The 72,089-nt window shown below is 34.5% G+C and overlaps 1 long non-coding RNA gene across 1 annotated transcript; it reads left to right on the top strand.

Annotated features, from left to right (window-relative positions):
- The first annotated feature begins 20,019 nt into the window (after positions 1–20,019).
- Positions 20,020–21,865, top strand: LOC144255681 (uncharacterized). Its single transcript, XR_013343880.1, has 3 exons — positions 20,020–20,073; positions 21,037–21,134; positions 21,456–21,865. It is a non-coding gene; the product is annotated as an uncharacterized LOC144255681 (long non-coding RNA).
- The last annotated feature ends 50,224 nt before the right edge of the window (positions 21,866–72,089 follow it).

Raw genomic sequence — 72,089 nt, 5'->3', positions numbered from 1 at the left:
AGTGCAAAACACCTAGAATAGCCAAGCAACTTTGAAAAATCTGGACCAAGATGGACTTACACTCCCAGATTTCAAAGCTAACTATATACTACAATAACTAAGGCAGTGTGTAATACACATAATAGAATAATCAGTTTAGAAAAAGGCCAGCAAACATATGGTTGACCAAAGTGCTTACATATGTCAAAGGTGAAAGGATGGTGTTTTCAACAACATGCTGGAGTGATCAAATATCAAATGAGAAACAATGAACCTCTTCTTTTATCTCACACTGCACACAAAACTCAACTCAGAATGGATCAGATCTCTAGGTAACTCAGATCTATAGATAACATTTAAAATTATAAAACTTCTAAAAGGAAACAGGAAAAATTCCTTTGTTAGCTGGGTTAGGCCAATGTTTCTAACACAGTAACCAAAGCATAAGCAAAAAAGAAAAATAAAACATAATTAAATATCAGAAGCAAAATTTCCTTCAAAAATGTTAAGAATTTGAAAAGGCAAATATTATAAGACTGGGAGAAACTCTTTGTAAAACATATTATTAATATAGGGCTCATATCTAGAATTTACAAAGAACTCCTTCAACTTAAGAAGATAAACCAATAAAAGTGAACGAAAGATTTGAAACAGAGACTTCAGCATAGAAAAATATATGAATGTTAAATACAATCATGAAGAGATGTTCAACAGCATTATTCACTAAGGAAATGCTAATTAGTAATAGCTATGAAATACTTACAGACATCTTACATTTCTAAAACTAAAGACAGTTGAGTTGCCAAGGATGCAGAACAACTGGGAAAGCAAAAAATGTCCTACTATTACAATTAATTTGCCATTTTTTAAGTCATATACAATCACATAATGATACAGCAATTCTATTCTTATTTATTCTCCAATAGATATGAAATCTTAGGTCATACAATGTCTTGCATCAAATACTCATAGCTGTTTTATCATAGTAGTCTTAACCAAATTGGAAACAATTCATATATCCATTAAGTTCATGAATAAGCAAATTGTGGTATATACACAAAATGAACTGCTAAATAGCAATAAGAAGGAACCAATTACTAATATATTTAACAATACACACAAACCAACATGAATGATATAAGAATTATATCTTGTATAATTTTATTTATGTGAAATTACAAAAAAGGAAAAACTATAGTAACAGGATATGAATCAATGCTTGCCAGAGGCAGGGGATTTAGGAAAGTGTTTGAATTAAGGACACGAAGAAGATTATGTATCTTGATCATGGTCACAATGATTTGACTGCATAAATTTGCTAAACCTCATTGAATTGTATATTAAAAAGTGGTAAATTTTATGTTATGTAAATAATAATATGGTTGATAAATTAAACTTCTTATTTATATCTTAATTTATATGTTTGTTTTTCTAATAACATTATCCAATGTTAGCATTTATAGAATTATAAAAATAATGTAATCTAAAATCTAAATATAACATAAAAATAATATAGTTAACATTTCTACAATAATAATGGTCATAGAATGACATTGGTCTTTTTCTTGATTTCATTTATTGTACATTTATTTTTTCATCTTGTATAAGATGAAAGACTATTGTTTGGAGATAAATGTCCTCAAAATGTTTACTAAGTATCTTGTAATCTTGTTTTGTTGTGTTTCCACAGAAATATCTGCTGGAACCTGCTTATATAACCATATGATTTTTAAAAAAATTTTTGATATTTGGATACTATGAATTATATTCATAGACATTCTAAGAGTAAATCATTCATTTAATACTGCTAGAAATTATGCTTATCCTTTAGGTGTTATTCTTAAGTGTGAGTTTTCTCCCAATTTTTAGAGGTGAGATGAATTACTTGTTTTCTTGTTTGTTCTATCTTTATTAAATTCTGCTATTGGAATTATAGCTCACTTATACATGAATTATAAAGATTTTCTTTTTATTATATACTTTGAGTCATTTAATGAAATTGCATAAAACTCCTTGGATATTCTTACATAACTGGCTTTTGAAATTGCCTGAGTCATGTACCCTCTTGTGGGTATGTGAAAAGATTCCCTGAATCTCCTAGGATTATTGAATTAATTTTGTAAATTTGCATTTTCTTTAAAATTATTTATTAGGAATATTTTGTTTTTAACAAGATTTCATTCTTAATAAGAATAAAGTTAAATAGATTTAAACATGTTATTCTGTTACAATTTTAAATATGCTCAGTATAATTTGTAATATTGTTTGTTTTCTCTTTTATATTAAATTAACTTTGCCAGAGTGTCGGTACTTTATTAGTCCCCCCTCAGAGCTATTAGATTTATTTACCAATTGCATATTTTCTATAATTTCTTCTTATATTTTAGTATATTTCATTACTCTTTTTTTCTAGCTTCTGGATTTTAGTTCTTGTTCATTTGTATTCATTCTTTTTTATTTCATCATAAAACATTTAAAATTATGACTTCTTTTCCCCTGAAAACAGCTTTGGCCATCTTCCATATGTTTTAATAATTATTAAAGTTTTTATTTCTTTGGGAACTGATTGTGCATCATTCTTCAGACAGTAGGGAGCTAGCAAAGGTTTTGACCGAAGAGGTGATATGATCAAGTCTATAAAGAAATTCCTGACAGCACCGAGGAGAATGGATTGCAATTCAGTGGTGCTTAGGATGAGGCATAAGATGCTATTGCAAAATTCTGCGTAAGTGGTGATGACTCTGATACGAACAGAAGTCAGACTGTTGATGTGCTCATGGAAGGGAGGATGATGGGGCAATGTGAGTCTGATCGTGAACTTCAGCAGACAGGCTGGGCCAGCTGTATCTGAGAGCACACCTTCAGACTAAATGATAATCAGGAAAACAAGAGCTGGGTAGGAACTTTGAATTAACTAATGAGATAGAGAGCCTTCAAAATTGCCTTGCACTCTGAGACCATTGTCACCGTGCTGCTTAGAAATACTTCTGGGACATATAGGAAAGCAATCTGTGAGAGACCAACCAACAGGGTGATTCTTGACTATACAAAGAGAAGAAAGACAATCTAGAGCAGCAAAGAAATTGAACTTAGATGATATTGTTTTAAGAAAAAAGCAATATCAAACACATTCACATGTGTTTGATCGGGAGAGGAGAGTTAGTGGTGAGGGAAGTTTTACTTGGAATCAGATAATGACATCATGCCATATATTCCTAACCTTAGACTATCACTCAAAAACAACCTGTTTTTCATGTGGACTTTTCCCTATTCTCATCCATGTACTACATTGTCTTTGTTGAGCCACTATCTTATTCTTTCTAGAAGATTCCAACTGTGCTCTCTGTGACTGCTATAGTATGGCTAACTCTAATACATTTTGCATCCTGGCTGTCTAACCTACTCCTTTCCTCTCAGTTAAAGTCGGCTTATTTCTCAAGCCCTAGGTTGTGAGATGTTATTTACTGTTCATCACTACTGGATAGAGTTATTTTTTAAAATATGAAAGTGTGAGATAAATGAGAGCAATCAGTGCTTGAGGTTCCTAAATTCCAGAGAGAATAAAAGCATATTGAGGTGAGCCTGATATTCTATAGCACTTTTTCCACTTAAAAATCTTGCTGATTCCTGTCTGTGTAGGTCTAGAGACGGACAAGACAAAAGACCATGGCACCTGAGAGATGGGGACACTGAGCAAGATATCCAGCACATTCACAGAGCTTAGAAGGCAAAATTTAGTATTCAGGCTACCAACCCAGTAGAACTTGAGGTGTCAATATTCAGAACAGAAGTGCATTGTGGTGGTTTCCCTGAGGGCATCTGTCAGTTTGCAAGTGGTATGGGGCCAAGTGAGGAAGTTGCTGAGCAGAATGGAGAGCTAAAAAACTGAGGAGCCCCTCAGAGATTTCAGATGTCTCAGATGCTGAGGAGTAGAAGATTAGACTTCACAGGAAGGAGAAAAGACAGTGATAAACACCCAGACTTCTGATTAGGGCCTAAGAATAAGAGCAAATTGCAGAATGGTTTTCACAAAGTCTGAAACCCAGTTTCTAATCAGATCAATCCCAGTTTAGATTCAGGAGACCTGCCTTTAGCCTAACTGATGCCAGAAATAAAAGTGAATTATCTATGGAAGAGGATAACATTAACCAGAGCCTTAAATAATTTTGGTAGTTTTCTGTACATATTTCCAAGCATGTGATTTAAAAATTACTGAGAATACTAGGAAATGAAGGAGCCAAAGCCAAAAGAGGGAAAAAAAAGACAATAACATTAAAATCATCTGTGATCTAGCTATTAGTGATCAGATAAGAGTCTAAGAATCATCATTCAAGAATATATAACATCAAGGAAAAGTTCATCATAGAATCAATATCTATCAAACAGGAATCAGATGGGGATCCTAAAACCAAAATAATAATAATAACAACAACAACAGCAGCAACAACAACAACAACAACAATAATAACAACAACAATTGAAAGTTTAGAAAAAAAAAGAGGAATATAAGAGCAGATCCCAAATTATAGTAGAAGACAGGATTGGTAAACTGAAAGACCAGGCTGTTGGAAGAGAGAAACTATCCACCCTGAAGCATAATTGCAAAGGAGATGAAAAAAATACAGAAACTAGAATAAAACCATTTGAAAAATAGCAAAATGTTCTAACAGACTGTATTGGAGTCCTTATAAAGTTAAGAGAAAACGGGGCATACGCAACTATCAAAGGTATATTGCTGAGAACATCCCAAAACTAATGAATGTTACTAAACCAAAGGTTTAGGAAAGGCTACAAAATGCAAGCAGAGTAAATAGAATAACAGTGTCAACAACAATAAACAAACAAATAAAAAAACCCTGCTCGTTGGGACATGACAATAAAATTACTGAACCCAGAGACAAATATAAAAATCTCAAAAATCACAAGACAAGAAAAGATTCATTGCCTTCTGGAATAGTTGACTTCTCCACAAAAATAAAGGAAAGCATACAAGAATGGAACTACATCTATAAAATAATGAATGAAAGTAACACTAATTTAGAACTGCCCTTTAAAATTGAAGGTAAATTAGAGTTATTTTCAGAAAAATTACAACAGAGAATTTGTCACAAGTAAATTACACTAAAGAAAATTCTGAAAGTTGTGTTTTAGGGCTAGGAGGCTAGAGTCCACGTTTTACTAATTCTTCCATGTTCACACATGGTACCATCCATCCCCCTGCGCCTCGGGTTTCACATGGCTTTCAGTTGAGGTTCTTGGCATCTGGCTACAAGATGTTGTATTCATCCTTATCACCATCGCCTATTCCTACAGATGTTCACCTAAAAAACAGCAACAAAAACAAACTGTGAACTTGGTATCTGTGTCTTCCTCTCTTACGCAAGTGCAAGCAATGCCTGCCTTTAGACGCTTCCCTCTTCCCCAATATTATCTGTGTGTTGTTGAGAAAGGACTATTTTCCAAAATGCAAATATAACTATGTCTTTCCTGCATTTAAGTAGATAAGAGATCATCCATTGCTTTCAGGGTAAAGGACCTTATTTCTTAGTTGAAGAAATACGACTGCTGAGGATCTGGGTCCTTTATCAGTCACACTGTGTTCTGGTCACGTGGAATCACTTGCAATTCTCAGAAGCTACTAAATGCTTTCATGCCCCCTTGGTACTGAACTTGTTACTCCCTTGGCCAAGAATGCCCTTTAAGCCCCACTTCTACCTATTTTACCAATCTAGCTTCTACTGAGTGTTCATTTATTTAGTCCATAGGTTTGCTTGTTTATTTAATGACTGCTATGTGCTTGGCATTACACTGTGCAGTGGACACAAAGTGATAACTAAGGCAGACATGATAATTTCTTTCATAGAGCTTGTGTCTGTCTTTTCTTTGAAGTTCTAAATAAGTATCACTAGATACCTTCTGGCTCCTTGCTTCACTATCACACACATTCTGGAATATAAACTTTCCTCTGTGCGAAAGCAATTCGGATTCATCTATATCATGAAACTTATTACATGAGCTGTAATCAACAGTTTATTTGACCAGCGTTCTCATTGGATTAGTGGTTCCCTGTCTAGGAACCAAGACATAAAGATTTGCTGATAAGTACCATGGCATATTTTAGACACTTAAGGTAAACAAAGCAATATCTGTCAGAAACAGTTTGAACCCCTAGTACAAACACACCGTTTCAACAGTAGACCGCTATATTTGTTTCAGTGATGTTGTATATTTGTGAAGCTGAATTTTGAATAGTTCTTGTGATAAAAACAAGTATCACCAAGAAAGTAAAGTGAAACATAAAATGCAAGTTATGGTAGCCAATGTGTTTCAAAAGTTCAAGAAGGTGTGCTTTGCCCAACAGGTACTAAATTGTTAGGACATATACTCAATAATAAGTTGTTTGGATCCAACTACTTAATACATGGAACTAGTTGGTAATTCTTTTGCTTTAGTGGTAATCCCCCAAATTACTCAGAGTAAGTGTTTAATCAATTGAAAAATTTGGAAAAGTCTGTATTATGTATAAACTCATTGAATTGCATTGTTTTGGAAGTTAGTTAATGTGAGATTGGCATATGATGAAGGAACTGATGCATGAATGACAGATTGGAAATACAAGAAAAATGAGTGTTGATAAAATATTGATTAATAATGTCCCTTAATTATAATTCAACTTCCAGTTTTAAAAATAATATAGGAAAGTATGTAATACTATTATCGTGCTATCATTCCACCAATTGGAATATATACATCTCAAAAGTCATCAAACATAGTTTTGGATTCCCTTTGTTATTTATTTTATGAATATTCATTTTCAGTTTTTATTTACCTCTGAGCATGTTGTAGAAACTGTGAGCTTTTTTATATAAAAAATCATATTTTTTTCTTTTCTTTACCTCATAACTGATCAAAGTATTAATTTTTTTTGTACCAGGGATTGAACTCAGAGGCACTCAATCACTAAGCTACATCCCCAGCTTTATTTTGTATTTTATTTAGAAACAGGGTCTTACTGAGTTGCTTAGCACCTTGCTATTGCTGCGGCTGACTTTGAACTTTGCAATCCTCCTGTCTCAGCCTCCTACACCACTGGGATTATAGATGTGTGCTGCTGCACCCAGCTAAACTTTATTTACTGTTTGTACGTTTTATTTCTTAGCACCAAACTCCTTAAATATTATATTTCCAAAAACATATGCTCATAATAAAAAATAAAACCAAGACATACAAGATAAGCCAGAGTTCTCGCTCATTCAACAACACTCAGTTCATAAAGGTAGCATAACTAGATATCTTCCTCTATATTTATATTATTTTAGTCAAATACTAATGTATATTAAATCTAGAAAAATAATATTTTTCTAAAAAGTGTATTATGACACACACAAAGTCCATAACTTTTCTCTTTTTACTTAATACATAGTGCTTCTCGACATCTTCATATTTCAATATTTATAAAATCTTTCTCTTCTCATATATTGTATAGTGTTTCATTATACAGATGTATTGCAATTTTTAATGAGAATTTGCCAATGTCTCAGCTTGGCACAGAATCACAAGCCACCACACACCTTGTAGATTCAAACAGCAATTCTTTATTCCCGAACTCACACCGGCCCTGTACAAACACGTTCTGGTCCAATCTCCAATCAGCCGCCGCCCCAAATCACCTACTCCACAAGGCTTTTTTCCAAATCCCATTTGAATCTCACGAGAACTCAATGGGAACAAGCAGCAGGAACACCCTAATCCCAGCAGCAATAATCTTCAACCTCCAACTTCCCTAAAACCCGTATTGTCTCACACCGGGAACGCCCTAAACTTGTCTTAAACCGGGAACGCCTTAAACTCAAGGAGCAGGAAACTTCCTCAAACCTGATCATCTCTAAACCCGGATCCGCCCTGGTCTTCGAGCAAGGTCACCTTACTAAAACATACATGCAATGTCCCATCGAATGTCCTCTAAGCAACATGGGGTACGCTGGCAAGGAAATTTCGATGCGTCATTCCTACTTGGCAATGGCCCTCAGCAAGAATTTATTGATTTCCCTTTAAAATTTTAATTAACTAATTAATTAATTAGCTATCTTAAAAATTGCTTCAATTCTTTGAAAACTCTGTAAATATTCCCATAGGGAGAATTCCTAGAAATGATAGATCAAAGACTAGTCAGTTTTCACAATTTTACAGACATTGCCAAAAGTTTGTATCAATCAATATCCCAGCCACAGTTTGAAAGGATACTAATTTTCTCAGATTACTTTTTTTATCAACATTTTCAATATTTAACTTATTCATTTCTATGTCAGAAGCCTCAATAGAGAAACAGTGTCAGAAAGAAAAAAAGTTTTGTGTGGAGCTTTCTCAATTAACACTACATTTAAGGGCCTTAATTTTGCAGAGGACTTTACTATTTACTATGCCACTAAATTCTCAAAATAATTTTTGAAGTAATTTTATTCTGTTCTATAAGAACAAATTAGGCATGAGAGGATAAATCACTTGTTCAAAATCACACAAATGCTTGAGTTTGAATTCAAACTCCGTTCACATGTGGCATTTTGAGAAAAAATAATATTTAAGTTGAGCAATGTTTTGTACAGGTGATTGATAATGCTTTTTATCTTTTATACTGAAAATTGTGTTTTCCTTAAATATTATTTATTTGTAAAGTTTAATTACAAAATGTAATATTAGGTTTTAGAGACAACTAACTTCAGAGTATAGATATCCACTTTTTAAAATGAAAGCCATTTTTCAATACCATATGAAGTAATGATATTTTCCTTGCAAGATACTATTGACATAGGTGTTGAAAAGAATTTTGAGTCAGGGAAATACAGGTTAGAGATCTGTTTCTGCTGCTTTCTGTTGGAATGAATTTAGAAAACTTAACCTCTGCATGCCTCAGTTTATCCATCCATAAAATAGAGATACTAATATACTTGTATTGCTTAGGAAACTTAAATAGGATCTCCTACATGAAGTGCCCAGCACATATTTGGCACTCAATATTGTTGCTGCCATTATTATTATACTGACAATTGTTAACTAAAAAAAACTATAATTTTATAGATAATTTTCAGAAATGGACATGCACCTTATCTTTCCCGTGTTATACGTATTACCACTTATATATTTATTATAGGTTTCTATTTCTTTAGATTGTGTATATAATTATGATATATTACAATCAAAAAGAACCTCATACTAAGAAATTTTCCAGAGTCACACAGACTCTTAGTGCCAAAATAAATTTGATTTCTGCTCTTTTTTCCCCTTAGCATTCATTAATTTACTTTAAAAGTTAATGTGCTTATTTAAAGTATTTTGAAGTAATTTTTAAAATTATAAGCCAAATAATGAAGAATTCTTCTGGCATCACATGTGACTGAGTATGTATTTTTTCTCACTTCATTGAAATGAATCTCTGCCAGTTCAGTTTGTGTGAACTTCCCCTTTTGTTACGCATATTCAGTTATTTTTAAGGAAAGATGCCCAGACTTCAATTCTGGTTATTGTTTATGCCCACTTTTTATTAATAAAAAATTTTAATTTATTTGCATTTGTCATGTATCTTGTCTATGTGATATTAGAGAAATCTAAAAACCTTCATTGATTAAAACTACATCAAACTAAAACCATTTCTATGCCTGAATGTAAATTGTGTTGCAATTTTTTAATTGACTAAAATTATTGTCTTACTCTCATGATAATAACTCAAAAAATATGGACAATAAAATAGAAAAATTAATTGTTTATGGAGATAAATAAAATTGATAGCTGCTCCACCTTCATTATTGAAGGCTTTTATTTACTGCCCTACTCCATCAGCTATAGAATAAAGTCACACATGTAAAAAAAAGTAACCCTTGAATTGTATGGTGGTTGCCTTCAGAACAAGTTGCCTTCAAACTCATTGATAGAGACAATTTTAAGCTCAAGCTGGTTAAATAGCTCCCCAATGGTAAGTAGGGAAAAAGAAAATAACTTTTAAAATTTTATTTTGGTAACTTGTAATTTGGATTATTTTTCCATAGAATATGGGTGACTTGTGGTCTGACAAATATCAGGAAAAAGCCTGGTACTCCATAGATAGCTCTAAATGTTGCCCTCCTGTTAATATGTCTGTGTGAGTAACATTATTCCTATGGAAAATGCATTTAATAATAATAATAATCATGTATAATAATAATATTTAATAGCATGTATAATATAAAATTGAAAAAACTTAGTAAGAATGAAAATTTAGCAACATATTCTTTTCAATGCCAAGTTTGAAAGGCAAGAAACACAGTAACAACAGATATAGAGTAAGATGTAAAAAATATGCAATCTTACATATTACTGATGATAGATAATAAAAATGATTCCAATAATCAGTTTGGAAACAAGCAACAAATGCTCTCAAAATGTATAATTTCGTTTGAAATATTAAATATTCTAATAGTGTAATCTCTAGGAAAAGGATGTATATATTCAAATTGTAGTATTATGTCAAAACAAAACTATAGCAGCAACCTAATCACCCAACAATAGGGTATTTGTTGAATATTTAAGTGTATTAATATTTGAGTGTATTAATAATAATATTTTGTTGAATATTTTAAGTGTATTAATAGAGTCTATACTATAATTTAAAAACCATATATAAGTAGTGATGTGGGAAAGTGCTCACTCTAATATATGTGGATAAGTAGAATAATATACAGATGGTCTTGAACAAATTGTGTCTTGTCAAATCCATCAGAAGTTGAAATGAGAAGTTAAAAATGCATGTAACACACCAAACCTACCAAACTCCACAGTTTAGACACATGGTACTGTGGAGTATCATTTGTTTGTTCTCTTGATCACGTGGCTGACCTGGAAATGCAACTTCCCAGTATCACAATAACACAGCACCACATATCCCTGCAAAGGTCAGCACTCAAAACCAGAAGTAAGGTTTCTATTAAATGTGTATGGCTTTCACAGCATCATAAAACCAAAACATCATGAATTATAGGATGTCTCAATTGAAGTTGATAATATAATCCCAGTTTATAGAATTATACATAGAGAAATTCTTTTACCTGACCACTCACTACTTCATAGGAGTCCCAGATGATGTTCCTTCCTCCCTATGTAAACAGCTTCACTAATGTGATACTCAGGGAGAGCAGGCTGCTCTCTAGCATATCCACACTTTTGCTTCACTTGTCCATTTGTCATCTGATATGTAGATTTAGTCGAACGTTTATTTTTGTGCTTATAACTACCATTTTATTTGGTGTTATAAACTCTAATTAGAGATTAATATATCTAGTAAACTTTGAGTGCTAATAATGGGTTTTTGTGTAAACTAAATAGAATACTTTGGAAAAAAGTCAATAAATTTGAGTACTAAGAGAATTTGATCAAATTGTTTGTGGATAAAATAAGCATGAAATACTATAGGAAATGATTAAAATCTAGAATTCTAATTAAAATAAGATTTATTTATGTCTCATTATATTGTTTTCATTTTGAGAAAATCAGTCTAGAAATCATTGTCTATGAAGAACAGATTTATGTTACAAAGCTGATATATAACTTCCATCAGAAGACCTACAATAAAAAAAGGTTGAATAAATGATTATGTCTAAATTAAATTTAACTTACACATTACATACATATAATGTTTAAATATTCTGCAGCTTATAAAATGATATATCATTAGTCAAATTTTGCTGGATATCTAATAAGAGAGCATCATCAGCACATTTTTTATAGAAAAATTACTGGAAAGTCCCAACACCCAAATTTTTCAGTGGTTGTCTCTTGAGAGTCATCATACTTTTATTTCTTCAAACATTTATTTTCCAATATTTTACATAAAATATGAGTTACTTTGATTATAATTTAAAAGTTATTTGCAACAACAACAACAACAAACAGTTTAACCCTCTCTCTAACCTCTTGGAAAGTATTATTATAGTCTTTGTCCTTTATGAATCTCTTATTGGTTTTCCCATGGGGTTTGTTGTTATTATCCATGATTTTTTGTCTCCCAAAGCTACATATTATCAGACTTGAGGACTACCTGCAAAGTCTGGTGCAGTGAGATTGCATAAGCATCACATATGTGATTATTTCAACAGCAACGTCTGAGGTCAGGGATTTTGTTGGGGTGAACTTCAGGTGCTTGCTTCTGCAGCTTTGGCCACCATTGGAACCTGTACAGGAAGAATGAACCTGACACAAAGCCATCTATTCTGTTTCCTGATGGGCACAACAAAGAATTATCCAATCCCTAAATTATTTCATGTCTACACAATACTCGTGATGAAACAAAGCATGCAGTATAGCAACCAAACGTGTTTAGTGTCTTTACAGGTGTTCAGAATCAGGGTGTGAATGATCATCTTTGTGAAGGATCAATCACTGGCACAATAGGTACTCCCAGATTCTTTTCCATTGCACCAGGTATGTTCTGCTGCCAGTTTAGTGCAAACAAGTCACACACTACCTTTATTGCACACACATCCATGTGTTTGTCACTCTGCACGTGATCATCCATCCTTTACCTAGTGCATAATATCTCAAAAAATATTTTCTTTTGGGTAGATTGTGGGAGGGTTGCATGCAAAAAAAATAAATTAAGTTTACATAATAAATTTCATGACAATGGGCCCAGTATTTGTTCTCCATATAACATTTTTGGATGAAACATAGTTTGAATGATGTTGAAACTAAATGCTAGTTAATATGCTAGTCAAGTGTCTTCCATTTTGCATGAGTGCTTTATGTCCATGGTGTAACATTAAGTGATGGCATATTCTTTCAAAATGTATTTATATTTCCAAACCCAATCCCCAATTTGTTTTTATTTCGTAATGCCTTCTTTACCCACCCTCCCAAGTCCAAAGTATTTTTTTAAATACCCATTCCTTGAGAAGATACTGAGCTTTTGCTTAGGGTCATACATAAAGAAGGTTGATTTAAATAATTATGGGAGTTAAATTGCATCTGTCAGGGAGTTCTACATTTTGGCAGTTATAGGCTGCCTTTATTCTGTTTCATGATGAAGATTTGACTTTGTTGGATTTTTTTCTTCTTAGTAAATGAATGGTGCATCTTTCTTTAATTGTGATCCTCATCAACCATTTGGCCCAGTAATGGTATGCAAATTAAACCCTTTAAAAATTAATGCTAACATTTATTAAATAATGCATCATACAAAAAGTTAATTTGAAATTCCAAGTTGGGCTTTCTGTCTGCTCATGAGAAAGTGTTTTTTTTTTTTTTTTTGGTGCCATCTTCATAAAACATCTTTATAGTCTTTCTAAATACCTTGAATGTTTTTCAGTGTTTTGCAAAATTATCACTATGGAGACTGTTCATGGAGACAAACTATGCTTTTCAGTTTTGATTTGTGTACATTCTCAGATTTGAATTTATATTACTGCTTTCACTTTCTAAACTTAAAAGTGTTCGTAGATGTTTCTTTACCAAAGTCTAAAGGCAAGTCTGTATTTAATTTGTATAAGTTTACATTCACTTAGGATTGTAAAGCCAGAATGGATATTGCATACTAGTTGGGCCATTGTAAACCTCCTGTAGCACCCCCACCCAGATAACTGTGGGCACTGGCATTCAGCCTTGCACTTTAGTGATTTTTATAAATTTAGTTTGGGAAATTTAAATAAGATCGTGACTATAAGGTACATAATCCGAAAAGATGAACCATCTTGAAAGAAAGCTTGGTATAGGTTTAAAACAAGAATGTGACTGAGAGATCTGAATGCTAGCTCCAGTTACCAGTTTTGTGGTCCAAAACAAACCCCTTAGGCTTTCTAGGTTCCATTTCTTCACCTGTGAAAGTAACAGCAGTACAGCAGTAATGGAACTTATCTCATAGGATTCTTGAGTATACAAGAAATAATAAATACAAAGAACTTAAAACATATTTTAGTCTTTTTTTTTCTGTTGTGACCACAAGAACAATTTTAGAGGAGGAAAAGTGTATTTGGTACTCATAGTTTTCAGAAGTTTCAAGCCACAAAGACCATCTCTAGGCCCAAGGTGAGACAGAGCATCAAGGTGGAAGGGTGTGGTAGAGGAGTTCAGAACATGACAATCAGGAAGCAGAAAGAGAGCTTTGATCACCAGGGTCAAAATATAAATCCCAAAGGCAAACCCCCTATGATCTACCTCCTCCAGCGACACCCAGTTTATCTAGTTAATAAATCTAAGTGGATTATTGCACTGATTACATTAATACTCTCACAAACCAATCATTTCATCTCTAAACTTTCTTGCATTGTCTCTCACATGAGCTTTTGGTGGACACCTCATATCTAAACCATAACATAATAAATTCCTGATTGAGATTGAGATGAGCTTCATCTCTTAGGTTGTCCCTGAGGTGTTAAAGATCTGCCTGTGTAGTTAAATTGGAGGTGAGACTCACTTAGAGATTCAGTAAATGACAACATCACTAATTACTGCTCAGATCCTTCTTGAAATAAGCTCACTGAGCTTTCATCAAGAAACAGGGGGAATTAAATATCATAGATCACAAACTTGATCATTTTGATCATTCTATATTTATTCAGAACCCAGTCAATATATCCAAAGGAAAAAGGTAGACTATATCCTAGGAACCTGAGAAAAAGGGATGAATTTGTTGTTGGTTCCTGGCCTCCAGTTGCTCATAGAACATGTAACGAATAGTGTTAGGTTTTATGATACACGTCAGTACACCAGAGGTGTGATGAATGGGGGGAATGGCCCTGGGGCTGAGTTGGGGAAGGCTTCACAGGGGAGCCAGGGTTTTCCATTCTATGAATTCCTAAGAGGAGGCCAAATAAAGTTTTAATTTTGGATCTGTTCAACGCACTTAATAACTTATTTCTTTCCACTGAATCTAGAGCTATGATCACTGAGTAAAAATTGCTAAGGTAAGTATTAATCTGGAAGGAGTTGGTGAAACAATCTTTTTTTTTTTTTTTTTTGGTGTTGGGGATTGAACCCAGGGCTTTGTGAACACAAGGCAAGCACTCTACCAACTGAGATATATCCCCAACCCCAACAATCACTCTTTTTGATGGACACTTTTCTGTCATTACATTTTGTTTTATAAATGGATTTGGGGTTCATGTATCTATCTGAGTAGATTGGAAGATACTCTAACTCACATTAAAGAGACTGTGAAAACTATTTTGGATTTAAGCAAAAAAACCACACTGTTATCTTATTATGCTTAAAAACTTTTCAATTGTTCATTTATTTTTTATTTTAAAATTATTTATGCATATGGTAGACTCTATACAAATTTTTGGCTGATTTGGTAATGAACAAGCACAATGTAATTTTTCTTGGCATCTTATAGTCTAGTATTTTGTATTTAGATGTCTTACAGAATTGTCAAAGTTCATTGAATGATTAAGAATAACTGTCACATAGGCAGATATAGTCCTCCCTCCCTCCCACTTTACCTTCCTTCTTTCCTTCTTCGCTCCTGTCCCCTTCCATTCCCTCTCACTCTTCTCTTTTCTTCTTCTGTTTGTGCTTTTTCTCTCTCCCTCCCTGTTCTTTTCCCCTTCTTTTTCTCTACTTTCACTCCTCCCTCCCTCCCATCCTTTGTTCAAGAAATGCTTTTACACCAGCTATTTTAGGTTTTAGAAACTGGTTTAATTGATATGAATACACAGCCAACATGGCCCTTGCTCTCTTGCCTCTTACAATCAAGCTGGGGAACAGGGAGAAGCACGTAGCCAACCAAGTAGACAGATCACTTTCACATGGTGATTTGTGCCACAAAGACCCTGGGACAGGATATATGAAGGGGACTGTGAGGGCACAAAAGGGGTAGAGTGAGGAGAACTGTGTTTCTGAATATGTGTTCTGTGAAGTTCTTTCTTTAAAGGCAACATTTGTTTGACATCTGACTGATGATAAACAGCCAGTTTGGCTGCAAGGTGAAGAATGGTCCAGAGGAAGCTGTGAGGATGTGTCAGGGAAAAGATGGTGGTGGTTTGGATTAGGATGAGAGCATGAAGATGGAGAGAAGTAGGTAGAGGCGGTATGGAGCTGGGAAACAGAACCAAAGAGAAGTCTCAAGGATAAGATTGAGGCTTTCCCTGTAAGCATTTAAGCAGCAGTGTTCCCATTAACTGAGATAATGAGGACAAGGGGAGAAGTGTACTTGGTGAGGGGATAAAGTGTTTTATTTTGCACATGTTCAACTTGAGATGTTTATTATGCCTATAAATGTAGGTATTAAGGAAACTGTCAAATATAAAAACCTGGAATTAGGAAATATATCTGGACTAGTGGAAAAAATTTGGCATAGAGAAGACATACTGGCATAGAGAAGACATTGAAAGCTGTATTTTACTTGAGAATTCTTGTTTTAATGAACAACTGGTTAACAAATGTCATTTCTTGGATTTTCTTTTTAATTTACTCTGTAATTTTACTCATAAATATAATGAAAAATATTTTTACTTCCTGGCAGAGTTAAAACAACTCTATAATACTTTGTGATGAATTATAGACCTAAAGCACAACTTGATTTTTCCTTTTGTTTTTATTATTTAATTTATAAAATCCATGTTCTTTATTATGCTTCAAATGAGTGTCTTGTTTGTTTGCTTATCTGTTGTTGGTACTAGGTTGATCTAACCCAGAGCCTCAGGTATCTGGAAAGTTCTATACCACTGAGTTACATCCCCAGCCCTTATTATTTGTTTTAGTATCTAATATTTAGTATTATCTCCAGCAGAGTAGGGAAGGTAAGCACTGATGTGAACTAATAACTTATCCATGTGTAGTCTCATAGGTTTTTTAACCTATAAAATGTCTGAAAATAATTACCAAGTAATAGAATACTAACAGAAACATTTGAAAAAATAGTCAAATCAAATTTGTTTCTTTAATTATGAAAGGCAAAGCTAATAGAGAAAAATGGAGTATTCAACATGTTCTTGCATGACTTTGCAAAGTCAAAGGAACCATCAGCGTGAAGTAATTTTGGAAGGCAATGTAAGATGCTACAAATGAATCATGGAATCCATCTTTGAGTATCTAGTTATGGCAATGCCAGAGGAGTGCTGCACAAAACAACATTGTCTTAATGCCACTAAATAGTCCCTCTTCTCAAAGCTAAGGAGAGAGCTGGTGTCCAATAAATATTCAGAGACATCATAGGTATCTAAAAACACTGCTTAGCCCAGCATGGTGGCACACACCTGTAAGTCCAGCTACTAAGGCAGAAGGATTGCCTTAGACCAGCCCTAGCAACTTAGAGAGATCCAGTCTTAAAATAGATTAAAAAAAATAGCTCAGCACTACAACATGTGACTTGCACGCATGAAATTCTAGGTTCAAACCACAATAGTTTAAAAAAAATGGACTGCCCATTTAAGAACACATTGATTATCATTTATATCTGTATTGTAACGTCCTCTCTGGGCACAGTAGACACTTGACTTCTAAAACACAACTAAGAGAGCAATTTGAACATCCAAATGTTAAAACATTTAACATCCAAATGCTTTAGCCTGCTCAATACACTGCTATATAAAGTGCATTCAGACCAGAAATCAAGGAAGGAGGAAGAGAATTTCCCCTCTGTTTTCTGGGTATCTCAGCTTAGAATTCCTGGATAAGAAAGGAAAAACAGAACATTTCAGTAAAAGGAGTTGATCAGCTAGAAGATGGCACCTGTTTTCAGTTTTTTGTCAGGAGGTGGGGGAAGCCTTAAAGGTGAACCCACCCCACACCTATATTACTTCAATCCATAACTCTCTTCCTTTGTATAGGGAACAGCAGCTAAGTATTTTGATCATTACTATGAAAAATTTGGTGCTATAGGTGGTGCTATAGAAATAGATTATTGAATAGCTTCAAAGATAGTTTTTAGTGATGAGAAACTAACCAGAAAAAGGAATAATTGAGTTAATATAATTAATTGAATGTGTAGACAAATAATCACATTGTCCATTAATAATTTTCCAAACTAAATTTTTGGAAACATGAAATATAGTATTATCCTTAGCTGTGATAACTGAAAGTATCAGCTAAGAAGAAAAGTAGGTCCATTTTTTTATGTAGACTGAATATCTTTCAATTAAACACATCAAACTTTTTTCTAAATATAGACATCTATACAACATCTCTGTCACAGTTTATAATTTTTTAAGCAATTTCTCAGGCTGGTTGTTGATATTTACTTTTTCCCAAAGTGAGGAGGATTTATTAAGAGTGTTCATGAGTACAAATGTTTTAATATATTAATTACAAAATTGCATAGTTGATACTTCAACATTTTGTCACAGAGGATATTTGTATATACTTGCAAGGAAAAGTGGAAGGGAAATAATTTCTGCGTGGTTTGTACATTCACATCAAGAACACATTTGAATCAGACAGTTAACATATATTAATAGATCATTATAGAAACACATACTTCCTTTATTCTGACTTAATCAAACATTTAAAATATAGATATGAAGAATAGTATTACTAGCACAGTGAATTTTCATATTAGCATCTAGATATTACAGCTTTTCAACAATGAAAACTGCAAATTTTATTCTTGACATTTGAAGTCTGAGTGATGGCAGATGAATTTTACTACAATGCACTGGTGAGCCAACTTTGTGAGGTTTAATACAAGACAAGTCAGTATTTCATCTGCATATTTTGAAGCTCTAATTTCATTAGGTATTCCCCCATCCTATATAATACGTAATAAAAATACTATAGATTTAAGAATCAGGACATTATAATGGTAAGTAGTCTTGCTGTAAATAGTTTGTAGTAGACTCCTTTTGGGGTCACTCCAAATTATTTACTAGTATTTTGTGGTAGCTCCTCATATCCATGTCAGGAAAATGATGTATATTTTCTACTGTTTTTTTTCCTCCCAAGAAAATCCAACTCTATTGAGAAGTAGTCTTGAATGAATTAGAGAACACTTATAATGCATTATAAAATTGGATTTATCCTGAAAACTCATATCAATGACACCATAAATGATTTTTCAGGAGGAAATGGATTAACTCCATTGTTTACATAGATGGGAAAAAATAGATTAATATGTGATGCTAAATGGAAGAATAAGACAAGATCCTGATCTCATGGAGCCTAGTAAAAGAGAACAAAAATAATTTGTAAAAATTAAACAAGTACAAATTCACATAATGAAAAGCACTATGCATATAAACAAAGCTCATGCTATAATTATTGAGTTGCTACTTGAGAGTGGTGGAGACTTTTTAGAGACAGGCAATTGGAGATATGAATGACATAAGACTCCAGGAATCAAGGGGAAAATACTCTAAGTAGAAAGAACAGCTATCACACTGGCACTGAGGTATTGGCGAGCCTAGGTCTTATGAGGAACAAAGAAAATCACTGTGGCCTGAATGTCATGGGGAGTGAGAACAAGTTGTACTAGATTAGTTGGGAATGACAGGTAGAGACAAGATTTTAGAGAGTTTCGTAAACAAGCTGTTACTATACAGAAGTCTGTATAGGAAATGTCTCCCACCTCCCAGAAGCTAGTCCAAAGCTATTCTGTACAATGCAGCAATCAATGTTCAGAGGTGAAATGATTACTTTATGAGAGCTATAACCTCATCAGTGGATTTATTTGATGGATTAGTAATTTGAATGGATTCATGGGTAGTGATTTAGGCAGGTGGGGGGGGGGTGTGGCTAAAGAAAGTAGGTCACAGGGGGTATGTCCTTGGAGTGTATATCTTATCCTTGTGTCTTCCCTCTTTCTTCTTCCTGGATGCCATAAACTAAGCACATCCTTCCACCATGATGCTCTGCCTGGACTGAACCTCTGAAGCCACTAGCTCAAAATAAGCTTTTTGTCCTTTAAGTTGTTCTTGTCAAATATTTTGGTTGCGGTGATAAAAGCTGACTAATACACCAGCTTGATTAGAGTCATTTTTTAATTTTTAGCAGGAGGGTCACCATTAGGAAATTTTAAGCATCATGATGTCATTTAGATCATATTATATAAAGAATGCTCTGGCTTCTCTGTGAGGAATAGTCTACATGGAGGCAAGAGGGAAGGCTGTACAATGTTAGAAAGGTTGTGCAACTGCCCAGGTGAGACAGAATGATGGTTTGAGTTGGAAAGAGGTTGTAGAGACACAGAATGTGCCCAGATTAGAGCAAGCTTTGGAAGTAGAATCAACAAGAGATGAATTATTGTATGTAAGAGGTGAGGGGAAGTGGGAATTCAAGATTTTTTTGTGTGTGTGATTAACAGTGGATGTTTGGGCTGTTTACAGAGAAACTAGATGAAGTCTAGGGAAGGAATAGGTCATCAAGCAGCCCTTTTTGGAGGGCTACCATAACAAAATACAAAATCCTGGGTGGCTTAATCATTAGACATTTCCTCCTTGGTTCTGGACTCCGGAAGCTTGAGACAAAGGTTCCAGTGGGGCTTGGATTCTGGTAAGGCCTCTCTTCCTGGCTTGCATATAGCTGCCTTCTCAAGATCTCTTTATGGATGTCCTCTTGGTGTCTCTTCTGATGAGTCTACTAAACCTATTGGATATTAGTTCTACTCTTAGGACTAAATTTAACGAATTGGCTTCTTGTTCCAAATACAGCCACTCTGGGCATTAGAGCTTTAACATATGAATCTGGGGGAAGGGCGCAAACATTTAGTTAGAAAGAGTCAGTTAAGAGTACCAAGAAACGGCCAATGAGAAAGAAAGAAAATGAAAAGCAAGAGAAACCAAGATATAAGAAGAGTATGACCAGGTAGCGTTAACTATGCCAAGTAACTATGCAAGTCCAATTAAAATAAGGACAGATATTATGGTTTGGATGTGAGGTGTTCCCCAAAAGCTCACGGGAGAGAAAATGAAAGAAGGTTCAAAGGAGAAATTATTAGATTGTGCAGTCTTTCTCAGTGAATTAATCTCCTGATAGGAATTAACTGAGTGGTAACTGAAGTGGTGTGGATGGAGGGGGTGGGAATCGGGCAGTAGCTTTGGGTATGTACAAATGTACATGGCGAGTGGAGACTTTTCTCTCTTTGTTTCCTGATGATGTGAGCAGCTTCCCTCAACCACACTCTCCTGCCATGATGTTCACCCTTACCTGGAGCCCTGAGGAAGGTAGCTGGCTTTCTATGGACTAAGAAGACCTCTGAAACTGTGAGCCCTCAAATTAAACCTTGCCTTTTCTACAATTGTGCTGGTGTGTCTTTTAGTCACAACAGCAAAAAAAAAAAAAAAAAAAAAAAAAAAAAAAAAAAAAGCTGACTAAAATAACAGGGTTTAGCAACATAGAGGTCATTGGTGAACTTGACAATAACCATTTCCAAAGGGTGGAATGGGTAATTGTTGGTGAGAAGGTAGATATAGTAGCTCTAAAGTAACTTTTCAAAGAAATTTTGCCATGAGGAGGAATAGAAAACTTGAATGAGAGTTAAATTTATTGTGCTATCTGGCAAATGCTGTTTTCTAATATTTCAGAGCCATATTTGGATGTTGATGAGAAGAATCCAATACAATGAAAGGATTAAACAAGGAAATGCAGAAGTGAAGAATTTGAGATGGTGAAAGAGAAAAAGATCCAGAGACTGAGTAGGCAAGAGGGGCTGGTCTTCCAGAGAAGCAAAGGCACTTGATCTGCAACAGTGGGAGGGCTGTAAAGAAAGTAGGGAGTGCTGCTCTTGGTAGTTTCTGTGGGAAGTTGACAGAGGTCTTTCCTTTTTGCTGTGGCTGTATTTAATATATTGAAGAGCTCCAGTTTAAGTAGATATGATCACTTGTAATCTGCTACTAAAGTCACAAAAGACTTCTGTGTTGAATGTGCATTTAACTGATTCAGATGAATGCTGAAATCCATAATTAAAATTAAATTCATCCTGGAGATAATTTTACTAGGATGTCCTCACAAATATGAATGATTTATTGTAAAATTAATAAAATTAAAAGGGAAAAAGAGTCCTTTGTGAAGAATGGTCCATGATTCTTAATGTCTGTGACCCCATCATTCAACATGCAGAACAATCCGGACAGTCAGGAATAGTACCAATCCTCAGATTTGGCCATAAAGAACCTTCCATGGACTATTTCAACCTTGCCATATGTCTATACCTTCTATCTGCATAAAAATACATCCACAAACCAGAGTAGATTATTTTATGTTCTGTGTTCTATGGTATAATATCTGGGATACTTGATGGATCCATACTGGATGGATCCATTCTTGATGGATGGGCAGAACTTCCACTGAGAGGGCTGGAGTGCTGCCATGCCAGAAGAAATTATACCTGTTAAATTGCACCTCTCAGCTAATACCTGCAAGGATGCAGAAATAAGTCAACATTTCCCATATACATCCTGGTTACTTGGAAAACTAGGGACGTTCAGAACATGAATGATTTCACATGTTGATGAGACTTATTCCCTTAAACTATGTTGTCAGAAAGCGTCTGAGGTCCCCAATTCCCATCTGCCATGAAGCACACTTACAAGATTTGGCATGTATTTCCAAACTTCAGTCAACCATAACACAGCTTCACAATTTTTGTTAGATTATTATTTCCTATTATTCACTTAAATGGTTTTGATTCAATACATTCAGTTTTAAAAGGAAACATTATATCACCCTAAACCAGTATACTTGTAAATATCATATAATAATTAAAACCAAAGGGATTTATCTATGTTGGGGTAAAGGTTTCCTTACTTTGTAATGTTAAAAGATATTCAGCTTTGTAAAGGCAATTAAAATAAATAATAAATAATAAAATACCAGAGTGTCTATAACACATGAGAATGATTGATATCTCAACTCTGAAGAGATTTTCTGCTTAATATCAATGTCACACTCACCACAGGTACTTGTATTTCCATCACAGATTTTACTTTGTGCTTCAAAGCTCCAGTTTCTTTTCTAAAGATCATTTTATTGGTGTATTAAACTTGTGAATAATGGTGGGCTTCATTGTTAAATATTAGTACGTGCACATAATACAATTTGCTCATTTTCATCCCCAAGTGTCTCCCCTTTTCCACCCTCCCCATGAATCCCATTTTTCTACTCCACTGATCTCCCATTTCTTTTTGGGAGATGTCCTCATTACTCCCCCCACCCCCACCTTCTCTCTCTCTCTCTCTCTCTCTCTCTCTCTCTCTCTCGCTTCGATATATGAGAGAAAAAATACAAAGCTGACTTTGTGGATTTGGCTTATTTAGCTTAACATAATGCTCTCAAGTTCCATCCATTTACCTGCAAATGAGATAACTTAGTTCTCCTTTATGGTGAGTAGAACTGCATCGTGTATATACCCCACACTTTCTTCATTAATTCATGTGTTGAAGAATGCTTAGGCTGATTCCATCATTTCAAAGTCTGTTTCAAATCATTGATCTAAATTGGTTCTTAAAAGGAAGAGAGGAAGAGGAAGAGGGAGAGGAAGAGAAATAGAATGGGAGAGGGAAAAGGAGAAGGAGAGGTGGGGGTAGGAGAGAAGATTGGAAAGAAGGAAGAGAGGGAGGGATAATTGTCTTCCTTTCCTTGTTAGATAGCTTTTGAGATGCTTTCTCTCCCTTATACCTAGAGGTTTTCAAATGTGAATTTGAAATAGCTTCAAGAGATACAGACTACCCAAAATAATAAATAAGTAGAAAATTGGAGACTAATCCAGAGATGGTATAGTTTATATAGAAGACAACTGATTCTTATTTGGTACAGCTGCTGAAGTTGGGCTTCCTGGGACCCAAAGGACGGAAAAAAATACTGTCAGCCATGCAGATGCACAATGTCATGTAGTAAAGAAAAAATTTTTCAGCACAAATATATACATATAAATGTGTGTGTATATACACACACATACATATTCCAGTTTTCTTTCATGTTTACTCATGAAGGAAATGCTGGGTGAATAACTTAACAATACCTATACATTAATACAGTGACAAGCTTTATCATTGTTTTTTTTTTTTTTTTTGTATTTTTGCTCCTCTCCTTAGAATATCACCTGTGCAGGTTGGAGGTATAAAGTAAAGTCATAAATCAGACTCAACTTGATTAGATGTTATGCTTACTTGGTCCAAATAGAGAGATATCTAAGAGTCTGGGTTTCTTCAAAGAGAGAATTCAGGATATTTAGAGGAAAAAGATGAGCTAATAGTTCCTAAACTCAAGCATTTTAATAGGTCTTTTCCAAGTCAAAATGAGTTCACCTAGAAATACTTGGAAAGACAAGGAAAGATAAGAACTTAATTGGGTTTCTTTCTTTTACCTTTATTATTTCTTCTATTTTCATGTAAAAATTTGTATTTTACTTTACAAAACTAGGTAGAAATTAATCAGATATCATTTTGCATTTTTTCTTGCTAACAAAAGTAGAACACAGAAATTTAGAAAATGAAGGAATCAGTTTGAAGTAAAAGCTAAAACTTGAGGGGGATCCAAGATGGCGTGCTAGAAGGAGGCTGCATTCTGAGTCATTCTGGGACCTGGAGTTCAAGTAGTGGAAATACTGTTTTTCTGCAAGTGATTAGAGGATCCCCAAAATATGTTCCCCTGCTGGAAACACAGCCACTGTGGCTGTGCAGGTCTCCAGGCCTTAGCATAGGACTCCTGGCCACACATCCACGTAGGCCCTCTGTTGTACCTAAGTAGGACCCCTGGCATTAGCATCCATACAGGACTTCTGGTGGCCCTCCCAGCCACCCCTCCAAACAGGACACCTGTCCACTGCCCATGTGCAGGAACTCTGGTGGTCATTCCCATATAGACCCCCATCTACTAACATGGGGCTCCATCTTGGGGCATTGCAACTACTGCCACAGTCCCCTACATGTGGTAGCCTGCACCTGGGACACTTCACTGGGTCCAGAGATAGCTGCTAGTCACATTACTGCACACTGAAGAGCTGCCTCTCTGAGCACACGGCTCAATACCACCACTTGGCCCAATCTGACCCCCAGCACTCCATCTCTGAAAGCAGCTACCTCCATCTTGGGACACCTTTGTGGCCATCTTTGATTGGGGCAACTTCCAGCTTGGAACACCAGCTGGGGCTTAGAGGCGTTATTATCAAGGTACTGAAAGTCCCAACTCCACCCTCTCCCCAGTAGCTTCTAACCCAGCACAGTGCCTGTGACTATATGGCTGGTCTATAGCTTAGAAAACCGGGTTGCAAAACCAGGTCCAGAACTGCCCAATATAAAACGGCTGTCTGACAGGTGTGCCGCTCCCAGAGAGCAGTCCACAAGACCTATGGAGAGAAAGATTTCTGATTGGAAAATAGAAAGGGAGAGAGTGAGTGAGATATAGTTTAGAGACTCAATTAGAGACCAAGAATTGCAAGATTTATAGGCAATATAAGGAGATAAAACCAGGCACCCACATCACAGGAGCGGGGCCCCAAAGGAGATTCTTGGACCAATCCTCCCACCCTAATAACCTTGGAGATACCCAGCAAACAACAGACAACCCCACCTACTGGATAAGAAGGGAAGCTGGAAAGATACTGATCTCCAACAAAAACAATTCTTGTATCTTCCTTTGAGATTTTTTTTTCTCTTTCTCTCTTCTCTAGCCATCACATTTCCAACATTTGTGAAACCAAGTACTTTTCATGAATTAGGCTGCTGAGGACTGGGATGCTAAATAGTATATTATAGTGTTGTTGTATATCCTTTCATCTCCTATTTTTACATTTTTTACTTAATATATATTTGCTTTCTGTTCTCTACTGTCTTCCCACTTGCTTGTCTTCCCCAAATCACTTCCTCTTTCTTATCCTGCTACCAACCAACTTCTATTCTTTCATGCTTTCTAAAATCTAATAACTCTGTATCCTCACCTCCTACCCCCTCAACATCTCATCCTACACCTAACCCCCAATCCTTTGTCTACCATTAGAAACTGTAGACCCTTTTGCAAACCTACTGTTTATATTGTAGATAATAATTGAACTTATCATTTCTATATATTGTGACACACCATAAACATCTTGATAGCAGATATTTGGTTTAATATTGTACATTGTTTGTATTGGGATCTGTTAACATTGTTTTCCCCCTCAAAGGAGAAGTATTGGAACCCTGCAGGGGCACTCTAAGTAAGCCAATAGGGTAAAAACCTTCATGTTTGAATCAGGCAGTGCTAGAAAGGAAAGCACACAAACAACATGAAAAAATCAAGGGAAGAAAGTGCCCCCAACAAACCAAGATATTACATTATTAGAATCCATGGCCAGCACAACAAAAGAAATGACAGAGAGTGAGTTCAGGATGACATAATTAAAATGTTCTGTGAATCAAGGGATGGTATAACAGAACAAATACAGGAAGCAAAGTAAAATAAAGTAAAAGATCATTTTGATAAAGCTACATAAGTAAATACATGAAGCAAAAGATTACTTCAATAAAGAGATAGAGATTCTGAAAAAAAAAAACTAACAAACAAACAGAAATCCTTGAAATGAAACAATAAGCCAAATTAAAAACTCAATAGAAAGCACAACAACACATTAGATCACTTGGAAGACAGAACCTCAGACAATGAAGACAAAACATATAACCTTGAAAAGAATGTTGACCACACAGTAAAGATGGTAAGAAACCATGAGCAGAACATTCAAAGAATTATGGGATATCATAAAAAGACCAAATTTGAGATAGAGGAAGAGATAGAGGAGATAGAGATTTGAGATAGAGGAAGGCATAGAGTTCCAAACGAAAGGAATGAACAATCTATTCAATGAAATAATAACAGAAAAATTTCCAAACATGAAGAATAAATTGGAAAAATCAAATACAAGAGGCTTACAGGACACCAAATGTACAAAATCACAACAGATCCACATCAAGGCACATTATAATAAAAATGTCTAGCATTTAGAATAAGGAGAGAATTTTAAAAGCTACAAGAGAAGGGAATCAGTTTATATATAGGGAAAACCAATTAGGATTTCTTCAGATTTTTCAACCAACACCCTGAAAGCTAGAAGATCCTGGAACAACATATACCAAGCTCTGAAATAAAATGGATGTCAAGCAAGAATCTTATATCCAGAAAAATTAAGCTTTAAATTGGATGATAAAATAAAAACATTCCATGATAGACAAAAATTAAAAGAATCTACAACTAGAAAGCATGCACTACAGAACATCCTTAACAAAATATTCCATGAGGAGGAAATGAGAAGCAACAATGAAAATCAGCAAAGAGAGGTATTACACTAAAGGAAATACTGATCAAAGGAGAAACCAAGTCAAGTTAAATACCCAAAACAAAAAATATGACCCAGAATACAAACCATGTCTCAATAATAACCTTGAATGTTAATGGCCTAAACTCACCAATAAAAAGACATAGGCTGGCAGATTGAATTTTTAAAATGTACCCAACAATATGCTGCCTCCAAGAGAATCATCTCATAGGAAAGACAACCACAGACTGAAGGTGAAAGGTTGGGAAAAAACATACCACTCACATGGACTACAGAAACAAGCAGGGGTTTCCATCCTCATACCAAATGAAATGGACTTCAAACCTAAGTTAATCAGAAGGGATAAAGAAGGACATTCCATACTGCTTAAGGGAAGCATACATCAACAAGACATAACAATTAGAAATATATATGCCCCAAATAATGGAACATCTATGTTCATCAAACAAACTCTTCTCAAGTTCAAGAGTCAAATAGACCACAACACAATAATTCTTTATTATTTTTAACACACCTCTTTCACCACTGGATGATCTTTATACTTCCAAACAAAATCTAAACAAAGAAACTATAGAACTCAATAATACAATAAATAATTTAGATTTAATAGACATATAGAATATTTCATCCATCAGCTAGTGAATACACTTTATTCTCAGAAGCACATGGATCGTTCTCTAAAATAGACCATATATTGTGCCACAAAACAACTCTTAGCAAATACAAAATAGTAGAGATACTACCCTGTATTCTATCAGATAACAATGGAATAAAATTAGAAATCAATGATAAAATAGAAAATGTAACCTACTCCAATACCTGGAGACTAAATAATATGATACTGAATGAACAATGGGTTGCAAAGGACATCAAAGAGGAGGTTAAAAAATTCTTAGAGGTAAATGGAAACACTGATACAACATATCAAAATCTCTGAGACTATGAATGCAGGACTAAGAGGAAAGTTCATTGCATGGAGTTCATTCCTTAAAAGAAAAAAAAATCAACAAATAAATGACCTCACAATACATCTCAAAGCCCTAGAAAAAGAAGAATAAACTAACACCAAAAGCAGTAAAAGACAGGAAATAATTAAAATTAGAGCTGAAATCAATGAAATTGAAACAAAAGAAACAATTGAAAAAATTGACAAGATAAAAAGTTGGTTCTTTGAAAAAATAAATTGATAAACACTTAGCCATGCCAACGAAGAGAAGGAGAGATAAAACTCAAATTACTAACATTCGTGATGAAAAAAGAAATATCACAACAGATACTACAGAAATACAGAAGATAATTAGAAATTACTTAGAAAATTTGTACTCTAATAAAATAGAAAATATTGAAGGCATGAGCAAATTTCTATAGTCATATGATTTGCTCAAACTGAATCAGGATGTTATACACAAGTTAAATAGATCAATTTCAAGCAATGAATTAGAAGACGGCATAAGAAGCCTACCAACCAAGAAAAGCCCAGGAGCAGATGTATACACAACTGAGTTCTACAAGACCTTTAAAGAAAAACTAATTCCAATACTCCTCAAATTATTTCATGAAATAGAAAAAGAGGGAACATATTTAAACTCATTCTCTGAGGCCAATATCATCCTGATTCCAAAACCAGACAAAGACACATAAAGACAGAAAGAGAAAAAAATCATGGCATTTGCAGGTAAATGGATGGAGTTAGAGAAGATAATGCTAAGTGAAGTTGCCATTCCCCAAAAACCAAATGCCGAATGTTTTCTTTGATATAAGGAGGCTGATATATAGTGAGATAGGGAGGGAGAGCATGGGAAAAATAGACGACCTCTACATAGGGCAGAGGGTTTAGAGGGGAAGGGAGGGGGCATGGGGTTATTAATGATGGTGGAACGTGATGATCATAATTATCCAAAGTACAGATACGAAGACACAAAGTGGTATGAATATACTATGTATACAACCAGAGATACGAAAAATTGTGCTCTATATGTGTAAGAAGAATTGTAATGCATTCCGCTGTCATATATAAATAAAAAGTAAGTAAAAAAGAAAAGATGGAAAACTTCAGACCAATATCTCTGATGAATATAGATGAAAAAATTCTCATTAAAATTCTGACAAATCGAATACAAAAACATATCAAAAAGATAGTGCACCATGATCTAGTGGGGTTCATCCCAGGGATGCAAGGTTGTTTCAACATATGGAAATCAATAAATGTAATTCATCACATCAGTAGACTTAAGGATAATAAACATGATCATTTCAATAGATGTAGAAAAAGCACTCGACAAAATACATCACCGTTTCATGTTCAAAACACTAGAACATGTCTCAACACTGTAAAAGCTATCTATGCTAAGCCCTAAGCCAACATCATTCTAAATGGAGAAAAGTTGAAAGAATTCCCTCTAAAAACTGGAACAAGACAGGGATGCCTTCTTTCACCATTCCTATTTAACACAGTTCTTGAAACATTGGCCAAAGCAATTAGAGAGACAAAAGAAATTAAAGGGATATGGATAGGAAAAGAAGAACTCAAGTTATCACTATTTGCTGATGATATGATTCTACACCTAAAGGCTCCAAAATATTCCACCAGAAAACTTCTAGAACTAATAAATGAATTTAGGAAAGTAACAGAATATAAAATCAATACCCATAAATCAAAGGATTCCTGTACATCAGTGACAAATACTCTGAAAGAGAAACTAGAAAAACTAACCCATTTACAATAGACTCAAAAAATAAATAAATACTTGGGAATGAACTTAACAACAGAGGTGAAAGACCTCTACAATGAAAATTACAGAACACTAAAGAAAGAAATTAAAGAAGATCTTAGAAGATGGAAAGATCTCCCTTGTTCTTGAATAGAAAGAAATAATATTTTCAAAATAACCATACTACCAAAAGCTCTATACAGGTTTAATGAAAATCCAATCAAAATCCCAATGACATTCCTTATTGAAATAGAAAAAGCAGTCATAAAATTCATCTGGAAAAATAAGAAACCCCAAATAGCTAAAGCAATCTTTAGCAAGAAGAGTAAAGCAGGTGGCATCGATATACCAGACATTAAACTATATGACAGAGCAATAATAGCAAAAAGCATGGTATTGGCACCAAAGTAGACTTGTTAACCAATGGTACAGAATAGATAACACAGAGAAAAACTCACACAAATACTGTTACCTTATATTAGATAAAGGTGCCCAAAACATATATTGGAGAAAGGATAGCCTCTTCAACAAATGGTGTTAGGAAAATTGGAAATCCATATGCAATAAAATAAAATTAAGCCCCTATCTCTCACCATGCACAAAATTCAACTTGAAGTGGGTCAAGGAACTAGGAATTAAACCAGAGACATTGTGTCTGTTAGAAGAAAAAGTAGGCCCAAATCTCCATGTCGGATTAGGCCCCAACTTCCTTAATAAGACTCCTATAGTGTAAGAAATAAAACCAAGAATCAATAAAATGGGATGGGATTCGAACTAAACTAACAAGCTTCTTCTCAGCAAAAGAAATAATCATTGCAGTGAATAGAGACCCTACAGAATGGTAGCAAATTTTTGCCACTTGCACATCAGATAGAGCACTAATCTCTAGGACATAAAAAAACTCGAAAATCTTAACACCAAAAAAACACATAACCCAATCAATAAATGGGCCAATGAACTGTGAAGATACTTCTCAGAAGATAATATATATTCAATCAACAAATATATGAAAAAATGTTCAAATATCTAGCAATTAGAGCAATGCAAATCAAAACTAAGATTTCATCTCACTTTTGTCAGAATGACAGCTATTATGAATACAAACAACAATAAATGTTGGCGAGGATGTGGGGAGAAAGACATACTCATATATTGCTGGTGGGACTGCAAATTGGTGCAACCAATCTGGAAAGCAGTATGGAGATTCCTTAGAAAACTTGGAATGGAACCGCCATTTGACTCAGCTATCCCACTCATCAGCATATACCCAAAGGACTTAAAATCAGCATGTTATAGTAATGCAGCCACATCAATGTTTATAGCAGCACAATTCACAATAGCTAAATTGTAAAACCAATCTAGATGCCCTTCAGTAGATGAATGGATAAAGAAACTGTGTTATATAAACATAATGGGATATTACTCAGCATTGAAAGAGAATAAAATCACGGTCTTGCAGGTAAATGGATGGAGTTGGAGAATATTATGCTACATGAAGTAAGCTAATCTCACAAAACCAAAGGACAAATGTTTTCTCTGATACGAAGATGCTGATCCATAATGGGGATGAGAAGGGGAGTATGGGAGAAATGGAGGAACTTTAGGTAGGGTAAAGGAGAAGGAGGGAAAGGGAGGGAGGGAGAATGGGGGTAGGAAAGACGGTGGAATGAGATAGACATCATTACCCCAAGTATATGCATGAAGACAAAAATGGTGTGACTCTACTTTTTTTTTATTATATTTATTTTTTAGTTTTCGGTGGACACAACATCTTTGTTTATATGTGGTGCTGAGGATCGAACCCGGGCCCTACGCATGTCAGGTGAGCACGCTACCGCTTGAGCCACATCCCCAGCCCCGTGACCCTACTTTGTATACAACCAGAGACATGAAAAATTGTGCTCTATAATTGCATTCTGCTGTCATATATAACAAACTAGAATAAATAAATAAACTTAAAAAAACTAAAATTTCTCCCTCTTCCTCTTCTCTATCAATATATTCCGTAGGAGGAATACCTAGCACCAGTCTGGCATAAGTGATCATTTAAAAATATAATGATATGTACATATATAATATTCATATGTATATAGCAAGATATAGGTAAAGGTATTTTGCACAAATATTGACATGTGCATTTTCTACAATTTGTTTCTTTTTATAAACCAAGTTATGACTTTTGCTCCAAGCCAGTACACATTAATCATCCTCATTCACTTTTACAACGCATGGTGTGAACTATAATGATACATCATAATTCATTTAACCACCCCTCATTCAGGCATATTTGAGATGTTTCCCCCCAACTTGCTTATAAATAGTACTGGAGTCCACATTATGTTGATGTCATGAGCTGGCATCTGCAGCGTCAAATGTGATTGTTCACTGACAATTCTGCATGTTCATAATTTTGAAAGACACTGTCATATTCCAAAAAGTTTGAACCTATTTAACTCCCCCAGGAACAGAGCTAATTTCTCCAAACACTACACTTTAATTTTGTGCTTACTGAACACTTATGTTATAATAGGGCCGTTGTGTGAATAAACATCCTTTAAAACCCCTTGTCAGTGTTGCTTCTATAATCCTCACTAAGTTATTGAGTCTTTACTTTGACTTTCTGATGCTCATAATGGTAATATCAACAGAATTCTTTGGCTTTATGTTAAATAATGCAGCATAAAATGTTAGCATTGCATCTGTCATATTTAAAGACTCAGCAAATGCTGCTGTAGTACAGTAGTGAAAAGAGCCATTATGGAGCCAGAAAGTTCATGTTCCTATTTCAGCTCAGCAATTTACCAGCTGTCTTGACCTCTCTGTGTCTCAGTTTCCTCATTTGGAAAATAAAGTTAATAATTGTACCCACCTTCAGGAGTTGTGAGATTAAATCAGGATGCACAGAAAGAGATTTCAGCATTTAGTACACTCTTAAATGTTAGTGATGAATAGTATTATGAAAAAAATTATTTAACATTCTGTTTTCAATTTTTCACTGCAACAAAAGGGATGCAGAAAACTATTTCATGCGTATAACTCAGTACATAATTCTAATTACTTCACTAAACTAGAATCCTAGAAATGACATTTCTGAATCAGAAGTTATGTACTATTTTAAGGTTCTTGATATGTTATATTCAAATTTCTCTCCAGAAAATTTATATATCTGTTATTATTGTTTTTTACTAATTTATATTCCCACGAGAAGTAGACAAGCCAGGACATATCTCAGCACAAGCACGGCAGTATTCAAAGTACTAAATTAATTTTTATTTTCCAATCTGATAGTAAGATTCTTAACTCATTGTTTTTATCTACATCCTTATGATTATTAGAGAAGCTTACCTATTTTTTCCAGGTCAACTGTCAGTTGTAATTTTTTTGTGAAATATTTGTAGTATTTTGTCTACTATTTAATAGAGTTTTAATTTTGATTTATTAATTAATGAGAGTCTTTTAGACAGTAACCTGACCCTGACAATATTGCATGGCATAAATATTTAATTATACCTTTCTTTATGCCTCTGCTAACTTCCAAAATTCTTTGGTTCCTCAGTTTCTTATTCCTGAGAGGGTGGTTTGATAGTCAAGCTCAAATTTTTGAAACTTAATGATGTGGTCCTGGCTATAGAAGAATATGTATCTTATGAATTATATATTTTGATTCAAAAACTATGGCCAGAGGGATGATGATGACATTGTACCAAGGCCGACTATAGCCATTCAGTTATTTGTACAAAAGTCTCTAAATTGGGGAATGTGCAGACACCATAAAATATGTCCCGTTTTATATCAGACAGGATTTAACTTTTACTAAATAGATGCTTCAACATGTTATAGAATAATTTATTTCACTCCCCTCCTTTATCAAACTTTATATTGTTCTTTACACTGAGGTTTATTTTGAAGTGATACATTTGATTCCACTGATTTGACAATTCTTATGCCACTTGCATATTTTAATTAATTTTAATTTCTGTTACATAATTTTTGGTGGTAACCATCTTTTTCTGTAAATTTTCAAAATTGCTTTAGTTATAATTTTGGGCTTACATTCAAGAGGAAATACAGAGTATAAAGGCTATTCTCAATAAAAATCACATTGAAATGGTCAAATCTGTTAATTAATTTGTAAAAATTGACATTCTTGCCAATGCTTTTAAGTGTCACTGAATATTGCAATTTAAATAGTTCTTCTCTTTGAATTTATTAGGATCCTCCTTTGTGACCTTGCAATGATTAATTTTTGTAAATGTTTCAAGAATACTTAAAAGAAAGAATTCTCTTTAAGAAAGAAATTTTGGGATATTGCATTGGTGGTACCATGTCAGCTTTATTATTCAGATTCCTTATGTCCATATTTTAAAATCTTGTATTTAAAAAAAATTCTCATCCTTTCAGAAGCAATATAGACTAGTACCAGAAACCTTGTTTTTTTCTGAACACGCATTCTTGACAATTAAGAACTCAGTTTTAGTTCATCCTTATCTTTAATATGTCCCCTATTCTTGAATTATTTTAAATAAATTCTAAACATCATAAAATGTTTTATAATTATTCATTCTATATTTCTAAAAAGAAACCCTGAAAATAAAACCACATTAGTATTATTGCACCCAAATAGAACTAACAATAATACTCAGTATTAAATATCTCCTAGTCAGTGTTCAAATTTCTAAATGTTTCACAATTTTTCTTTTCCTATTTTTAATAGTTTGTTAGAATAAGGATCCAAATAAAGTCTAGCCTAGTGACCAGATTATATGTGTGCAATGTTTCAAGTAAACTATGGATTCCCCCTTCCTGTTCTGGTATTTTAATCTATTGTAGAAGAAATTAGGTTGTTTTATAGTATCCCACAGTCTAGATTTTGCTGATTACATCCTGGTTTAAAATGTTCCTCGGTTCTCTGGATTTGCTATAATTTATTAATTAGATATATACTTCAAATTCAATTTCTCTTTTAAGCAAAACTTCATTTCAGGTATAGTGAGTCTTTCCATTGGAGGTTGCTTTGTGCTGACTGTTGTTTTGTGATTTAGTAATTTGCTAAATCACATTATTTCATTATGAGTTGCAAAAGAGTATTATTTTTATTATTTCTTCTTCCCTTATTAGGAAATCTTTTATAAAGAAAAAATTCCCCTCATCATTGTCTTGGTTACTTATCTTCAGGTATAACTCATATAGGAAACTATGATAAAATACTTGTGCTCTCCTTGATTAATTTTGTCACTATTTTTGGTCTATTTTAAATGTAAAAGTGTGATCAAGACTTTAGTTGCTCATAATGGTATTTCTACCTACTTTTTCTTATATTTCCAACAGCTTCTGTTTTGAATATGTTAATGGTACTATTTAGTATATATCATTTATTTACACTTTTAACTGCTTTTTATTAAGTCAGAATTTATATGCTTTGTCATCTGAGGATGGCAGGGGAAAACTAATTTTATTTTATCTCAGATTATCTCTACCTTCTTATTTGGATTTTATACTATTTCTGAAAATTATTTGTCTCTTCCCTTTTCTATATTAAAAACGTACATCTTATAAAAAAGTCAAATCATAAAGACTTTTATACAGTGAAAGCAAAAAGATTATACTCCTTAATATTCATTCTTCAGGAGAAACTGTTTAACAATTTAATGTCTATGCTTTTTGATATTTTTCTATATACATATAGATACAAATGCATATAATACATGCCCATACATATACATGTATAAAACGTATGTATTATACATAATCTACAGGTTATATCATGGATCTTATTTTATGAACCTCTAAGATATGTTTTACTAGTAATAAAAGCAAGTTTTTGTTCTTCTAAATCTTATGTTAAATTTGGCAGATGTACCTGTACAAATGCATTCTTAGAAAGAATATACATATTTTAAATGTTTTTAATTCCTGACAAATATGATCCAATGAAGTGGTATTTCTGTACTCCAAGTGTAAGTGTGTTTTTTGCCCCACATTCTAGCCATACAGTTCATTTATTTAAAAAAAATGTTTGCTTATTTGACAGGGATAATGGAAGCTTATTGTTTAATATACATTTTCCTGATTAACATGTGTTAAAGATTTTCGTTTACTCCATTGCTGTATTTATATTTCTTCTTTGAATTGTTGGTTCACATTCTCTGCATGCACGTTTTCATAGGTGTTTTATTGTCAAGTTGGCAGAAATGTGGTTTGTGGCTACTCTCCAGGTGTAAAAGCTTAACCTGAAAGTGTGGTCAAGGATTTGGTTATTATATGATAGCAGAGAGTTGGAAATTAACATAATATGCCAAGAATGTGAAGTAAAAATGTGTTGAAGACAAGTGGCATAGATTTTTGTTTTGGTAAAAAAAAAAAAAGCCAAAGGAAAAAATAGTTAATCTTTTGTGAAAATTCAAGAGCCTACTTTGGGCACACAAATAGGTCAAGATAATATATGTGATATGCACCAATATTTTCCTTTTGAAACAGTTCTGAATTTTATGCATATTATCCAATGGTAATTTCCTATAAAAGAGGAATAGCAGAAGTGTGTCATTCATGCCAATATTTCCCTGTCTGGTTCCATGGCAAACACCACTAGTCAATCCTGATAGTCTTTCATCTTGAACTTACATAAAACTATCATAATCCATTTTATTATAGCTCTCTAAGCTCATATTTAATTAACTTGCATAAAGAATCAAAATGAAATTGATTCATAGTCGCTGTCATATGCCCAGGTTCATTGGAATTTGAGCTTCATTAGTCCATGAAGTTGTGTCTTTTGTTTCCTGATGTTTACAACAATGCATGGAACATAATAGGCACTGAATAAACACCTGTTGAATAAATGGACAAATAAAAATTTGGACAAAATTATCAAGGCCAATCAAAATCTCCTTTACACTCACAATAGAATTTTAGTAAAGCTTTGGTGGGTTATCTCTGAGTATTTTAACTTGGTGGTCACTAGTTTTGAGGTTGCTAAGGAAAATCTAGGGTTCAGATGCTATTTGCATACTGAGGATTCAGTATAAGAAAAAATATTTTTTGTTTGGAAATAGAATTCTTTTGAACTTCTGCGACAATAGGAATCACAACAGAAACATTCATGCCAAATGGCTAGATTTTCAACTACCCTGAACATCCTCAGTATGACTAGCATCCTTCAGTTCTGTTCCCCACGAATTTGCAATTGGACTTCAGATCAAACTTGACAGTTGGTATGACTGTGACTAAATTGAAATGGATGGTAAAACTTATACCATATTCTTATAAGGTCAATATCTTTTCTGATACGTAGTTGAGTCTAGAAAATATGCTTTCAAGTTGGTTTGAGACATGGGCATATGTGTTTTTCTTTTTTTACATATATTTTCTTTTTTTCTTTGTCTCTTCCATTTTTTTTCCCTTTCACTGAAGCTTTGGTAATGACCTAGATCAGGGAAAATTAAGAATTATTGCAACTTGATTTGAATTGCTTGAAGATTGTAGCTCAATTTAAAATTGAGTAAGGTAGAAATAGGAGTCAGGAAGAAAAGAAGAGAATTTCCTCCAGAAATCAGGAAACAGTTCAGGTGTGTGACAAGGTGGCAGATTTTCCTTGCAAGAAGCCCCGTTACACATGGTCACTTAGTCTATATCCTCAGCTTGATTAATTTTTCAGACTTCTTGGTTACCTCTTTTATCAGCTTTATCTTAAAACTAACAATGTTTTAAACATTCATTCTCATATCATCTCTCACAATTGTATAAAAGTTTCTATGTTACAAAATGGAAAATTCTCTGCATGCACTTATTTAATCCTACTAGGTGTTTCTATCATTATTTGGATACCAAAAAAAAAAAATCAGAAATCAGACCCATATGGAAGTATTCTTTACAATGTTTTTGCATGGTTATGTGGCAGAGTTGTTTTCCAACTCTGAATCAAATGTATTTCCAATAAACCACCTCTGCCTAAAATTATGTAACTGTGACTATTTTTTTAAAAAAGAAGAAAAATGGGGGGTACACCAAAAAGGAAGAATAGCCTTTTATGGACCTGTACAAATGAATGTAAAAATGACTATAGTAGGTAACTAGGCATTTCCTGAATGAGGGTTTTATTTTTAAATATTGCATGAATGGGTGACTTGACTTTGCTTCTCCCCTCTTTGTTGAAGGTTTGGGGGCTAAAATCGAAGCATCTCTTCCTTACTGCTGAGCTCAATTTGCAGTTCAGATCATTTCCTTGCTGGAAGTGAAAAGAGCACTCTAATAACTTGGTGACAGTAACTATTTGACCAGGCATGCATAGTAATCATTAGATTATTTATGCCTTCTATAACAGAATTTAATCCAAAAATCTCTATGGTTCTGTCTTGCTAGTAATTAATCTATAAAATCATGCAAGTGTAAGTGCTTGGAATCTCTAAGAAGGTTTATTTTTTTTTCTTTTTGCATTCCTTAGCACTAGCGTGAATGAAATCCAGTTGCACAGAGACTGAGTCTGTCTAAATCCAGAAATTTGGAATTCCAAATGTTAATCAGTTCATTTCTCAGGAATCTCTCTTTGCTAGCAAATGCCTGAAAGCCTGCAAGACTAGTAGTTTTCATTATAAGATGAGAAATTCCATTGTAAATATATTTAAAAACTGTTACCACCTTCAGTTTAAAAATCTGTCCTCAAGAGCCACAGTCTGGGGACTGAGAAAATGTTTACTTTTGGCATGAATAATCTACCTGTCTATGGCCAGGTATAGTGTTTGTTGTTTTGTGAAATAAACTGATTCACATTCTTTCTGAGAATGAAGTAAGGACCCTTGGGACAGGGCACTCAGGCTGATAGAGCTTTCAAAACCTCTACTGGAAGACTCAGGCATCACCTTATTCTGAGGAGTTCAAATGATTTAAAAACAGGATAGCAGCACTGGTTATGGTATATGCTGGTGACAGTATCAAAACTAAGATTAGCTAATCCTAATGGAAACTAAAAGGATCTGGGTACTTCTATTAACTGAACATCAATCCTTTTGTGTGATTCAATTAAAAACATCAATAAAAATCTTATTTCAAAAGTCACAAGTAGAGTGTCTACCAATATAGCACATACCATAGATAGAAACCTGCTCAACCCCCTCTGAATCATTGCCTGTTTTAATAAGTATTCAGAAATTATACTCAGACTTCAAAAGAAATTGTAAGGAATTGTTAGCAGGTTTATTAATGTTTTATGTTTTATTAAAAGTTTGGGTGTACATTTCACAATGAGCAACATCAAAAATCAGACTTTCTGCCTGTAATTTTGCTTCCTCCTGTCTTTCTGCCTTTGGGATTCACTCTTTTCCTTTCATCAGCTGCCATTTTCAGCAGCATGCAGTAATTTCATGGCTCATTGCAAGCGCTGAAAACCTTTGAAACCACAAATGCTAACCTACCTGGCCTGCAGCCATTTAGGAAGAGATTAATTTAGCAAACAGAAGCAAAACACTTTCTACTTCTAGCCTGTGCATAATTTCACTTCTATCTATATTTATTTTACAGTGAGCAGCGTAATGACAATTTCAGTAATTGCAACTCTATAAAAATTTGCCTACCTAGCTTATCTCACTATCACAAGACTGTGAGTCAGTCAGATTAGAAAAAGTACAGCATGTGAAACAGCACTGGTTGCCTTCCAAAAATATGGGCCTTCTGTAAAAACTCAAGTGATGCTTTGCACTTGTTTGTGTTCTTATCTATTAGGCCATGGTTTCTTCCTGATGTTTTGATTGGGACGGGTGTGTTCCTCTTTAATTCATGGTGATTTATGGGGGCACTCTCCTTACAAACAGACCAGTGTATTTGGAAGACGAGAAGTGCCAGCCCATTTCTGCAGACTTTGTTATAAATGGCTGTTATGTTGCTGTCGAGCAATTTGAACAGAAGAGAAAGTCCATCTGGGGCAAATTTAAGCTATCATGCTTGGAAGGATTTCAAGAACTAAATTAGCCCACAAACTGTTAGCTAAAAATAAAAGTTTTATTGTTTTTTGTCCCACCATTGAAATTAACATCAATTATACCTGTTGTATATGTATATGTACAGTTTTACCTACAGGATCAGTCCTTGCTTCCTTTTTTTCATTTGTATAGTTCTAGTGCATGTAAACACACACACACACACACACACACACATACACACACACACACACACATACACACACACACACACACACACACACACACACACACACATACTGTTTAGCAAATAATGATCCCAGGGAGAAATAAGGACTCAAGCAAAATAATATTTAAGAATTAAGAAAAAATGTAATGAAGGCTGAAGTCAACCAATATATCAAAAAAGCACCATTCACATTATTTAAGCAGTAAGAGGCATCATGAAGGAATTAAATACAAGGAGAGGGTTGGGGAGAAGAGAATTCAGTGTGACCCTGTTGACATCACACTCTAAAGTTGGGGGCTTGTCTTTGAGGGAGTTCTATATGGATATGTAGGTAAGGGCACATTGCTAAGTGATTCTTGGATCGGCTATAGGAAGTGGGGGGCCTCTCTTATAAGTGACTTCAGTGTTGTACAAAGAGTCAGAGATGGGAATCTAGGGTTGAGGGTTGAACATTATGGCTTGGGTTATCATCAAGAAGAAAGGGATTTGGTAGTCAGTGACTGACCTTGGGGCATGGAATGGTTTCTCCTGTCCTCTAACAAAAGATCCTTACTCACCATCCTAGCTTGCAAAAAGATTGCTACCAGTAAAACATGATGGAGTAATAAAAGGAGAACAGCCAGACACCATATATATAAGGCATACAGTCAAGGTGCTGCATCTTTTCCATTTTATATATTCCTTTCTCCTAAGTAATAGCAGTTGAACATAATTCTCTACTTGTTTATTCACATTTGAATATTCTGCACTCCATAAAAGAAATTCTATGACATTAAACTTGTTTATGCACTGTTTTTATATTAGCTAATTCATTTAAGCATACAGATACACAGACGGCAGTAGGATGACTGGCCAACCCACACAGATGTACACCTCCAATCTGGCATCCCATAACATTCATAAAATATGTCAACACAGCCTGGAATTTTTCCATGGTTTATGTTATACTATTGGTGTTCGTAGCATACTGGCAAAATATTTCATGTTGAAATTTGTGGTAGTAAAAAAGAAAAAAGGAATCCTTTCTGTGTTTTGAGGCCATTTGCAAAAGTACTTGATCAATATCCCTCACATATAATAAGCACTTAAATCAACACAAATTGAACAAGAAAAACATTCATGTGCCTGGGTGTTGTATAATAAATAGCAATTCATTTCTTTGAACAATTGATGTTAATTATGCTTGTCTTAATGACCATTTTGAAAATGCACAGCATCTTTGCAATAACGCCCAAAGAATCATAACACTGTATGACAGAATCAAAGCAATAACAGAAACATATTCATAACCAATATTAGTTATTCTGTGGGAATATATTTCCTAAGCAAATAATAACTTTTGGTGAAAAGTGTTACTAGCATTATGTGATTCCTAATGGTGAAAAGTCCATACCACGAAGCCGAGAATAATAGCTTACTTGAAGAGATAGCTGGTGAGTTTACATTTTCCCTTCAGTGGGTGATTTTGGGCCCCTTGCTGCTTGAGTATGCTCCATCCCACTGAGCCCTGAACCAGTGACCAGAAGCTGCCAACAGTCAGTCCTTCAGGATGAGCAAGAAGAAAGAACACTTGTTCCATCCTCCAGGGACCTCAGACCTTAGGATACTCCACTTTATGTTATTCTACATGTTTTATCTTCAAACTTTTGACAATGACAAAGTCCTGAGGGTCATTTTTGTTTATCCTCAAATCTTATGACAGAAAATCTAAAGAGTTACCGTGGTATAGTGGACACAGGTCTCTGGAATCCAATGGAGACTGTAACTTTTCCTCCAGGTCTACTTGTCAAATTATGCAATTTTTAAGCACATACCCTTCCTTCTTGCTAGGGTCTGAGTGTTCACATCAAAATTTGTATGTTGAAATCCCAACCCTGAAGGAAATGGCATTAAGAGATGGGGTTATGAAAAGCTGATTAAGCCATAGGAACAGAGCCCCATGGTTGGGATTAGTGCCCTCATAATCCAAATAAAGGAAGGCCAGGAGAGACCCATATGAGAGAACATAACAGAGAAGGCCATCTATGAGGAAGTGGACTCTCAGAAGACACCAAATCTACCCACAACCTAGGCTTGAACTTCCCAGTCTCCAGGAGTATAAGAAATAAATGTTTGCTGTTAATATGCTATCCCATTTATGCCGTCTTGTCATAGCAGCCCTAAGACCCAGACATTTCTTGAACATTATTTTTTTTTTCTCAGCAAAACTGAAATAATAGCAAATGGTATGTAATTTTGACTAAGAGTTGGTGTTGTTATCATCTCTATTTTATAGCAGAAAAGAACTGGGACACGGAGATGTAAAATGGCTTGTCAGCTCACCCAGCTATCACGTTTGAATGGGGCTGGGAACCCAAGCAGGTTGGCCACTGAGTGCACTGATAAGCACTCTGCCATTCCTGCCTTACACATGTGATATTTCTCTCTGATGAGTGTTGCAAAGGTCAGCCATTCTCTCCCTGGGATTTTGGTGCTTTATTTATTAAATTTCACTTTACCCCCAAATTTAAAAATTCATTTGGGACACATCTGGGTATCTCCATCATATGCATTAAATTATTCATGAGGGCCTTGGTGTTAAGATCATGAAAGCAAGTGAAGGGCTCCTCGTGGTTTCCTACTATGTTGATCATATTGGATTTGGATTTTTGAAAATGGAAAGATTAAGTAGGCAAAAATTTGTACGCAAAATAGATTACTATTAAGGAATAAAAGTACATATATTATTTATCACTGAATATTACAGCCTTACTCTACCCCCATATTTTAGTACCCGGTAGTTTTACATAAAAGACAGCCATAATGTGAGATTTTTTAATTTATAATTTCAAATATTTGCTTTGCACAGTTCCAATCCAGCTAATGCAGACATTGCCCATTTTCTCTCCAGTGTCTTTTCTCTTTTTCTGGGTGGTTCTCTGAATGAAATTTCTAGTAAATGCTGATTTTCTTTATTTACATTTCCTGTTAAAGTTCTGTACAAATTATAAGAATTACCTCTATAGCTATAGTTCTACAGAGAAACAGGAAACAGAAAACACTCACATTTATGATCTGTCATCTGCAAGCTAGAGACGCAGGAAAGCCAGAGGTATAAACACTAATGCCTGAGAGCCAGAGAGCCAGTGCTACAGGTTCTAGCCTGGGTCTGAAGGCCTAAGAGCCTTAAGAGCCTAAGAGCCTAAGATATATAAAACTGAGTGTCACATTACCTATATTTATAGTTTTTATAAACCAGGATTTGGTGAATTGATAGTAAAAACAGTGGCTGAAAGAATGTTGTCATTATAAAGTGATTTTTCCCCCTCAATTCTTCCTAGCTAATTTCCAAACAATTACTTTCCCACTATTTTTAGGTTTGTTTTTTGTTTCATGTTTTTGGTTTGTTTGCTGTATTAGGGATTGAACCCAGGGCAAGCATTCTACCACGGAGTTCTATCCCCAGCCCTTTGACTTAAACTATTTGAAAGAACCACTCCAAAATGAGAAATAGTTTACCCTTTCCATTTTTAGCCCTGTTTGACTTAAGAAATTAAGAGAGTTTTGATATTTGAAATTAAATCTTAGAAATCTGCTATAAAAATCAGGGTTCCAATCTCCAGTTCAGCCTATAGGATGAAACTATATTTCCTGGGCACCAGAGGGAAAGGGTAAATAAGAATTCTTTAGGTACCTTCTAATTTAAGGTTGAGAGAACCTTTCTTTTCAAAAGCAAACAATATGAACTTTGGCTTTTGTTTTCTTAATGCCAAAATAAGAGCCAGGGAGTCAGAATGTTTACTCCTAATTATCTTTTGTGATTTTTTTCCCTTTTTCTTTTTCTCACCACAGGGTTATTCATATTTCTTGGTCAGCATATTAATATCAGTGCCAAATTATTGTAAGTTTCAGACTTTGCAGACACAGGTCATAGGGTGTAATTTTCTCTATGTTTCCCAAATCTTCTCGAGTTACTGAATAGGTCATTTACTTTTTACTAAAAAAAGGAGCAGGCAGTGGGGAGGGGGACATTGGGTAAGTTACTTGGACAATAAAAATTAAGTCAGGCCATATTTAAAGTCTAAATCTCATTTCTCTCCTCATATTAGGGTTCAGAAGAGGCAAAATGAGAAAACTGCTCGTTTCATTTCTGGCTTCCCAAGATATTAGATGACCTGTTTACTAATGCCTTGTGTTGAATTGGGCTGACCAAGCTTTTGCTGAATTTCTGTTTCTATCTCCAAATGAGACTGTGTATCTTAATCAAAGAAATATCCTATTATTTACAAAATTAGCAAATTGCTATAAAAACTTTTTAACATACAACTTTCAGGCATTTTGTAATAATTTATTATGGTGATCTTCCCAATTAATGAACATTAAATGTATTCCTAAATACAAATATTGGTCATGTAGGCAAAACAGTGTGTGTATACAATGTGTGTATGTGTGGCATGTTACAGAAAAGGTTTTAAAAATGCATATGCAAAATATAGCCAGAATAAATGATAAAAATGCTATTTAATTCCAAGCTGATTATTCAATAATAGCATGGCAATCAAGGAAAACCAGCTTTTGACTCAAAAAGAAGAAGGAGGGGGAAAAAAAAGCCTAGTTTCAGGCTGTGCTATATTGTCAAGACCAAGTTATAAACTTCTGAAAAACAGGAATTATAATGGAATCGCTGCTACAACCTTAAGTATACCGGTGTGAACGGTACTGCTATTATTTACTATGGTAACATAATAAAAGACAGCACTGTTTGGGCCATTATCCTCACTGCTCTTTTTTTTCAGTATAAATCATTATATTTATTATCTGTCTTCTTGTATAGGGGGTCATGAGAGAGGCCAATCGAAAGCTGAAGAAACCTACTTTTCTAAAGAAATGGGGCCTATTTCTAATTCTTTTTCTTTATCAAATACAAGGGAACAGAGACTTTTTGTGAAAAATTGTTTCATGTAAGATTAAAGTGCAGATTATTGGTGAGAAAATGACATTCACTTCTAGACATCTTGTAGATGCCTGGGAGATACTGCCAGGTTCCTTCTGATATTTTTTACCTTTCTTCCTTGGGGGAGTTGCTTGCTGGCAGGTTTTGAGAAGTGTGTGCTGGAGCTTTGATTTCATTCTGGAGCCTTGTGTTATTATCTATTGATTGATTACTAAAGCTACGATCTTTGCAAAATAACTCCTTTTGGGCGAAATTTATTTAAACATTAGAAGTAAGCATCTTACACAGCTTTTCTTCTTCCCTTTGCAGAAATCCTACAAACTGTACTTGTTTTCTTTTGCTTGAAGAATGATGTAGTCATACTAGCTGAAATCGGTAATCATACTTTATTGATAAAAATTCCAGAGACAAGGGTAATCCAAATCCTCTAATAATTTGTTTGCATATTGCTTTTGAATTTATCGTCACTCACATCAAGACCCAGGCCCCTACTGTGAATAAATGTGACTTTCCACAGAATGACAGCATCTCTATTTTCAACTCTCTGAAGGGCAGTCAAGAGCCTGCAGCATCTGGATATAAGGTTTAGCACATGGAGGTGTGTGGGGGATTGAAGGCTGAGAACGAATGGTGGGAATATCAAAGACGACAGGTAAAAGGCCCCTTTCTCACATCCATGGAAGAGAAAGTGAATGTAAAATATAGTGAAGTAATTTTTTTTCTGGATGGAAGCTGAACCTCATATCGAATGGCTTCTGATCCAAATGAGGTTTATAGATGGGAGTGGGGCAATAACTTATAAAAGAAAGGAATATTACTATTCACAAAAGCAAATATTCATTACCAAGAATGCCAGTGTAGTGAACACCTTGGAGAAATAAGTTTGGAGGAACATTTCCGACCTAACCAAAAAGCAGGGCTCCTTTCGCATGAATGCAATATGCTATGCACCTTGAGAGATGATTAAATTATACCTGAAACTTTACCCATGTCCATGTAATGCTGGGGAATAGAAAAACAAAGTATGGACCTATCGTGTTTTTTTGAGGTTGTATTTTTAGTTCTTTTTAAATATTTTTATCAATCATTATAGTGATACATAATAGTGGGCTTCATTTCGACATAAACATACATGCCTGGAATTTAATTTATTCCATTTCAGTCCCTGTGCTCCACTCTTTTCTTTCCCTCCTCCTTCCTCTGTTTCCCTTCCTCTACTCTACTGGTATTCCTTCTACTTATTTATTCATTTATTTTTAATTGGTGCTTTGTAGATACACATAAAAATGGAATTCACTGTGGTATGTTTATACATGCTCACAGTGTAATTTTGTCAATTCATTCCAAATATCTTCTTTCTGGTTCTTTCTCCCTTATTCTCAATCTTCTACTCCACTGATCTTCTATTTATAAGATATCCGACCCCTCTCCCCCAACCTTACTTTGCTGTAGTTTCCTCATATGAGAGAAAACATTTGACCCTTGACTTTCTTCACTTAGCATGATGTTCTCCAGTTCCATCCAATTACCAGCAAATGCCACAGTTTCATTTTTCTTTATTGCTGAGTAAACTCCATTGTGTGTGTGTGTGTGTGTGTGTGTGTGTATCACAGTTTCTCAATCTATTCATTTATTGATAGGCACCTGACCACCTGAGCTGGTTTTGTAGATTGTCTATTGTGAGTTGTACTGCTACCAACATTGACGTGGCTGTACCACCCATATCATAGTTTTGAAAAACAAAGCAAAGTTTAAGCTCTGCTTTATTTTCTACTAGTTGTTCGTGAATGTAGGCGTGTACTGCCTGTCTATTTGCCATCGGCTAATTATGGGATAATTATTACTGAGCAAAGAATTTTCAAATATTTCTATTTTATTACCAAAGGATATATCTCAGCATACAAACAGAATTGGATACTTTGCATACAACCTCCATTGTTTTTAAAATCAGGGATATAATTCTGGTCTAGGCTGTGGTTACCTGTTTTCTAGACCTGAGGATGCATTATTGATAACGGTTCCTAGGAGGGTCTGAAACTGCCTGTGAGAAATTGCTGATCTTCTAACAGGGAAGCCATTGAGGAGCTACATGACATCATAACCTCATTTCTTTTTTTAATTAATGAAGGCCATTCACAGACTCCCCTGCTGCTTTTCCATAGGTTGGTCTGGATTTAATTTAAATCTAAATACTGGTTGCATGTTTTGTCATCAAGAAAGGCTTCAAACATTGCTAACAGCGTCAGCACTTAGACTCTCTTCCAAATCAATTAAATCAGAACATCTGGGAATGGAACGAAGTACTGCTCTCCTCTTCCTGCCCCATACCCTCTTCCAAGTAATGTGGCCCCCAGAGTGTCCTGCCAGCCCCAGTGCCATTCAGCCTGCTACATGCAAATGCAAATTTGTGTCTCTGTAAGAGTGGTCACATTGCTCCCCATCACCCCACTTTCAACAGTTTTTTCTCCAGGGCTTTGCATGGGTTATTCTTATGTCTGTTTGACAACTTCCTGGCATATATACCCTCTCTCATCACCATGATCTTTTATCCCCTACCTTCCTGACCTCCCTCCACCAAATTGTGCACCTGTTTAATGCCAGCTCATTTTTAGTCAGTTATCTTTATGTCACTTCCTAAGTAAGTCTTCCAGTCCACACACTGATCCCCAAGTCTGGGTAACCTATTCCTTCTATTGTGTCCATAAGCCATGGTTCTTATCCTGAGTACACTGCATTGAAGTTGATTTTTACCTCTGTTCCTCTCAATGGAGCTGGAAGCTTTGAATGGGTTTGAATGTCTTGCTCACCACTGTGATCTCAATCTCTGCCCAGTTGTTGTTTTATATTTTGAGGGGTAGTTGTGGTCATATTATCCTGCAGTGTGACTTTTAGTATTCTATACTGAGTTATGACTCAGTGAAGTCATAAAATATTGACCATTCATCAGTGAATGTTTCCTGAATTACATAGCATTTTGAATTAGAGAATAACAACAACAACAACAAACAATATTTTCTAGGTTCTGAGACCAGTGGCATAGTGATCCTAGGAAGATGCAATTTTTATCCTCATTTATACATGTGAAAATGAAATGTCAGAATCTTAGGAAATTGTTCAAGTCACACAGATAGTAAGTACAGTTAGTATTTTGTACCAAGATCTTTCAATCCCCCAAATGCATATTTATTAACAGCTGGGCTGTCACTACCCTGGGAAACAGTTAAAACTCTGTTTTGACATGACAGAAGGTGTAAAGAGCAGGAACCCTGCTCTTTGAGGGCTTTAGCGGCACCATGCTTGACCAAAGTGGGTTTTGGGTTCCAGCAGTCCCACTGGGAAAGTGGAGTTGATGTAGGTCCTGCCTAGAGGGAACTTGACATCTCTGCTACTATTGTTTCCTTAAGAGTTTTCATTCACTCAGGTCCAATGTTAGGCCATGTTGTAGGATTTCTCAGTAAGGATTTCAGTTCATGTCTAGATGTGTACTGAAATCTAAGAGCACAGTGTACGTGCACAACACAGGAATACTTAGGGAGTTAGGTGTCCCTCTTAACTAGTCAGCAATGGACAGCAAACCTCAGGTCAGGTTGACAGCTGCTCTCTAGCAGGGATACCAGGTGTGTATATGCCTTCCTCCCTTTTGCCCAAGAGTTGCTCCACATTTCTTTTGTGATATAGAAGTGCTATTATACTAGTAGAATGGATCTACTACACAATTCATTAGTGCTTTCATAAACTAAAGAGGACTAGGATTTTTTTCTGTTAAAATAACTTTACAGTATATTCTGCTTTTTTTGACAAGAGAATGGTAATTTATTAAAATATATTTTGGAGGTGTGATGAGTCAATATTGATGACATGGGTTATTATCACATTGACAACTTTGCTTACTTCAGTAAATATTCTTTGGCATAGTAAACATTGGCCACAAACCCTGTGGCTAATGCAAAGTAGGTAAATTGATTGACAAATGGAGTCTGGAAATCCAGGGCACTGTAAGTTTATAGATCAGAAGTTGGCTGATAACTGCTGGTGAGGTGGGGTTGAAGACACTGATATGATCTTTAAGAGGTAAGTCAGTTTTTTAAAATGCTACTTGCTAAAACACTGCTTCTGTACTAGTGTTCAGACTTGCTGATTTTTTCAGTGGCTTTTGATTGCAGAAGAAAATAAATGTGATGGTTAATATTGAAAGCATTTGCTGAATTTGCTTAATATACAGCTTTATTTATTATAAGTTGTAGCCAAAATAAAATTTTCACTGATATAAAGATAATACATGAATTTTAAAAGTTACATTTTATTATGAAAGAAGACCTTGAAAAAGAGGTTAAAAAATGTTATTTTGGGCTATTATTATCTGGAAGTATGTCAAAAGTGTATGCTTTGAAAGAATTGATGGAAAATGTTTATCAGGAGACAATGAAGCCAAATAGATTGTTTGTGACAATTTGGGGAATACATTTCTTGGCAGGGTTTTGAAATAGACATGAGGGTCATTCTCCTGGCTGTTTTAGATGTCATTAATCATTGCCAAATATCTAGATTTTAAAATGCAGTGTGCTTTTATATGGAGAGAATTGCTAGGTAGAGTACATTATAGTTGTATTAGCCTTGATAGCACATCCATGTATGAATATAGAATCTATGTTATTATTTTAATACATTGTCATTTTCTTGCAATTTAGTCTTCCTTGTGCTTGAATGCCACAACCCGATAAGTTTATTGGATATCTTAAGTATATTTATTTACTTACAAATCTGTGATTTAAAAGATTAGCATTAAGAGATTAATGCCTTTCAAATATCAAATCTGCTGTTAATTAGGTAAAATCACACAAAAGTAAAGCATATAGACATATATATATGTATTTGTGATATCATCTATTTGAATATTTTAGTGCATCACTGAGTTTTGTTGCAATTTAATTTTGAAGAAAACATAAACAAAATTTCAAAGTAGGGAAGCAGGATAACAAATCCAATTAGGAATTATTATTTGGGGAGCATAATTATCACTCACACACATAATAGTAATATCTTCTTTAATATCTATTTTCTAGGTTATTATTTCTGTTATTTCCTGTTTTCAATGTTATTATCTAATTTAGAAAATAAGGATTTGTATAGTCTATTCAAAAGCTAGAGGGTAAAGTGGGTCAACTATGGAAAGCAGCCCAGAATTCACTCATTTTTAGATCAAAGCCTTTTATAGAAGTGCTTTTAAAAACATGGACAGTGATTATTAATGATAACTTATTAACCATTCAAGAGAGATGCCTGAGGCATTATTTTAAAGTATATATCTAACTGAAGAGCCAGCTGGAGATTTATTGTAAGGCACAGTCTGATTTTGGCAATAGGACTACAGAATGAGTCCAGTTCATGACTTGAAGTCTTGGGGTCATCCAGCTTCCAGTGCGAGTTTCTTACCATGAGATTCTCTAAGAAATCTTAATTCCTGTCCAAGGGAGCAGAAATATATAGGGTTTTGAAGTCCTCATTTTGCATGTCTTAGAAATCTTCAGAAATGCAGGGCTGTGAGTTTCCACTTTCATAACAAATAGTAAATATGATGATACAGGTCAAGAATTCTCTACACTTCTACTACTAGAGTGAAGAATCCAAAGATAATGAAGGAGGCTCATGGACACTGAAACTTAGCGAGATCAGACAACAACAAGAAGACTGGAGTGCAGTGGGTGCTATATCTTCTATATCTTACACATACAAACAGAGCCATAGGGACATGTTATACCAGGACAGATTAGGAAAAATTTCTTAGCAAATGTGTCAATGAGCTAAAGATCAAAGTATGGAGATAAGCACTGGGGAAGGAGGTCCTAGACAAGAAGAGGCTATATCTTATGTAGAGATGTGGAATGTTGAGCTTGCTCATGATAGGGTAGGGAGCTGGTTTGAGTTGAAGGCATGAAGAACCAGAGGAAGATGCAACAGACTGAATGTGTGCATCTCCAGCTTCCTGCCATACTGCCACAGCTTTGTTATGCAGGTGCCATTTATAAAACAATGTCTGACTGTAACGTTTTGAGTGATTGAGCTGCTGTTTGTGAAGGTATCTCCTTATAAAACAGCTAGAAAACTATAAAAGAAAAAAGAAGATGTCTCCCCTGAAAATGGGCATGATTCAAAAACGTTTAGCTAGAACACGTATTCATGAATATAACATAACCAGCACAGACTCTGTTAATTCCTTTAAAAGATAATCTTTCATTCTTAGGTGTTGTTCAGTTGACTTTATGCAAAAATAGAGGTTATTCCTAAAAACCTTCTTTCCTTAATGAAGTTTCTGTCATTTTTTGCCAAAGTAGTGTGGTTTACTTAGCACCAGTTATAATCTTCCCCTAAGTCTTATTTTAAAACAAATTTCTATTGCTTACTTGCCCTTGGTCATTCTTCATTACTTCTAGCACATCAGTTGTTTTCCCTCTTCCTCTATTATGTTAGGAACTTTCATTTGGGGCTATTAATTCTGACTGAGTGTTAAATGAGACTTCTTGTTTCTTCCTCTTGCGTCTTAACAATCAGAATTTTTTACTTGAAATTTTGATTTGTGAATATATCTGATTCATTGCCAAAGTTTCAGTAAATATCAGATTCGGGGGGCATTTTTTTGTAACCTAAACGACAGTTTAGGTTACAAAAAAAAAAGAATCTCTACATATAAGAATTTACAAAGTTCAAGGGTAAATTGGACTTGATAATTCAGCTAACATTGTCCAAAAACAGAGAATGGACACCACTGAGTTCTGAGTCTGGCTCTGGGATCCCTGAACTTTTAATGTGCTACAGTTGACTTGGAGGTGACATAATTTAAATGTGGATTTATGTTACTTGGATGTAAGCAATGAACAGGTGATTTGGGGCACAAGATGCTAATGCAATTGAGGCTGGACAATGTCCAGCTAATTTTGACTACAACTCATCTAGTACCATAGATGGTTTGCTGGTTGAATGCTTTTAACCAGACTCCATGCTAGAAAACTGAAGAAAGTTGGTATCATTGGTACATAATCATCCTTTTTTTTGGTTTTCCTATGCACAATCCAATATCAACAGGCCATTTGTCTTTTTGTATATGTGTGCTGTGCATCATTTGTCTTGTGGATTATCTAGAACAATATTTTTCAGTCCTGATTTTAGGCCTGTTCCTACTGAGAATAATAACAGACTACCTTCTCTCAGTTTTAATTGGTGGATATGGAATAAATTAATTATTTTTATTCAACACAAAGTTATTGAAGATTACTACATGAAGGAACTGTGGAAAGACAAAGACAATTTTGGGCCAGGGTAGAATTATATCCATACCAGTGGTTAAAATCTTGCCCAAGTGCCCCACCCACCCCAGCCATTGTGTCAACCATCTTGAAGCCTGTCCTGGAGTGATTTCCTAGTCCTGGGCACATGGCAAAAACTCCAGTGCCCTGTCAAGCATGGAAGCCAGCCCTCAGTGTGTCAGTATCCATCTTCCTGGACACACAAATAGAACATGGTCCCTGACCTTAAATTGTTAATAATCTTGGAGAGAAAACAGATACGCAATGGCCAGTCAAGGTGCTTTAACTATTTGCACAATTATTATTTAATTACTTACCACAAATGAATAAGAAAGCATAAGAGAAAAGTTTCCACCTGAATCATAGAACCATCTTAGAAAGTTAAGGGCCAGTTACACTCTCTTTTCCTCTTTATAAGCATAATTAAAAGTAGATTCTCCTATCATCACCATGTAGATGCTATAAAATAATCAAATATTACCTCTTATTAAATATAATAAAATGGAAATTTGTCAAATATGCTTATATTCAGGTAACATATCCACAATTAAATTATACCACTCCTAAACCACCAAGGCAAATGCTGCATATTACAAAGTTCAGGGCTCCCACAGCCAGACTCAGGACCATTCATTTTCATTTTCTCAGTGAAGCCCATTCTGTTTTGGGGTAGTGCTACTTGGGTGAATGAGTTCAGTTAGCCCATGTACTTGGTAAATTCTTGAACAGAAGAGCAGTGATATGTAGAGATGTGTTCTTTTAATTTCTTCTTTAACTTAAACTGAGTTAAAAATGACCAAGACATTTGATGTTTTCTAAAACTTTGACAATAAATCAGATATATTCAAGACCAAGATTTTACTACAAAAAACTTAGTTCACTGAAGATAAATTAACATTAACCAGTAATGACTTTATTCTGTATACTCTGCCATCTTCATATATATATATATATATACATATATACACACACATATACACATACATATACAGATACATATGTATGTGTATGTGTGTGTGTGTGTGTGTGTGTGTGTGTATGAAGGTAAGGTGTCTTAAAAAATCACCTGCTTTTAGGCATTAGGTTCAAAATATAAGATTTATAAGGTTCCTAGGATCAGGATGGGTTCAGACTAAACCACTTTGGCATGAAATCTAGCAATGTTACAGTTGGAATTGCTATTCAACTGGTAGCTAAATACCACTTAATCTTAAGATTTTGTTTCTCTAAGTATAGCAGGAAAGAAAACTGATCTATTTCAAAAATACACTTTAGAAAAAGTTGACAAAGTCACTTTCCATTAGCTAAGAAATTAATGTAACCCAGAACTTTCATTTTCTTTCTAGATATTTAATGTTTAATATTTTATTATTAAAATATTATAATACTTCATGGAAAACTTTAGGTATCTAAGCATTTATATATATTTCATCCTAGTTAAACCTCATAAAAACTAAAGTACTGATTTGCTAAAATAAATAAATAAATAACAGAAGCCTAGGGACATTAATAGATTTGCCAAAGTCTGAAGATTCAGGATTGGAATCCAAGCCTGCTATTTTTGGATGACTTTATGGGTGGGGGTAAGTGGGAAAGCATATTTGTTTCAGTTTCTGTGCAAGAGCCAATGACACTTTATTAACTTTTGACATTTCTTCAAATTTAAAAAATTTCATAAAATCCTGGTTTTAGAAATATTTATACAAATGTGAGAATTAACAAAAAAATACATGGTTGTAAATATAGCATTTTCTGTTATTATCTAAAATAATAGAAGCATAGAACCACCCTTTTATTTATTCATTTCTGTTATATGTAAGAGTCTAGATCCATTTTTGCTGGTTACTTCAGGTGGCTACTTTTGCAATACTAGCTAACTGCCCAAAACACATAAACATCATGATGCTTCCTAAATACAGAAAATGCACTTGTGTTGTCCACTACTCAGTAGTGAAAATCAGAGAGGTTCAATAATGTCCCTGATAGAATGGGTTAGGAGCCTTAAACAAATGCCCATAATACCCAAAAGATACCCTTTCTTCTTCATTATGTTCCTTCCTGTGTCAGGCCCAACCTAGGTGTCTTTAGAGAATTCCTCCATTTGATCCTACCAACATTTACTGAGCAAGGTACAGTGAAGAAGTCATTGTGTTCCAGGGATCCACACATTAAGAATAAAGCAAATGCTTTTATCTCAGCCATTTCATAATATATTTAGTACCTTAAAGTCCTACTTAGAAAACTATTTTTTTTTGTAATTCCAAATTTTTCTTATAGTGTAAACTTGCTATGGATATGGGAAAACATCAGATTATTGACCCTGGGTGAATGATTTAATTTCTTGGTTACAGTCTTTACAAAAGGATTCTCTTTTACCTCTAATTCTTTGATGTATTAGGAATTAATGAAATGAACATTTTTATATTAGAATAAACTAGCATTTAAAAACAAAACTCAATGCGTTAGCTATTTGATAATTTCCCATGACAGACTGAATAGATTTTTTTTCTAGTTTTGTTTATTTTTCTTTCAAATTTTCCAGTCTTGGGAAGTAATAATAAATATCATTAAAGACGTGTGAGTATGTGTGTGTATGTGTGTGCATGTGCATGCACATGCAGAGAAAATAATTCAATGGTTCTAATTCTGAAGCTGGTGAGATCATGTCCTGTTTTCCTCCTGGCCTAAAGGTGCCTTTCATTTTCATATTGACTTTACCTTGGACCTACTTGGAGGCTCAATCAGTGAAATAAAATTACATTACAATTATTTCTACTTAGAGAAATATGACATCCAGACTTTTTATGTTAATTAATCTTTGGTTTTTATTATTGTGTGACTGCTTAACATAAATTTTCTTGCAATCCAGTTTTAGTACATTCTATAAATTATTTTAGTTTATTCTAGTATTACCCTGACTTTCAAATGGTTAAAACTGTGCTGAATCTTTCATGCTCTAAAACCCAGTATGCTCTATATTAACATGAGAAGAAACAGTTTTAATAATCAGAAATAATTGTAGTAGCAGGAATAAACCACAATTCACTGAATTTTGGTCAGATTATATTCTTGTTATCATGTTAGATTCTATGTAAGTAAATTAGTACATATCAAACATGATGCACAATAATTCACAAACACACTGATATTTTCCTCAGACTTGGACTGAAGAACAAACAGGTCGCTGCTGTTCTTGTTGTGCATCCCTCAGCCAAATGAGGAAGCTCCTGCTTCCTCACCTGCATACCCAGTTAAGCACCATCTGTTTCCTGTTTTAATGTGATATCTCACATAGTTTTTCCAAACCTTTCACATCAGTAAGCACAATCCTAATAGACAGTTAATATGAATTAAGAAGCATGTTTTCACTAAAACTGTGTTCTAGCTTTCTCTCTCTCATATTTTTGGAAACACTACACTGACTGCTCCACACCCATTTTACCAGCATAAAATTCCCTCGGTTAATATAGGTTATTTTCTCTGTATAGGCCAGATTCTTGTATTATGGTTGATGTGCAGAAGCATGCTTGCCTAACAAGGAAGCTAGAATTTTAATTTTGCATCAAAAGAAACATCTCCCATCTCATCTTGCCAGCTTTTCTAATATTTAAATTCTCTGCCTCTCCCCTCAATTCCTTACCATATGGAATCACCAAAATCTTGAGTATCTGATCAACCTGGTCAATTGAGAATTTTTCTGCACACTCTTTACTGGTTGATACTGTTTTTATTCTTGACTGGCAAAAGCCAAATCAAATAAAGAACACTTTGCTTTACCAGATGTGATAAATAACAGATTTGTGTCCCTTTAGAAAAGTCTTTTGAGTCCCATGAAATAAATGGACAAAGTGATGCAAAAAATACCCTAAACTTCAGTTGAATTTTAACCAGCTTCTTACCTTTCATTTTCCCAGAATGTGAACAATTGTTGTTACTTGTTGAAGTACCTTAGCTGAGAAGTCCACTCATTAAATAGTTATGGGGATTTGCAAATATGAATTGTTTATGAGCTTTAAACATGTCATTATGGTGGAAGTATAATGTAATTCAGTAATTTTCCAACTTTAGCATCAGAACCACCCAAAAGATTCTATAATACACAGAACGTTAGATCCTAATGCTCAGAGTTTCTGATTCAGTAGTTCTATCATAGAGCCCGATAATTTGTCTTTGTAACAAATTGCCAGGGGATGCTGGTGCTGCTAGTCCCAGGACCACACATAGAGAACTGCTGGAGTATTATATAGTGCTTAAATGATGGAGTTGAATTTACCTGTGCTCTTGCCCTAGTTCTGCCCCTAAACAGCTGTGTCACCTTGGAAAAGTTATTAACCTCTCCAAACCTCAGTTTGCTCAACTGTAAAATAAAGGTAATACCCAATTCATGGGGTTGTGGTAAGATTATATAAGATGATGCATGCTAAATGCCAGTCCAGTGCCTGGCAAAAAATAGCTATTCAGTAAATGCTACCATCCAGCTCATTATCTATTTAGGGAAAAGAGATCCATGTGGGCTATTTCTGTATTTCATTCTACAAAGATTCAAAGGAGGGAAAAGTAGCACAGACAAATACTAACAGAATATACAAGAATAGATGGACCCCCGCCCAGGAGTTAAATAAAGTAAGTTATTTCTTTGAGAGTGAATGGCTCAGAAACTAGCTGTTTTATATCTTAGCCAATGGAATCTAGGACTGTGTTTAACAGCAATGTGTTTAATGCTTATAAAACATTCATATTTACAAACTTCCATAATGATTTAACTGTGAACTTCTCAGCTAAGGAATCTCAATAAATAACATCAATAGCTCACGTTCTGTGAGAATGGAAGGCAAGGAGCTGGATGGAATCCAACTAAAAATTAAGAGTCTTTTTTGCATATCATTTTATGCATTTATTTCATGGAAATGGAAACATTTTCCCAAGGGGAAACAGATTAATTACTTATAACATCTGGGAAAACAAATGGAAATATCCTAGGGTTTCTTTTCCATACTTAATGTTAGATATTAGCTTGATTTCCTCCTTGCTTAGTGTTGGGAGTCTTTAGCCATGAATTAATATGTGTGTACTAAATGCAAACCTACCTTCAGGCTCATTTGGTAAAGTATATTAGTTGTGAATTTAAAAATAGAAGAATACTATATATGAGCTCATATATACATCATATTATTATAGTAGTATTATTAGTTATATCATTAATTTTGGTTTCCCAATAGCATCAAAACTCTTTATTAGCATAAATAATCAAGATTTTAATGCCTATGTCTCAAATAAACTTGTGGAGTTAGAAGCAATCTTTTAAAAAATATTTACTTTTTAAATTGATTTTGTTTCTTCTTCGAGATGATGTCTTATAAAAGCAAGAAATTAACGAAGAAGGGTAGCCAGAGGTTGTCCTATGCTGTGCCTAGTCTTGGGAACAGATCCCTTAGGTTCTACACACTGAAACAAAACTAGCTTTTTTCTTCTCTTCCATGAGAACATGCAAAAGCAATGCCTAAAGGAATAATGGTGGCTGCTGTCATTAGGACATTTTTTATTATTTTCAGTATCTGACATGCATTCCAGGTAGAAGACAAACTAATTCCAGTTTGAATTTCCTCCACTGAGGCCCAGCCCAAACTGTGTAAATCACATGGTGTCTTGCTGAGGCATGCATCATTTCCAATAATAAAGATCCTGGAATCAGAATTTAACAATTTTTTTTTAATGAAGAGCCAGATGGACAAAAAGAAAGCTTTTCTTCATCTGATCTATGCTGGCACTGCGATGACAGCCATTGTGATGTGGTTTTGTCAATCAACTGCAACCTGCTAGCATGCTATGTGCAGTGGGAGTGATTTCAATCTGTCCTTTTTAGTCACAGTCCCTTGGCTCTGAGAGTAGATCAGAGTTCGGAGACCAGACCAGAGTTCATCAGGAATCACTCTCCTAGTCACAAGGAAGCTGTTGCAAGAAGGCAATCATTGGCTATAAATGAAGACATCTATCCACAAATGATCACAGTATTCTCATTTTCGTAGCATCTTTAAGCCAAAGAGATTCTTGTTAACTGAAGTTCTCACACCCATTCCCTTGGAGAACGAAGCATATGAAAACCTAAAAGAGATTCAAGAGTTCCAGTATCCAGTGTTCTAACTTTGAAATCCCCAGGGCTTTGTCCTGGTCTTTTGAAGTGAAAGATGGGTTCAAACCTGGAAGAAGAGGAGCAAAGGGATGTGACTTGGCAGTCACAGGGAATTAGGATGAAGAGATAGAATGGGAATATACCTTGGAAGACATTGGAGTGCACCTCTTACTTCTCTCTCCTTTCCACTGAGTGGGGTGTAGACACTGGCAGAGACTCAGGCAGTTGCCTTGAAGTATAGGTGAAAGCCTTGTGCTGAGAATGGCTGAGCAACTCAATAGAAGGAGCCTGGCTTTGTGCAATGAGATGAACCCGTCAGCTCTCCATTGATTATGCTCGAACTTGAAAGAGAAATAAGCTTACTTCTTCAAGTCACAGAATTTGGGGATTAATAGAAATAATGAATTAATGCACCATTTCATTTTTCAAGGCCTGATACTGCTTTTCTGAAATGCTTTGTTTTCTCAGTTTCACATAGCAGTGTCATATCAATCTGTTCATTTTGGACCATGTACTCTTTAGAGTCACTCTCTCTTCAAATGTCAGTTTCCCAGCAAGGCCTTCCCAGGTTCCCCAAGCCCTGTTTGCTTAAGTGCATCAGATTCCCCTTAGAAGAGGATCGGGGTTGTAACTAGAGCATTTCTTGCGTAGTGCTACTCAACACTCATTGTGTGCACTGTCTGATCCCTGGTAGATACTGAATACTTATCAGCTCTTCGTTGAACAGATGATTTCTCCATGCATCGATGAAATTTCCTTTCTCTGAACTCTCATTTTTCTCTTATTTTCTCTCCCACAAAATTTGGCATTTGATTTTTTTTTTCTGTGTTGTAAGGCTTTCCAAATGTTTTATTGTTTGCGTACCCCAGAGCTTTCAAAAACAAACCACTAGAGTCATGGGCTTGCTTGCCCCAAGGAACCAAACTTAAATTAGAAACGATTATTTATAAATCACTATTTCATGATCACCTTAAACTGACAAATTCATATCATTTCAAGGGCCTGCTTTATATATAACAATAGTTTTCTTATTCAGAATTAATTCAGTCATTGAACAAATATATATTGAGCACTTGATATATTAGGCTTTGGATTCACTTGCCGTCACGGAACTTTGTTTGCCGGAAAATAATGACTTAAAAATTCAACTTACTTTATTAAAAATGGACACCTTTTTATTTGACCAATGTTTAACAACAGAGAATAGGATTAAATATCTTTGTAAACCACGGATTTAATAAATTATGAATTTGGTTTTATAGACAACAAGAAAGCATGTTGTAAAATATAAAGCTTTATCTAGGCCTAAGGATTCATCTTATAACAATTAAATGTATAAGTTTACAGAGAACATCGATTAATTATAATCAAGACACTAGTATAGTAAGATCACTCCCCACATTGAGCTATGCCACCTGAGACAGGTATATTACAATTGACTACTTAAAAAAGTCCCATGGTTAGAGATTTAGAATGAAGACATTTGTTCTGATAGCTATTCGACTTTGAGAATATGATTTAAATGTTTCACTGATATGCCACACAAAATCAACCATTTTTACATTATTTTTCTAATAAAGTAATTAAAACACTAAAAATTTTTTTAAAAATGGCATAAAATCATGCCCTTTACCTATAAGTATGTCTACATTTAAGGCCACAATGAGTTAACCTGATATTGTTAAAAAGGGGTTAATTTTTCAGCAATAGATTTCATATTTAAAAGGAAATTGTGAGAAGCAGTTTTAAGATTCTGATGGTAGGCATTTTACCAATAAATACATTTAGAAAGATTAATAATGTAATGTTTTTACATGATGAAAACATAGAATCTCTTTTTTTATAAGCATGGATGATATGAGTAACTAAATATCAATTTACTCTAGATGTATTTTTTCATGGAACAAATCACTTTTTTCCAGCAGAATACTTCTTGTAGCAGTCACATAATGAAAGTGTTTCCCAATAGATATCCATCTCCGAGAGAAGATTTTATTTCTCTGCCTGATTTCCAAAAATGCAATCAGATTTCATGAGGACGTAGGCCAATGGACCAATAAATGACTGTTCTGAGTATGTATCAAGATCACAACTTGCGATGCAAAATCTGCCTTGTATTTCTTTCTTTCCATCTGAGAGCTGTAATTCCAACACCATGCCATGTACATGGATTGAGTGCAAAGATCAGCCCCAGGCAGGTTCAAATAAAACATTGACATTTTGAAAAATGATCCAAGTGTTTCTCTTTTTTCACCTTCTATGTTTTCTTGCTTTCCATTTCAGGTAGTATCAAAAAGAAAATGCTCTCTCTTTTTTTGACTGTGTCTCTAATCATTGAGTAGATTTCATATTCTCCAGGGTATAATAGTGCAATGACAATTTGTAAACCATGAAAGATCAAGTTGCAGAATTGGGAAAAGTTGGTTTTTGCTTCATCATGCTGTCTTCTTTCCTTGGAAACTGAGACTGTGAAACCAGTTGTGTGCTCATGAGCTGAGGCAGTTGTGTGTGTGTGCGTGCGTGTGTGTGTGTGTGTGTGTGTGTAATAGTCATCACATATATAATGTATCAGCCATTATTGAAGGTAATTTCAAGACATACAATTGAAGACCATGATTTCCTTTTATTCCAACTTTCTAATTTTATTAGGATTTTATTATGAATGTTTTGATAGGACACACATATTTTACAGCACACCTCGTTGTTCTTAAGAGATAAGCAAATTTACTGTGACACTGTATTAGCAGGGACTGTGTCCTTGTCAAGGAACTAGTAGATGGGGTAGCATATTCCAGGAGACTACAGCCACTGCCTCTGACCTGAAAACAGATATATTGGATTTAGTTTGTTGGACATAAGTTAATTATCAAGTTTCATCATATAAATTGTCTTCAAAGAGAAAAGGCAGCAGGATGGCTCATTACTGCAGAGTTCTCTGCTCGACTTCATCGAAGCCCTTGCTCTCTAATGCCAAGAGCCACAGCCTCTGATGGAGACTTTAATTCATGGCGATACTGCAATGCAGTTCATTTCAGGATCTCTATTGTTGTGTCCCTGAGGGTTCATTCTTCTCAGTAATGGGAACGGCTCTGCTCTATAGGAGGTTAAACATACAGAACCCTAGTGGCTTGCATGATTTCTGACTTCAGAATAGTGCCTGGCACACAGATGATGTGAAAGGAGCTTTCGCTTTTTCTTTTCTCCCCTCTTTTCTCAGCAAGCAATAGCAGCTAATGTAGAGTTTTCTCCAAAAATGCTTTATGAGATGAAGGCTAAACACATATACATGCACACACGTAACCAGGATTAAAAAAAAATTCGTACAAAAGATTCCAGGCTTATTTCACACTGAAGAAATCAAATCATCAGCACAGCTAATCATCAAGTTCCTCTGCAAGTATTCCTTCAGGAAGGGATTTTCATGTAAAAGTTTCATGCTTGTTTGTTTAAAGCCTTAGTATAAATTTGCAGGTGATGAGAGCAACCTTCATTCTGATAAAAGAAAAGGCCCAGCTACTGATTGGAGAAAATTACATGAAGTTTTTTAATCAAAGTCTCTGTGGTCGACTGTCTGATTTTCGAGGCCAGATGTCAAATGTTTTTCACTGATGTCGATGTTGAAGTAATCACTAAACCAATTCCAAGAATGAGTAAGTGAGACAGTAATAATGCTTCATTTCAGTACTACAGAAGGTCTTTTCCCTGGCCATGAACCAAGTAGCAAGACCTCTCTGATTCCCTTTAATTACATAAACTATGATTTTGAATTTTTTAGATCATTTCATATCTTTAGATTATGTGACTTTCTTGTGAATGCCTGAATGTAACACATATCGATATGCTTGTAACTAAAATGTGGACAACCTACGATTACCAATTCATATATTTTTTTCAAGATTCATAATTAATTTAACATGTAATTAAACATATGTTGTTTCATCTATTTTATGCAATTTTTCCTTTTTGTAAAAATAATAATAATTTAAAAGATCCTAGGAGCGCACACACACAAAAAGTACATCTCTAATTTGACATGCTGGGTGATGAGTTGCTAATCTGGTGTATACAGAGTTTATTGTCTTTTCCTTTTTTTTTTTAACCTCTTCTTTTCTTCCTTTTATTTTATTATCATTATTACTTTTTTGAATCACCAAAGTTATCTGTACAGAGCAGAATAATTTTAGACCAATATAAAATGTTAATTTTTTTACTCAGAGTTTTATTAAAATAACGTGTGACTATACAATCACATTTTCTGTGGGGTTTTTTCCCCTTTTTTCTGAAAACAGTAACATCATGTAAGACATATTATATATAAGAGGGCAAGTATTTCTCTGAACTTATTTGAAATCAATATTGGAATATTTTAAAATTTCCTAAAAGAATGTGCCATATCCCTCAATGACAGACACAATTCAGCCTGAAGAAATTCCACTGGCATCAGCCTCTCCAACAGTGGCACCTGGTTTCATTCCTAGAATTCCCCACATCCTTCTCCTGTCCATCATATTGTTAGCCAAAGAGAATTATGATGCCTAGAGAAAACAGATACTTGAAAGTCTCTTCTGAGCAGGGATTTCTTTGAAATCCACAGAATCTGGCGAAAATAGTTTAAGAAACAAATTAAAACTGGTGTTAGTATCTGTAGACAGGAACTGAGAAACACCCCTTCTAACCACAGTGCACTTGGAATTCCCTAATAACTCTGTTCAGCACTACAGAACCGCCTTACTTCTCACAAGGTGGTCAAAACATGCCTCCCTTGGAAATAGGCACACTTTATATTTTTAATGTACACCCATCAGCCAACCAATGCATTTCTCCCAGTACACAGAAGGATAAATTGCTAAATATTAATATATACTCGATGATTAAAATTTTTTAAAGAAGTTGAAAAATTTAACAGTGGTCTCAATTAGGTCAAAAACCAATGTCAACAGATGAAAGGGGATATGAAAAATGCAAGCATTTTCTAGAGAGAAAAACATAACTATAAAAAGTGGCTGTAAAATTACTGACTGGCCCCCATGACTTGGGTCATTAGAGTGCCATTATCTGCAAGGACTGTGATGATTCACAAAGACCTCAGATATTAGAACCACTCAGAAGAAGGTTTGGATCTCTGCTCACCATCAACCTGGGCATGAGAATTCATAATGTTAACCTCTATTAAATGCTATCCATAAGTAAGAATAACAACACCTACCTTCTTGGACTTGTTGGAAAGATCAGAAATCATAACTGCAGTTCAATATAAAATAAGTGATAAAATATAGACAGCTCAATGATCAAAGAGAACAATTAATGAATATTTTAATGTATAGCAGTCTTTTTTGAATAATTTTTTCATTAAAATAACATGACTCAAGGTTTTAATGTTTGCATATGTTATTTTAATTAATTAATCTTTTAACACCTGTGATAAGAAACTCACTACCTTTATTCCATTGTGGCTATTTTCTATTATATTGAATTTCATATGAGTTGCCAAAATTATCTAAAGCTGATAGTTCAAAAATGTATTACATTTCCTTACATATATTAAGTGTCTAAAAATTTTTTTTCTGTTTTGATCTTTCATCATTTTGGATTTTAACAAGTATGTTAACAGGAATAATTTTTTCTTCACAAAATATTGAGAACATATCCAAAAGATTAATGCTTAGGAAACATAGTCAATTAGAAATTCTGAATATTAGTAATTTTTTGAGTTATGCTATCTTCTAAGGCTTTAAAATAAATCTTATTTTTACTACATAAGAAGAGATTTGCACCCTTTCCTTCTTCATCTCTCCTAGGCATGTTCTGATGCAGAGAAAGGGAGGCACAATCAGTGGAACTTATTCAAGAATTTCAGCAACACAGAAAGAGCTTGTTTCATATGCACAAATCCTATCCTTATTTTTTAATATCCAAAATAGACAATTTGGGTGAATATTAATATATGCAAACTAAATCTATTGTAGATTCAGGTTTTTTAAAAAATCATAATAGTCATTTTGGGAAGAAAGGGGCAATGCATTCCTTGGCCTTTTTATAGAGCTATTGACTGCCTTCAAGAGTATATAGAAACCATTATCCTTGCCATATTGCAGGTTACTTTTTCAACTTAAAAATAAAATCTATAGACCATGTTGAATAATCTCTCTTGCAAGACCATCATCCTACCTCATTGAAACACGGAGATAAGATATTCAATGGGTATGAATGCTCTTTACTTATCATTGAGCTTAAAAAAAGGCTCATGTAACTAGATTCACATTTTATGCTGAACTGGGCTCCATTTTTAATTCTTATGGCCATTGATGGATGAAAGACACAAAAAGGATGAATTTGTAGCCAGTGAGTCTGATGTTTATAATTTCTAAAAGAGCAGATTCAGAACACTCAAAAAAGTTAGAACGAAATATGGAGATTTCCTCAATGGCATGTGAATCAGATAATCTCTGATATTTAATTACTTTAATAAGAAGTTTTTCTAAACCTTGTTTTCAAGAAAGAAAAGAAGAAAGTTATAACCAAAAGAATTTCTACTTGCTTTCTTAAGTGATATGTATAAGAATAATAGTTTTTATTTATTACGTGTATAAGTTTGCAAAGACATTCAAATATAACACAATTATACAAAGAACATAGGTCTTGGAATAATAATTCATAAGTTAAATTCTTCTTATCTTTGGGGGCAGATTTAAGGCATCATTTTAATTTTTGTTACTATTTTGTTTTCTTCATTTTGCAAAATGGCCATACTCTATTATGCCAAAAAAGGTGTGTGTGTGTGTGTGTGATTGAACATTCATTAAGTTAAATAGGAAAGGTCCTAACCCAATGTGGCACATGGTAGGCAGTACACAAATGCTAACTTCTTGTTTGTTCCATGTTAGATGGAAGTCATTAATGCTATTCTGCAACAGTACTGTGATTATTTTCTATTTTTGGAAACACTAGGAATACAGCCTATGTCTGTATCCATGAAGTAAGCAGGGACTTGTGACTTCCTCTGGGCAATGAAATATGGGTAGACGTGATGGTGTGCAGAGATGACCAATGCCACTTCTTGGTAGAAGGACTTAATTGCTGGTATTCCACTCTCCCATTTACACCTTATCCTGTGAACAGAATGGTGAAATGCATATTGATAAAAAAGGGTTTTGGAATGTTAAAGCCACCAGAAATGCTGACCAGTCCACTAGTATGGCTATTTTTGAGAATTACCTGGACTGGAAGTGGTCTTTGGGTGAACTGAGAACAAACCTTTGATGTTATAAACCATTGAGATTTACGAATTGTTTGTTACCTGAATATAACCTGGTCAATCTTGAATGTATTTACCTAATTCAATGTGTTTTTTTTTCTATTTACAAACACTTACATATAGAAAATTAATATAAATACATTTACTACTTATATAAAATTCAATTTTACTTCATAGAAAATAAGCACTGAAAAATTAAGATCAATACTGAGAAGATTTCTGCTGAATGAATATTTTTCACTGATACATTTTGTTTAAAAATGACTTAGTACAGTTCCAAATATAATTATTCCAAAATCTGCTTTGCAGATTTTGGATTTGTTGGCATACATCAAGACATACATATAGTTTTGGAATAATTATTATGGACCCTTATTCAAGAAAAGAGAAATTTTTGCTTCAGTTTTGAGATTTGGGGAAATGCAAATCTTGAAGTGAAATCTTGAAAATTTGTATTATGAATGGAAAATCAACTAAATTGAGTAACTGAAGACAACAGAATCTTGGCAATAATAGCTTGGAAAGAATTTTACATATAATTTGACCCAAAATTCCATTTTACAATTGAGAATATGAGATGAAGTTAATCGTCTCATATTGGCCCAAAATTGGTTGTATGGGACACCACTCTATTAAAAATCAACCTTCAACCACACATGGTGGCTCACACTTATGATCCCAGTGGCTTCAGAGGGAGACTAAGGCAGGAGGATTGCAAGCTCACATTATACCTCAGCAACATAGTGAGACCCATCTCAAAACAAAACAAAAAAAAAATAAGAAAGACTGGGATGTGGCTTAGTAGTTAAGTGCCCCTGGGTTCAATCTCTGGTACCCCCACTTCATGCAAAAACCTTCATGGGAACTCTGAACATGTCCGTCAAAGTTTGCTGGATTGCATTTCACCTCAGACTGTTATTATCAGAAACAATCTAAGTTTGCAACTCTGCTAAACAGCTCACCATTTTCTGAACAAGATGGATTCTTCATGCCTTTGTGTCTTTGCAAATGAATATCTTTACCTTCTGTCTAGAATACCTTTCCCATCTTATTGCCCTTACAAACTCCCACTCCATCTATAAGACCCAGCTCAAGTACCACTTTTGTTCCCTCAAATGATATATGTTCAAGGCCCCATTTCTATGATTTGGAATACATTTCATATTTGCTTGCATTGTTTTACACCAAATTTATTATATATTATATTTTATTTCCAATTTGTTGTTCACCCTGTAGGAGAATTCTCCATTCCTACCTGCTGCCCTGTAACTCAAAGTGCCTTACTATGGGAAGAGTATATTTTCTTGCTATGTTGCTACCATGCCTGGATACATGACTTGCTTTGGTTAATGGAAGTTGAATGGATTTTATGTATATATCACAAAGGAGCTTTAAGATTCTTTTTTTTTTCCATATGTTACAAAAAATGGCATGTCTCAAATTAGGCTTCTCCTTGGTTCTCAATCCTATAGTGGAAAAGATGTGGGGGGGGGGAAGCAATAGTCAATGCATAGCCACCAAGTCAATATTTAATGAAAGAAATTAAATCAGATACTGAGATTTGGGAATTTTTACAACTTCAGGATTATGTAATAAAGGCTATACACAGTTGTTTACATCATCTCTCCATGTACCATTAAAGTGAACATGTTAAGGGAAGGCACTGTGTCTCATTTTTTTGTATTTCCAACTTCCTGGTCAATTTCTAGTACCTGGTAGAATAAATTGTGAATAAATTGATGGAGTTTTGCTACATGATGCCTATCCTCAGTCTGAGAATTCCTATCTGTCAAATTTAGAATCTGAATCAAGTTGCAATGATACATAAAAACAAAGAAAAAGATTTATACTACAAAATAAGAATGTTACACAGAGGCATACAGGGACATTAAAATTATTCACAGTATGTTCTGGCCATTTGCAAGTTGGAAAGAAATCAAGTGTAAATTTTTTGTTGGGGATTGAAGAACAAGGGGAGTAGAACTTAAACTTCAAGGTTGAGATAAATTGGTTCCAGTAGAAATCATTAATCTCTTTCTGATCAATCTAAGATGGATTTATGGAGGACGTGAATTTTTTAGGAGTCATCTGCAAAACAAAGAGATATATGGTGGTATTAATAAAAGGCAGAGAAATTCACATAGTTTTCATGGTGAAGTAAGACATTTTTACATAATTTTGGTTTTACACACAAATATAAAATGAATAAGGGAAAATAAGGTCATGTAGTATATTTATTGCTGCCCATTTTTAAGGCTCAGGGCTCCAAAAGAAATGTATTAAAAAGCATGAATTTTAAAATAAAATATCTTACTTCAGATGTCAATTTTCTTTTTTCATTATTTAAAAAAAATTTTTTAGTTGTAGATGGTCATAATGCCTTCATTTTGTTTGTTTATGGTTTGTTTATTTTTATTTGGTGCTGAGGATTGAACCTGATGCCTCACACATGCTAGGCAAGCACTCTACCACTGAGCCACAACCAAAGCCCCATATGTCAATTTTCTAATAAATTATTTGGACATTTGTTTTCCTCAAATAGTGTTCTAAAGTAGTTTATTTTATCTGTATTTTGTCTTTCAACTCGAATTTTATCTTTTTTAAAAAAATATAGTTTGTTTTCAGCACTTAAATTTTCAAATTAAGTAAATGTACTCATACCTATTTCTATTTCATTCACTCATTTCAGTGATTAATTTGAAATCTAATCACAAATATGTTTTAAATAATTTAAGTATGAAAAAATCACTATTATTGAACATATATTATAGATATGAGGTTCTGATCATTTTTCAGTTTTGCATTTGGAAGCAGTGGTGAAATTTACAAAGATTATATTATACATTGTATATATTATATCATAATATATATGTAATATATACATATTTTATATTATGTATTATCCTATGTATACTTATGTATTATGCATTATATATTAATTATAATACATGGGACTTGTAGCAATTCATAGCTGAGAGTTGTCTTTTTGATTATCTGAAATCAGTACTCATGGAAGCAATGGAATAGTTGAATAGGATCAGCATTGGACATGCATTACATATAAATCATCCAATGCTTTACATGTGTATGTATATGTACATACATATACATATATATCAGACATTGTGTCTGTACATATGTGTGTGTGTATATATATATATATATATGTATGTGTGTGTATGTGCATGCACATTGGAGTAGTGGATATGTTTGTAATTAAGCCATATGCAATCTCATCCCTGAGTTTAGTTCTCTCTCACTTGGGATTTTTCTATATCAGAACCAAGGCAGTCTGCATGATGTATATTGATTTTTATTTTAGGAACTATTGCATGACTTAGCAAACTGATAAGAAAAAATCATTAAAAGGTGATATAATGTGCTCCTAAGAGTCACTTGTGAAAGTTACATACATAGGGAATCAGACCTTATGCTTAGCCAACATTCTATCATGGGTCATTTCAACAGATGTTAACAGAATAATTTCTGGGACTCTGATGAGAATCCACTCATCACATTTGTACAGCTATTTATCATGTTGTTCTGAAGCAGATAAGATATTTACATATAGAAATTTATTTAGAATACTTTTAACTCTTTTTATCTTTTGAAAACTTGTAATTTCATTGTCCAACCACACTCTGCTATAATATTATTACCATTACCGGAAATACTACTTCTACTATTTGTGTGTTAGTAGCTGAACTGAGTAGAGATCAGTAGTAAGTTAACAGCCCCCTTCCCAAATATAGCTAATGGCTATCTCTTCTTCAGCCATATTTTAAATACATTGTATGAAATAACGTATAAGATACACAGAACCAGATATGTATATCATATATATATCAGCACCATGAACAATATAAATCCATGCTGATGTTGGGTAATATTCTTTCTCATATTTCTTATTGATTTTACTATAAATTGTGTAAATTTACCACTGCAAATAATGCTATCACAATTAATATAATGGAACTATCTCATTGGTTTCAGATTTTTTTTTAAGATAAAGAACAGAGCAGGACAAACAGGAGCACAGACAACTTTCTAATAATCTTTTACAAACCAAAATAGAGTTAGAAATGGCTGTTGTCCAAACTCATCACAATGGAGATCACACAGATGGGGAGATAAAAGTCATCCATGTGAACCTCTTGACAATGTGCAGTATTTTGTTCAGAATCTCAGGTAAGCCACCTGCATGCTGATGACATCACAAAAGTAAAGGCCAAGGGCTGATTACTGGCTGGGTGCTCTTTATTATCATATATCAGGTGTCACCTGCAATTTCATGTCTCTGGCAATGCAACAGAATCCATCTGTCATCTAACCACAGATCTTAGTCAATTTTCTCTGCTCTTTGGAAACAAGCTCTTATATTGTGTGGGAGTAGTAAGGAGCCGGACCATTTTCTGAGGCTGGCTGCAACATAAATAGGACAACAGTTAGAGAAAACAAGCTGATGTTTTCTGCACAGTGCCAGCAAAGAAATGTTCTATTTCTCTCCACTTTTAATAAATCAAACTACAACTGGTTCAGTTCTGTTTTGAAGCTGTTGATGGGTCCCAGTATGGAGGCTGGAAGCACAGAATTTGTGCATAGGGGTTTCTTATAAATGCAACTATATTGTAACAAGATCCTTGAAACACTCCAAGTGGCATGCCTCCAAAGACAGGCTTCAAGCAAAATTGATATTTTATTGTAAGGATTCTGGGTGTTTACCTTTCTATGAACAAGCACTTAAAATTAGGGGTACAAAAGGTAAAATTTAGGAAGAAATTTCATTCAGGTCCCTTTTACTATGAAACATGAGGTAGGACCCCTCTCTGTCCTCAAACCTTGTCCCATTTCCACAAAGCCTTTAAAACTTTATCTCTACACTCAAAGGAATAAGGCAGAGTATAGAGTTAATGAAATATTAGAGAATCTGGAAATGTTCCACTTACAGTTGGTTTGGAAGGAAAAACCAGGAGTAAACTAAGAATTATTATGTAGACAAAAAGAAGAACCTGTTTATACAAGAAAAGTACTTTGCTGCCTCTGGAGAAAAAGAAAAGATAAGAAAAAGAAAAAGAAGTAACAATAAAGGAATAATTTGGAATGATTTTTCGATCATTTTAGATTTGACATGCTATTAAAATGGGGACTTTATTAAAATAGGGACAGAGTTTGCATGCTATTAAAAGTATGGGAATAGTCAGGAGGTTTGTCTATTTACCGTGAATGATGATAGTCCTAAGTCGGGGCAGGAGAATGTTCACACAGCAGTCATGCTGGGGATAGAGCAGGCTATGCCTTTATGGAGAGTTGAACGCGTAAAAGCAAATTATGATTTTTCTTCACAAGATAAAATCTCTATATAGTAATATCTGAGATTTCTTCACAATATTGGGTAAGTAAGAGAACTCATTATTAAGTTTTGATAGAGTGGGTAAGAACAAATTTTTTATTAGAAGAAATTCAGAATGGGCAGTGCATCCTCAATTTCGAATTGAATGGAACAGTTTCATAGTTGGTATAACAGTACAGGCCCCATTACAATAACTGTGATTCTGTAAGAAGCTTTAATTCTCTTTCAATGTCAATTACCAGGCAGGGTTTTCAGACCCTGCATTTGTCATAATTATGTTTGAATTTGTTGCTGCTTGATTGGAAGGTTGAAACTACTTACATTGAGAAATTCGAGGAGGAATGGAAAGGCAAGGTGAGGGCCACAGAAGATCAAAATGATCCTAATCTTACCAAAGTTGTAGTTTCTAAAAGCTATACAGCAAATAAAAATTAGTCCTGAAAGGTATAATCATGAAATACTTGATGCAGAATGTCACAGTAAAGCATCCAGACTGAAAAAAAAAAACTAATGCTACAGAGATGGGGAGAAATTATGGCAATCATTATGGACATATAATTTTAACTATTAATAGTCACTTACCTGAACCAGACTGACCATTTGCAAAGGCAACAAGTTTTGTCTCTCAATGAAACGTTTGGTCTTGGATGATATTAAAATTTTTTGGCACCCCATTTGCCCTTCTTTCAATTTCATAAGCCCCAATATGTCTTTTATAAATGAATATTGTGTTTAAGAATATGTTTTCTTGGACTTGGTTTCTGATCGTTGAAATACATTCCCTCTTATTTTCCCTGACATTTAAACCCACCAACAGGGACAGAAGAGTGAGGCCAAGTTATTTTGTTCTCTTACTTAAGAACATACACCAAAGGACTGGAGGTGTAGCTCAGTGGAGAGTGCCTGCCTAGCATGCATGAAGCTCTGGGTTCCACCCCACAATGAAAATACAAAACATACACACTGGAAACCATCATATATATAAAAAAAAAAAAGTCTGGATTTTTCACATATGGATTCTTAAAACTGGGGTTGTCAAAGATTACATATGTGTGGTGAATATACTGTATTTATAGATAGTATATATAAGACTT

Source organism: Urocitellus parryii, chromosome 7, assembly GCF_045843805.1.
Source record: "Urocitellus parryii isolate mUroPar1 chromosome 7, mUroPar1.hap1, whole genome shotgun sequence".
Classification (NCBI taxonomy): domain Eukaryota; kingdom Metazoa; phylum Chordata; class Mammalia; order Rodentia; family Sciuridae; genus Urocitellus; species Urocitellus parryii.
This window is presented reverse-complemented; position numbering and strand designations above follow the sequence as displayed.